This window comes from Puccinia triticina, chromosome 9A, assembly GCF_026914185.1.
Source record: "Puccinia triticina chromosome 9A, complete sequence".
NCBI lineage: Eukaryota > Fungi > Basidiomycota > Pucciniomycetes > Pucciniales > Pucciniaceae > Puccinia > Puccinia triticina.
The window spans coordinates 946,470-1,017,361 of record NC_070566.1 but is presented as its reverse complement, the minus strand read 5'-3'; the positions used below and the strand labels follow the sequence as shown (position 1 = coordinate 1,017,361).

The 70,892-nt window shown below is 45.9% G+C and overlaps 8 protein-coding genes across 8 annotated transcripts; 5 read left to right on the top strand and 3 right to left on the bottom strand.

Annotated features, from left to right (window-relative positions):
• Positions 1 to 15,880: 15,880 nt before the first annotated feature.
• Positions 15,881 to 17,863, bottom strand: PtA15_9A106 (uncharacterized protein; the record flags this gene model as incomplete). Its single annotated transcript, XM_053172280.1, has 6 exons — positions 15,881 to 16,087; positions 16,151 to 16,495; positions 16,601 to 17,097; positions 17,172 to 17,433; positions 17,705 to 17,747; positions 17,817 to 17,863. 6 exons carry the CDS (start codon positions 17,861 to 17,863, stop codon positions 15,881 to 15,883), a joined length of 1,401 nt encoding a protein of 466 aa, XP_053023536.1.
• A 1,333-nt stretch (positions 17,864 to 19,196) lies between these two features.
• PtA15_9A105 (uncharacterized protein) lies at positions 19,197 to 19,851 on the top strand (the record flags this gene model as incomplete). The annotated part of the gene is made up of 3 exons (XM_053172279.1): positions 19,197 to 19,278; positions 19,378 to 19,439; positions 19,540 to 19,851. 3 exons carry the CDS (start codon positions 19,197 to 19,199, stop codon positions 19,849 to 19,851), a joined length of 456 nt encoding a protein of 151 aa, XP_053023535.1.
• Positions 19,852 to 21,389: 1,538 nt separating this feature from the next.
• Positions 21,390 to 22,428, bottom strand: PtA15_9A104 (uncharacterized protein; the record flags this gene model as incomplete). Its single annotated transcript, XM_053172278.1, has 6 exons — positions 21,390 to 21,611; positions 21,701 to 21,777; positions 21,875 to 21,908; positions 22,042 to 22,102; positions 22,210 to 22,218; positions 22,370 to 22,428. 6 exons carry the CDS (start codon positions 22,426 to 22,428, stop codon positions 21,390 to 21,392), a joined length of 462 nt encoding a protein of 153 aa, XP_053023534.1.
• Positions 22,429 to 24,197: 1,769 nt separating this feature from the next.
• On the bottom strand, positions 24,198 to 25,761 carry PtA15_9A103 (uncharacterized protein; the record flags this gene model as incomplete). Its single annotated transcript, XM_053172277.1, has 3 exons — positions 24,198 to 24,229; positions 24,292 to 25,590; positions 25,659 to 25,761. 3 exons carry the CDS (start codon positions 25,759 to 25,761, stop codon positions 24,198 to 24,200), a joined length of 1,434 nt encoding a protein of 477 aa, XP_053023533.1.
• A 912-nt stretch (positions 25,762 to 26,673) lies between these two features.
• PtA15_9A102 (uncharacterized protein) lies at positions 26,674 to 34,333 on the top strand (the record flags this gene model as incomplete). Its single annotated transcript, XM_053172276.1, has 11 exons — positions 26,674 to 26,716; positions 27,350 to 27,426; positions 27,491 to 27,605; positions 27,710 to 28,288; positions 28,355 to 28,584; positions 28,674 to 29,004; positions 29,069 to 29,451; positions 33,122 to 33,369; positions 33,432 to 33,583; positions 33,647 to 33,822; positions 34,238 to 34,333. 11 exons carry the CDS (start codon positions 26,674 to 26,676, stop codon positions 34,331 to 34,333), a joined length of 2,430 nt encoding a protein of 809 aa, XP_053023532.1.
• A 14,842-nt stretch (positions 34,334 to 49,175) lies between these two features.
• Positions 49,176 to 53,567, top strand: PtA15_9A101 (uncharacterized protein; the record flags this gene model as incomplete). Its single annotated transcript, XM_053172275.1, has 10 exons — positions 49,176 to 49,280; positions 49,508 to 49,633; positions 49,755 to 50,063; positions 50,302 to 50,565; positions 50,663 to 51,406; positions 51,480 to 52,103; positions 52,181 to 52,442; positions 52,524 to 52,630; positions 52,719 to 52,962; positions 53,038 to 53,567. The coding sequence occupies 10 exons, from the start codon at positions 49,176 to 49,178 to the stop codon at positions 53,565 to 53,567; spliced, it is 3,315 nt and encodes a 1,104-aa protein (XP_053023531.1).
• A 12,320-nt stretch (positions 53,568 to 65,887) lies between these two features.
• On the top strand, positions 65,888 to 66,502 carry PtA15_9A100 (uncharacterized protein; the record flags this gene model as incomplete). Its single annotated transcript, XM_053172274.1, has 1 exon — positions 65,888 to 66,502. The coding sequence occupies one exon, from the start codon at positions 65,888 to 65,890 to the stop codon at positions 66,500 to 66,502; it is 615 nt and encodes a 204-aa protein (XP_053023530.1).
• A 281-nt stretch (positions 66,503 to 66,783) lies between these two features.
• PtA15_9A99 (uncharacterized protein) lies at positions 66,784 to 69,449 on the top strand (the record flags this gene model as incomplete). The annotated part of the gene is made up of 7 exons (XM_053172977.1): positions 66,784 to 67,027; positions 67,816 to 68,065; positions 68,125 to 68,249; positions 68,318 to 68,446; positions 68,518 to 68,634; positions 68,761 to 69,261; positions 69,361 to 69,449. 7 exons carry the CDS (start codon positions 66,784 to 66,786, stop codon positions 69,447 to 69,449), a joined length of 1,455 nt encoding a protein of 484 aa, XP_053023529.1.
• Between the last annotated feature and the right edge of the window lie 1,443 nt (positions 69,450 to 70,892).

The window sequence follows — 70,892 nt, the reverse complement described above, 5'->3', positions numbered from 1 at the left end:
TGATTTCAGCACTTGATTGCTTGGGTGCCCAAGTCGATAATGCCAAACATTGGAAGTGATTGAGGATTTGGAGAATAGGGCCGCGGGAACCGAGTATGAGGAATGAAGAAGTCCATTGACGATTTGTCCAATGAAGAGGACATCGATTCCGTTGGACACTGAAAACTGATTTCCTTCTTTTTTAATGAGGAGAGTTTCAGGAAAGAGAAGTCCAAGTGATATCAATTGTTGAGATATAGTCGGAACGTAGAGACAATCCGAGAGCTCTATGACTTTTCCGTTTGAGAAAATTTTCGCGGAGCCGTGACCTTCAGCAAGTAAGGAGTCATTTGGATTGCCAGTGGTGATGGGAACGATTTCCAAGATGAGATTGACAAAGAGAGATTTATCACTGAGCATATGATGGGTAGCTGCAGTATCCATGACGAGGGTTTTAGAGGATAATTTTCCCGAGGACGCAACGAAAGCGGAGGCTTGAGCCAGGGAAGCACTGGCGTTCTTTGGTTTTTGCGTTCAAAGGTTTGGATACTTGTGATAACACCTGCTTTTGGGATGAGAGGTGGAGAGCGGATTGTCTTTGGTTCCGGCGCAGAGATGAACGACTTTCTGAGGAAATTTGGTTGGAACGGAGGAGACAAGTGCTGAAGCTGAATTCGATTGTTTCCCGTTATCTTGATGCATGGCTTTGGATAGAGTGTGAGTTCTGAAGAGCCGAAGGGCATCGAGACAGCTATACGGGGTGGCTACGGATTCTTCGGAAAGAGCAATCTTGTCGACAATCATATCCACCTCTTTATTTCCCATGAGTTTGCCGAGGATCTCGTAGGAAAGGACATTGCCAGGCATCTTCTTTTCAACCAATTCGATCTCCCGGAGTTGTTTTCAAACAGTGTTGATGAAAACTTGAAGATCTCCTGTGTATCTGATAGCTGACCATTTCATGAAGACGTGTCCGCGATTTATGATGGATTGTGATGCGTATGAATCGGCTATTTTTGACCAGAGAAGAGCAGCACTATCCCGAGTTTCGGAATTGACGACCTCATTAAAACATTTCTCCTCGAGTCTTGCTGTGATGAGCGATATAGCGAGGTAATTCTCCTCTTGAAAGACGGTCTTGATGTCTTCTGTTGCTTCTTTATCGATGGTTTTTTGACAAACACCAAAAAGTTTTCTTCCTCTAAGATAAATCATCATCCTATCGCTCCAATGTGCATAGTTGTCACCGTTGAGCATAGGGATGTTTTGTCGGCTTAAGTTGTCCAATGCTTCAGCGTTGGACATGTCGGATGTTTGCCTTTAAGAGAGTTCAATATTTCTGAGGAATTGCGGTTCCAAGAACAAGACTGTAAATCTGTTAAATATCAAACTGAAGGATTGCAATTTTATCAGACACAAAAGAAAAAGAAGACAAAACAAAAAGAACAAAAAATAAAGGAAAGTACCTGAAGGCAAACACGACAAGGAGAAGAGCACGACAAAAAAGATTTGAGGAAAGAAAAAACAGAAGAGCAGACTAAAAAGAAAAAGGTCAACAGGAGAGCTCAGAAGTAAGGAAAGAGTTTTTGGAACATACGACCGAGAGATGTGTTTGAGGGAGAGGTGAGGGATCTTGAGGCTTTGGCGAGTTTTGAAGATGAATGTGTGAAGGTCTTCGGGAGGAACAGACAGTCCGGATGGCGATGTGAATGAGGCGGTTGAGACTGTGAAGTGACGTATTAAAAAAATAAGTCAAGTGAGTTCCCCGAGGAAAGGAAGCGAGGTGAGGGAGAAGTCGAGTTTAAATATTCGGAAATGTTGAAGCTTGCGGATGAGAAGAGATTGAGTGAATCGAGTAGTTGAGATGAGCGGTTGTGAAGTTGATGATTAGCGTTTTGTTGGTTTGGACGAAAGAGGCGAGCTAGGGAGTCTGAGAGACTAGAGGAATAGGCAATGATTATGTAATGGTCGAGTGACATCCACAAGGCCAGAGAAAAGCTCAAGCTGACGCAAGGGCTTGACTCTCAACACAAGTTCCTTTGTATGATTGATTTTTTTCTGTCCAAATCAATTCCTTTACTATCCTTTTCAATCAATAAATGATACTTCATCTTCTCAAAGTCAAGATTCTCTCAAGCAACCTCAGACTTGCCTAAAAACACATCCAAAAATAAAAATTGCATCAATTACAATTCCAAACAAAAATGCAATAAGATGACAGACCAGCTTCCCTCTTCAATGCATAATCTTCATAGGCAACAAAAGGACTAGGAACACTGCTTTGGCAAGACTGGCTTTTAGGGTTGATGTTTTTGGAGTTTGAAGCTTGGTGTTTCCCTTTATTTGGACTAGGCCTGGGAGTTTCAGAAGATGTGTCTTCATTTGTCAAATCGTCCAAGGCACGCTCAGCAGCTGTCAAACCAGTGGATGAAGATTTGTGCTTCTTCTTTCTTCAAGCTGGTATCTCAGGTTGACTGGAGTCTTTATCAGTCCTATTGTGTACTGCAACCTCTGCAGCTGATAACAATTTGGACTTCTTCTTCTTTGCTGCAGTTTTCTTTGTTGGGCTCAGTGCTTCACTTTGATCCAAATTGTCCTTTTCAGAAGATTTGGTGAAAGCTGTTGAAGTTGATTTAGGAAGTTGCTTGCGCTTCCTCTTTGATCCTGTTTCCTTTGATGGAGATTTATTCAAATCATTGTTGCATTGCAGGCCAATATCATGTGAAGTGTTGTTGAGATCAATTTGAGAGGCCAGATTGATTGTTTTAGAATTTCTCCCTGTGTTTATAACATCGTTTCCTGATGAAAGGCTATCATATTGTTGAAAAAACAATTTCTTGGAAAGCTGGACAGGAGCATGTGTCAGTAAGCATTATTTCAATGAATTTGATTTCAATTAAAAACGTAAATCTAATCTTGCCACAGCTTTTGGAGCTCCTTGATTTGTGTTTAAATGATCTGAATGTTGGCTCTAAGAATTTCAATTTGTATTCAGTTTAGTTATGAAACAAAACAATTTGTATGAATTATTTAGGTGTACTCACATTCACTCAATTCTCCTCAATGTACTCAATTGAGCTATCATCATCAGAGGTTGGTTTGAGTCCATTTTTTTGATGCTTCTTTGTAATTCTCAACAAATGATCAATTGCAGAGAAGTTTGATTGCTTCTCTTCATTGGAGCCGTTGGAGCCGTCTTGATTTTTGTCATCTGAATGATCCTCAGAAGAATGACTTGAATCCTCTGCATCTTTTTGACACCAAGCATTCACATTGGGACAATCACCAAATAAGTCGTCCATTTCAGCATAGAGGGAACACATTCTGTTGAGCTTCTCAGCAATTGTACTGATTCCAGCTTGTTGATTGTTGGGGGTTAGACCAAATCCAGTACAAAGCAATTGTGTATGAGCCTTCTTGTATTTTGTCTGGTAAGACATGAATTGATCTTTCATTTGTTGAGGTGTGAGATCAATTTTTGAGGGAGACTGATTGCAAAGGTTGATAGCCATTAACTTGTAACCATTGATCTTCCCTTTAACTGGTCGTCCAACTTTAGGGGACTTGTTGTCTCCAAAACAAGCTATGTACTTTTTCCAGCGGTGGGTAGTTACGTTACCGATAACAGTAACGTAACGGGTTTTAAGCCGTTATCGTTACAGTTACTCGTAACGGTGGTGCGCTACGTTATCGCGCCACTGCTTGAACCATTTTTTTCTGCTCATTACGTTATTGGGGCCCGCGGCGCGCCAGATAATGCGCTGATTTCAGCGCCAAAACAGCCCTTAAGGGCTCGTTATCGCGTTATCCAAGCGATAACGTAGCGTAACGGCGTCGGAAAAAGACTCGTTACGCTAACCATATGGCGCTTAAAAGGCCCGTTACTCGTAATGTAACGGGGCGCGGTGGATAACAAAGGTAGTTACGTTACACAAATAGCGCGGATAACGCAACGTAACGTAACTACCCACCGTTGCTTTTTCCTGTCTCTGAGCCAGTTGATTATGATAAGGTAATCTTCTTGCCTCAGGTGACCTTGGGTAGTAGTGATTTTGTCCACCTCTCCTGAATTGTTCTTTGGGAATCGGTTCTTAAGGAAGGGCCTTGATTCCTTCCACGTTGGTTTCTTCCCTGCCAAAAATTTGTTTCAAGCCATTCTGTTGGGATGATGATGAAGGATGAGAAAGAGATCAATGTGATCAAAGCTATAAGTATAATTTGAATCAAATTGGAGGTCAAACTTACCTTGAAAAAACAGAACCAAATGAAGTCGGGGTGGTTGAGGTTGGCGTGTGGATGATATTTGGCTGGGGTGATTTGATTTGTACTTCAAAATCAGATGTATTTGGTTGAGAACAGGTATTTTTTGGTCTTATATTTGAAAGGCCCTGGCCAAAAAAGAACCTTTTTTTGCTTTTGCAATTGAGAATTTTGAAATCAAGGATTGTGTGAGACCCGTTGATTAGGTAATGGCAGCGGTGGGTAGTTACGATACGCTACGATAACCGCCGTTATCTGCGTAGCGTAACGCTTTCTGTTACTGCGCTCCGCTGTTAGCGCTAATAGTAACAACCAGTTGTAACCCCGGGCCCGTATTGTAACGGGCCTGATTTTTTTGGTGTGTTACTCGCGTTACTAGTAGCGTAACGCGTTAACCACGGGTTAACAAGATAAAGAGGGGCAAATGGCCCCCTCTGGATCATATTCAGTCCGATATCTGCCCCTCCATGCGGGCAGATATTGTAACGGATGTCAAATTTCAAACATCCTGGGTGTGTGATATCGTAACGCACTTCCGTTACGGTTAACGGTAACGGTAACGAGAGAAAAACCGTTACAATATTGGTACGTTACCGATAACCGTACCGTAACTACCCACCATTGGTAATGGGGGATTTGGTCATATTTGATACCCCCTATTACATAACTAACAAGGCCAGTTTGTGGCAAAAGCACCAAATGTGTATGCTTGAGGGATCCCACAAGTCCAGATCAATCCTTCTTCTATCTTCATTAAACAATTTGTGCATTCAACACACCATGTATGGTTTTCAAATTTGAAATTCATGCATGCATAAATTCATAAAACTTCTTTGGCTGAGAAAGCCAAACTTTACACAAGAAGATTGGTGAGATCCCCTGCAAATGAAGTTTCATGAATTTATGATTTAGGCCCCCTTTGGCTGCCACGTTATACGTCATAAATGGTCAAATTTATGACGCGCGACCCCCGGGGGTTTCAAAGTTTTGGTGGCAACGGGGGGCGAACTTTGGGTCGCGGCATCATAAATTCAACAATTTATGACGTATAACGCGGCAGCCAAACGGGGCCTTATGCATTTATGGTGTTCAATGTTGAAATCATAAAATTTTCAATACATAAAATCATAAAATCAAAACACTTTCAAGTGATGATTTTATATGTACCATTCTAGAAATATTGCTCTAATTTGAGTGCTTGGGTGGAACATATTTTTTTCAACTTAGACTTTTATGATTTTATGCAAGACAACTTTGAACACCCTAATTTATACATGCATGAATTTCAGCTTTGAAGACCATGTGTTATTGTCAGATCCTGAGTCTGTTGTATGGTCCAACATGTATGGAAAAATTCAGAAATTGATTGGTTACTCATTCCAAATATGTGAATGAAGATGTGGAATAATTGAGATGACTCATCTTTTCATACAGCTTCTTTTTCTTCAAGACTGTAGCTATGGGCCTGTTGTGGTCTAGTCTGTGGAGAGAAAGAGGGAGTATGTGGTCTGGGGTTCTGAGGGGTTCTGGATCCTAAGATGCTAGATTGCAGGATGAGGAAGCAGGCTGGATCTCCAGCCTCTTGACCCTTGAGAGTACAGTCTGTGACATGTATGTGTAAGCTATGTACATGGGAGCCTGCGCTGCAGAGCCCCCGCTACGGCTCATAACAGGGCTGCACAAGAAGGTGTCCACGGTGTTGGATGGAGAGCTCAAGGAATCGATAGATTTCACATCATAGAGAGGAAAGAGAAACTATATAGTGTATCTACAAGTCTGTGACATGTGGCGCAGTCGAGTACCATGACTATGTCACAACATCCCCCCCTCGACAAGACACCAGTAAACAGAAAACATAGAAAGCAAGAGATAAAAAAATTAAAGGAAAGTAAATTAAGAAAAGAAAAAAAATAACAAAAGAACTTTAGGTAAAACCTTGAATAGCCGCTCCACATTTTTCGTGCAGTGTTTTCCCTAGAGCCTTAGTGAGAATGTCCGCAACTTGCTCCTTGCCGTGGATCCATTCAAGAGATGTCTTCCGTTCAAAAAGTGCTTGGTTGGTTACATAGAAATCACGTTCCACATGATGCGTCCGTTTGTTTGACGCGTCTTCACAGCCGATCTTTACGGCAGATTGATTATCGCATAGAATCCGAACTTGAAAATTCCCGCCAATGATGTCGAATAACAAATTCCGGATCCACAACGCGTGCCTGGTTGCGTGCCCCAAAGCCATATATTCTGCCTGACACGTTGAGCTGGCCACTGTGACTAATCTGCGCGAGACCCACATCACCGGCGCGCCGTATAAGCGGATGATTACGCCATATGTGGATCTGGAGCTTGGTCCACCCCAATTAGCGTCAACAAAACATTCTACCGGAAGAGTATCATCTTTTGGGTGGATTCGCAGGGAAACTTCTTTCGTGTTCGCCAAATATCCTAGAAGATGTCAAAGCCCCTTCCAGTGGAGTGTTGAAGGACAGGGCGAGAAACGGGCCAGATAGTTCACGCTGAATGCTATATCTGGTCTTGTCCCAACTGCAACGTAGCTTAAACCTCCTATAGTCGAGAGGTAGTCCTTGCTATTGATGCCGTCACACGATTCATCACTATTCGCAGTGTAGCCTTCAGGAAGGGGTGTGTTGTGCGAAGTCACACCGTCCCAATGTTCTCGCAGAATTTTCTCAATCAAATTTGGTTGGGTCAATTCGAAACCGTCCGCTGTTTGTCTGATCTTGACTCCCACCATGCTCGTCAGTCCCTCAGACCATTTGATTTCAAGACTTCCTTTCAACTGATTTTCTAGGCGTTTAAGTGCTTCGTTGGAAGATCCAGTGACAATGCCGTCGTCTACATGGACCCAAATGATCGATTTGTCCTGCGCGTTGCTGAGTGTATATACACTGGAGTCGTAATAGCTCGAGACATAACCCAGGTCGGCAAGTGTCTTGCTCAGGTGCTTCCACCAGCAGCGTGCTGCTTGCTTGGTTCCGTATAGGGCGCGTTGAAGCAGGCATGCTTCTCCCAATTGCACGTCTAGGCCTTCTGGTGGTTCCACCCAGACTTCTTCATCAATGGGCGCGTTGAGATAAGCCGCCACAAAATCGAAGTTGTATATGGGCCAATTGTTCTGCGCCGCAATCGTCAGGAGGATTCTCATGGACGTAAAAGTCGTCGTGGGAGCAAAATTATGCGCATAGTCAGTGCCTTCTTTCTGGTTAAACCCTTTCGCTACATATCTGGCCTTGAATTTGATGGTCCCATCATTATTGGTCTTCTTTGCAAAGACCCATCGTGCCCCCAGTTTGCGTCTCTGTGGGGGCAGACGCCGTACTTTCCAGACAGCTTTCCTGCGTAGGTTTTTGAGTTCGGTGTCTATTGCTGCCTTCCAATGTTCTGCATCTTTGGATCTCATTGCCGCCTTGAAAGTTGTTGGGATACCATCCGAGTCATCCGTGCAATTCGCCAAGCACGAGTCGACACACTTCTCCTGTTCTTCAACTTTCTGTTCCTCGGTGAATTCATTCAATTTCAGCAAGTTTGTCACCGGCTCGGGAGTCTGGGTCGGGACCACTGTAGCGGAAGGTAGAGCATTCCGTCCAAAATCTGCCCACGCTGACGACACAAGCTTCTTCGACTGTGGAAGCCAGAAAGTCCACCCTTTTGATTCTTCAAGGTGGCCGACAACGATCCCTTCGACTGCCCGGTCGTCTAGCTTCTTCCTCTTCTCGGGTGCCACAAGAACGTACGCGCGTGAACCAAAAACCCGTGTTCGGTCCAGCTGTGGTTTCACCCCGTAAAAGCATTCGTAAGGTGTTTTCTCTTTTGTAACCCTGTTTGGTATCCGATTGAGAGTCCAGGCTGACCACATGAACGCGTATCCCCAAAATTCGCGTCCCAGTTCGCTGTCATACAGAATGCTGCGGCCCATGTCTGAAACAGTCCTATTGTATCTCTCAGCAGCCCCATTCTGGAAATGATGGTATGGCAGAGATCGCTCTGCCACAATACCTTTTTTGCTCAGAAAAGCGGCAAAAACCTTGGAATCGAATTCACCTCCGTTATCCGACCGTAGTATCTTCAGTTTGGACCCTGTTTGATTCTCCCATCGCTTGATGGTTTGCATCAGCATGTTCGCAGCATCGGCCTTCGTTTTGAGGATCTTCACTTCACTGTATGATGTATGTGCGTCTCAAATGGTCAACGCATACTTGCCGCCAGTCATGGTTGGTGTATCAAACGGACCCATCAAATCAACACATACCACTGATAGCCGCTTGAGGGATCTTCCTGAGGGGCCTAACCGTGAGGTTCGGGTTGCTTTGCAAATGGAGCATACCGGGCATTTAATCGATCCCGTAGGCATGGTCTGAGGAAGACTGTAACCCAGCTGAAGCTTCACCAGGCGCCTAATTTTGCGGAGGCTCGCATGACCAAAAAAGAAGAGTCTTCTCATCTGGCGTCAAATCCTCAGGTGTCCAGGTGAACTGGCTGTGTTCAATGTGATCAGGAGACTTGAAAATATTATTGGCATGGATATTGTAATTCAAAACTGTATTACAAGATTGATCAGAACTAGAGACTGAGGAGGCCCGGATCGGTTTTTGCAATGGCCAGGTGTTCTTGATGGGATCAAACGTGCTCCGCAATAGTACTCTGCCGTCGCTAGCCATCAAATCAATCGAGTCAAAATTCCCATTGACACGAAACTGAGCATTAGACTGTTTGAATGCAGCTATCAACAGTAGAGTTGATCGAGCTTGCTCACAGTAGTAGACCCTTTTAACAGCGATGGTCGTTTTGTTCATCCCTGCAAATCTCAAAGTACCCGTACCTGTGATGAAATCACAGGCGGTGTCAGTCGCTACTTTGACAGCAATTGGTTGAGCTAGCGGAGTGAAGTCAAACAACGCATACCTATCCCCGGTGACGTTGTCCAAAGCACCAGAATCCCAGATGACTTCTTGGCCATCGCGATTGACAGTCATCTTGCGAAGATTGAATCGGTGGCCTGAGGGTTCCGCGGATAGGTTCTCGTTTTCAAAAACAAACTCCGCCTCTTCTTCTTCTTCGGCGAACAGCTCAGGATTAATTTGTCTGGTCTCAACTGCTTTCTTGGTGGCGTTGGGATCGACTGGTTTTGAATGAGGCGTGTTGTGCTGGCGAAAGGTTGTCGGTTTGGAGGTAGTTGTCCTGGAGTCCGGCTGAATTGGTTTGATGTAGGGAACCTGATCAAAATTGTATGTGATTGAGCAGGGAGGGAAGTTTTGTTGACCCGTGGGCCTTTGGGGCATAGTCCGAAGAGGTTGATTGTTCTTTCGACTGGTCGGGCAGTTCGGAGCAAAATGACCTGATTGCTTGCAGATGTAGCAGTGCAGGGGCTTGTCCAGAGCCATCGCGGAGACGCTTGAATCTTCCTGAGGTCCTGAAACGACACCTGAAACGCTAGACTCGTTTCGGCTAGCTAGATCAACTGCTAGAGCGGATGGTTCTGATCATCCCGATTCTTCGGCCAAACGGTGTTCAGTGCGCGCGGCTTCCCAGAAGCGAAGTATGTCTCCGGCCGACAGTAGCTCAAAGTCGTGAGTCTCCATGAAAAGGTCGACTTTCCGATCAACTACTGATCCGAGGTGGTCCCGTAGATTGCCCTGGAAGATGAAGCTGACGATGGTGTCCCACGTGAGTGTGACACCTTGCTCCCTGAAGGTTCTCGCGCACTGGTCGATCGCTGCGATTGCTTCGGCCAAACTGTTATAGTTCGATAGTGATATTTTTTTGAAAATCTCCCATGTGTGGAGCTGTTTCGCGCGGTTGATGATGCAAAACTTGGACAGTAAATGTTCGTAGACTGCAGCCGAGTTTTCAAAATCAACAAGGTCGTAGGATAGGTCACTATGTACTGAAGAGTGGATAATCCCACGAGCGATGGTCTCAAAATAGGGGTCAACAATTGAATCCTCGCTCGGTGTGAAAAAAAGCTGATTATTGAATCTTTTGAAGGCCGTGAGGCGAAGAGCGTCCTCCCAGAGTCTGACATTCGATCCATCCGGTTTGAGTATGTCTTCAGGATCCAACTTATTGATTGCCGCGTTGATGATGGCTGATGTTTTGGCTGATTCATCAAGCTCACAACGTCTTTGAGTGCGTACCTCCTCAGCTTCCCGGCGGGCTCGATCCTCTTCTCGTCGAGCTCGGTCTTCATTCAAACGGGCCTGATCCAGCTTGCGTTGGAAGCGCATCTCGGCGATGAGACTGTTGAGATCGACTTGTCCCGTATGTTGCGATTGAGGTTGCGGCGCAGGATTAACGTGAGGAGGCAGTTCTGTGCGTCGCCAGTTGTTGGACGAGGATCCAATGACTCGGCCAGTCAAGCGAGGTTGGAAGGTGGTCTCCTCGGGTAAGTCGTCCAACACTTCACGTCCTTTGCCTTTGCCGTTGTTGAGGAGAAAGGATTCGTTGCCGTCATGCCTGTTATTGTTGGACAGAGAAGGACCTTCTCCATGGGAATCAGAGGAGGGAATGCGTCCGAGTCGGCGTCGGAAGAGGTCATTTGTCGAAAGCTGCGGGCCAAGAACGCTTTTGATTGTTGGGTTCTTCGGGGTTGTGCGGTCTACAGTCCGTAGTCCTGGGATTGCGCCGAGCTTGGGTTTTGGGTACAGGCGGCCGGTCGGTAGTTTGGTATCGGACATGATGCTTAAGGTGACGAGAAGTGATCTTGTGAGTCCGGTGTTGAGAGAGTAGGACAGAATCAAGAGAAAATGGAAAAATGGAAGTTGTCCACGGTCGGCGTAGGCGGTCCAAGGTCGAATAGAACCACAACCCGACTTGCTGGGCTACACGCAAAGTTTAAACCCAGAATGTTGCTCTTTCAGCGGCACCATGGCTATGGGTGATCAGTCCAACGTAAATATCTGCAGGATATTCACCACGGGCTCGCTTAAAGAGTAGCAAACTAAGAATCTACCCGCGAGCGTTACCACACAAGACTAGGAATTACAAGAGAACTATTCTTCCGAGGTCGAGTTCGGTCGGATAATCAATTGAAGAGAAGAGAAAAGGATATTTTGTTATTGGTTTTATATTTATTTTATTTATTTATTATTTTTTATTATTATTTTGTTTTGAATCTGATGTGTAGGATGTATAGAAGTCGGATAAAGAAAAAAAAAGAAAGAGAGAAAAAAAAAATCGAGTGTTGAGATAGATAAGGGTTGGTGATTATCGGTGACTCGCCGGCGGACTACGATTGCTCGTCTGGAATGACTACGGTGCTCGTTTTCGATGAAACTACTAGGATAGGACTCGTCCTGATGCCGGCTACGGGTGTGGATGATGGGTAAACTTTGTTTTTTGAAAGATTTTTTGAGCTACTCCGGCGAGAGGCTCATAACCTGTTGGATGGAGAGCTCAAGGAATCGATAGATTTCACATCATAGAGAGGAAAGAGAAACTATATAGTGTATCTACAAGTCTGTGACATGTGGCGCAGTCGAGTACCATGACTATGTCACAACACACGGGGCCTCCCAGGAGTTGGATTCACCACAAACGTAACAGCAGCACCAATAAAAGCAAATCAATTCTCCACTTGGTTGTCCAAACATCGTGTATGAGTGTAAACTTGGTGTCCAAATTCTACATTTATGGGGAATGCAATTGTGAGGGGGAGGGAGGGGATGGAAACCAAAAATGTATGGGAATCTGGGAATCATGGGGTCATCTCCTCCCCCCATCAACAGTCCCCTGCTCAGTAGATGACTTCCCCTCACAGAAATTGTATGAAGCTTTTGGGAGCTCAAAAAATGTACAATTTTTTTCAAAAATCCAGGGTCTTGGGTTACTTTGTTCCATGGAGGCTTTCCTGGGTCCTGCTGGGACTCGCAAGAGCAGACTACCACAGTACGAGGGGGGGGGGGGCAGATTTTTTCGACTAAGGTCCAAGCCGTCTCCAATCTTTCATCTTCTGCACACTTTCCGGTTCGATCTTCCCCGCGGCCGCAGCCGTCGAGGGATCTCCCCGTAGGCCTTTGTGGTCCCTACCGGTGGGTAGGTTTTCACCGAGGCCAGTGTTCGGGTCACGGCGAAGAGTCACGAGTCTCCTGAGTCTTGCCCAGCCTAGGAGTGCCTCACCCCTTATGGGGAGCCTCCGGTCTGAGTCGCAGAGCATCTCTATGACTCTCCTCCTGTAGCAGAGAGGAAAGCACGGGAGTGGTTACCGTAGCCGGAGTGAGAAAGGGGTTTGTGCTACGCCCTGAACTCAGGGAGAAGCCTGAGCCTGCGCGAACCCCCTCACTTCGATCCATGTTCTGCCGTGCCCGATGTATGCGTCATTGTCATTGCAAGGTAGGGTCTTCCAGGGCCTCCAAAGCCCGCAACGTCGTAGATAAGTCAACTGCCGAGTACGGTCTAATGTAGAGTTTGTAGCAACTGGATTTCCACCGCCCCAGTGTGCATATCGTAACGATGTCCACGCCCAAGGCATTCCTCAACGACGCGCCCCCTACTCTGAACGAGTGCCCAGAAATGCCGCGCCTTCCCAAAGAATCCCACACATAGGCCAGGCGGGCGCAGCTTGGGTTTCTTGTGAGGTTCACGCGCCCACCTGCTCCCTGGAAACCGAATAAAGACTCGTCCCTTGGACCTCCTTTGGCGAGCCGTCTTCGGATTGCTCGTACGGGACAGAGGAGATTATCCGTGGCCGATAGGCGTAGGTATTGTAGTTCTTTAGGACCAGCCGTCTTGGCGAAACGAAGCGTGATAACGGCCGCGTTTCCATCGACCGAAAAGCTGACGTCCGATTTCTTCACGCCACCGTCCGGACCAGGAATGCCGTATTTAGACACGCATAGCAACTCGCCTAATCTTGCTAAGCCCCAGAACGCCACTAAGCACAGGTCCAGGAGAGCCAAACCGAAGCCGTCTCCGCCCGACAGGAAATCCAACAGAGCAATGAGGTCTGGAACCATCACGGCGCCTTTCTTAGTCCGTTTCGACCTCAGTGTGTCTTCTTTAGCCAGCGCCTTTAACATCAGAGAGATCTTCTTCCCGCAATGCAATGGGAATTCCTTGTCGTGATATACGTGCCACGCTTTTACACCGTGGAGGTATTTTTCTAGGGTGGTGGCGGATATTTCGTGTTTCGCTTGCGTGCCTTGTTTCCTCCCTGCCCAAAGGCAAAATTGGTAGATATCTTTCCTCGTTGCTGGGAGCTCAAAGTCGTGTCTCCCAACCGACCTCGTGAACCGGAGGAATTTCCGCACCGCGGAGTTGTAACTACGGAGGGTGTTCATGCTCCAACCACGCATTGTTAACAAATCTTCCTCTGAGGGTTCTTTCAGAGTACGACCTGTCGACGTGAAATCTTTGAGGGAGGGAAAGCTGTTCTTATTCATGAGTGGCGAGAAGACAAGAGTGCAGCAAGAAAAATGATGACAACGAAGGGACGAGTTCAAATCACAAAAACAACCTGTGACAAGAAGGGAGACAAATCCGGAGGAACTGTAATCACAACTTGATGTTTCACTTCCTGCCCTGAACGGATGCCCCTGGACAACGCGTCAGCCGTGTTGTCCTTCGAGGCTACCCTCTTGGCCACAAGGTTGATGCCTTCCGCAATCAGCATCTTCTGTATCACCATCCATTCCCCGTTGGCTTCTACATCCCTTGTCTTCTTGTTATTGATACCGTTTTCGGTCGTGGTGTTGTCTGTCCATACTATTATGGACTTGCCCTTCTGATTACGCAGTTTCAGCAGCATCAACAGGCCGAGGCGAATTGCAACGGTCTCCCAGAACGAGATTCGTTTTCCGTTGTTCCGCGGGTCATGTAGTTTAAACTGAGCCCATTTCTTTCCAATTAAGATGCCTATACCGAAAGAAGTCGACGCATCTCCTACCCAGCCAATGTCCACTGGAGGGCCATAGTTGATTATTTGAGTATGCTCGAAATTTTCCAACGTCGACTTCCAAATGTTCAAGTCAAGAAGAACGTCGGTCGGAGTGGATCGTAGCGCTCTTCTATACTGCCAAGACATAAGCCACCTATACAACGAATTTAGGTGGCACCGGAGGTGTGGGAGAAAATGTATGAAACATGGTTGAGGCGTCCCACCAGGACCTCCACGTCTTTGTAATCAAATCGCGCGTCTTTCTCTAGGTAAGGTTGAATTTGCCGTAAACGTGTTTCAATCTTCCCATCCGGTAACCGTACAGTTTTGTCCACACCGTTCCAAACAAAACCGATGAACTTTTGTTCATTTCCGAAAGGAGAGTACTTTGATTTGTTTGTGAGGACGCCTAGTCTTGATGATTTCTCAACGATATCCTCCATGTTTACATTGGCTCCTTGGGACCGGACAAATAGATTGTCATCAACCCATCTAAAAATCGCTATCAAGTCGAAGTGGTTCTTCATGACTAGCTTCCATGCGTCGGCCGGCCTTCCAAAGGAGCCACAACCAGCGACCCCTCCAAAGGTGATCCTAGTGTCCACGAGGAAATTACCATCGAAATCCTTAACCGTTAAGTATTTCCATTGCGCTTCCGGCGTAGGGATTTGCCTGTAAGCCTTCTCCCAATCAAACAAGGCCAACTCCAATGGCCCCGGGTTTTCTGCAAAGAACCTTGAGACCAAATTGAAATCGTCCCAGGTAGTCTCGAAGTCATGCTTGTTAACAAAAGAATTAACAGATTTGATGATGGGATCGTTCCTTGGAAATGATAAATCATTTATCGGCCGAATAGCGCCGTCCCCATTTACGACCGCACCCAATGGATTTGATCTGAAGAAGCCGAAGTGTTCCAGCATTTGATCCTTCGTGAAAGGCCCAAACATTCTCTTGGCTTTGATCTCTTTTGCTATGGACTCTTCAATCTTGGGTCGTGCCTTCTCCGACGACGCGTGATTATCTGGCGTGAAGAACTTCAGATCTCCTAATTTATGTTCTGGAATCCCTTGGTCAAAACCAAAACGGAACCCATGCAAAACATCCTCGTACTCTGGTAACAATCCGTTTTCTTTTAGCGCAATCTCCCACTCTTGCACGTTCATCTCACATGCAACAGATGTTGGCCAAGTTGCACCTTCACTTGATTTCTGCATACTTAAATCGCTTGTCTCGTATCGCGAACCATCTAAACAACTGGACCAGCTTTTAACAAAAAGCGTAGAAGGAAAAACAACGAATATGAAATAATCAGGATGATATCCGCAACAAAAAATCAATGGAGAAATCTTTCAGACAATCAATATCGTGAAAAAATTAAGTCCAACAAAAGCGTATCTGACGCAAGAAAACGTTGGAACCGAATAATGTAAAGATTAGAAAATGGGATAACAAACACAACAAAGGCAAAGAATAAAGATGAAAGGAACGGACACAAAGACAAGGAGAATAGCCAGACAAGAAAGGTGATAATGATAATAACAAGTAATGGGTGTGTTAGAAGAGGAAGGAGCAGATGATTGATATTAAAAAGCAGGGAGAGGTGTGCCGACGGTGTGAAATGTTCAGATAGATAACAAGTAAACAGGGGGAGACGGTAAGGTTGATCGGTTTTGAGGACGAGTGTGTAAGGAATGATGAAGAGAGGGGAAGAGATGGAAAAATGTTCGTTCGGAAGGGGAAGAAAGGCGATTCTCAGGAGGAGAGTTCACGGATGAGTGCGCCCTTCAACTTGGCGCGCAGATAGACGAGTCTGTCCTGGTATTTCGCGGCCACCTTGAGGCGCGAGTGGGCGATGAAGTTGAGCTCGACCTGGAGCTCGGATTCCTGGTTGGGGTCGGAGCGGAGGGCGTTGATCTGCTGTTGGTGGAAGAGCAGGCCGCGGGAGGCGGGTGTGGGGGGCTCGGTATGAGGGAGCAGGTTCTCGTTGGCCGACGAGGAGGCGGAGGAGGAGGGGGGGAGGGCGGGTGTGGGGGAGGGGTGCATGTCGCGGTAGATCGACCGGCTCTTGGGCTTGAACGAGCGCGGGTTGAGCAGCGGGGCGAGGAAGGAGGTGGGCCGGGTTGAGGACTGGCGGCGTGCGGAGAGGGGGTCGTCGGGGATCGGCAGTGGTTCGCGGACGGTGGCGGAGGAGGAAGGGCCGATGGTGAGCGTGGGCGAGGCCGCTTGGCTCTGTTGCTGGTGTTGGTTGAGGACGAGGAGCTCGTCGAGCTCCTCGATCTTCGTCACCGGGCCGCCGGGCCCAGAGCGGGGCATGGTGCGGTACTTGGCCACCAGGTTCCTCTCCATCTCGTCGAAGGTCTCGAGAAGCTTGGCGCACTCGAGCTCGAGCTGGGCGATCTCCTGCTTGATCTCCGTCGAGCTCCACTCGATCTGGCGGTAGTCCTGCTGGCTGCTGCTGCTACCCAGGCCGGCGGGGTGGTAGGCTTGTTGTGGGTGGTCGTTGATCGTCCGGGGGGACGGGCTGGCGGAGAGGTATTGCGAGGGCGCTCTTCGGGGAAGCGGCGAGGCGTCGTTGTAGGCGGACTCGGCGCGGCGGCTGCTGGGCGAGGAGAAGTCTCCCGGGGCGGTGGCGGAGGGCCGCATGCTGGCGGAGAGCTGGCCGTTGCTGCCCATCCGCATCCCGCCCGCGGAGGGGTGGGTGTAGAGACTCGACTGGCCCGAGTCCGAGTACATCGCCGAGTGCACCGAGCCCGCCCGGCTCGGCGTGCTCCGCTGCCGGCCCTCGGACATCTGCTCCTCGGCCGTCCCGTTCATCTGCCGCGACGGCCGGCGGAATATCATGTGCAGAAACGACGAGGTCGAGCGTGTGGAGCGCGCCGACCTGAGCGTGGGTGCATCGTACTGTGAGCGTCTGTCGTTCGTGTGGATCGATTTCGGGCCGGGCGAATTGCATTGGCTAGGTATTTGGTCTACAATAGATTAAACAAAAAGAAAAAGTTAGAGGTTGTTGGTCAAAGCAGACATGTAGTGGGTATATACGCACGCTGGGAGCTTGATTCGGGTTCGCGGAAGGAGGCGGATCCGAGGGGGGATGAGAGGGCGAGGTTTGAGGGGCGTTGGATGAGGACGGGCTGTTGGTTGCCGGCATTGATCTGGTCGAAGAGGCCCTTCCTGAGGGTGCGGTACTCGTCGTCGTCGAGCAGGCCGTCGTTGTTTGCGGTGGCGAGTTCCTGGAGCCTGAGTGCGAGCGACTGGGTGAGCACTTCGACCTCCTCCGAGGGAGGGTTGCTGCTGTGTGGCTGCTGCTGGGGGGTGGATGAGAGTGAGGAGGAGATGGAGGGGGTGGCCCGGTGGCTGGTGTTGGGTCGCGGGGGTGGCTGGTGGTACTTGATCGATAGGTTCGCGGGAATCGGCTGGGTTCTGCTGGGGGTGTTCTGCTGCTCGACGGCGTCCTGCCAGGCCTGCTCCTTGAGTTTCCTGGCCTTCAGACTGGGGGGTGGGGGTGGTGTCTGGTGCTGGTGCTGGTGCTGGTGCTGGTGTTGTTCATGGTGGTTTCGCTTGAGTGAGCTGCTGAACCAGGACGGCATCCGGGGTGTTTCTGCTGGGTTTGGGGGTGGTTCTGGGGTGGAGTGTGAGGCTGGACTGGAGCGGGCTGGAAATTATTCTCCGGGATACATAATTCACTCACTCTCCGTTAATTCGGGGAAGATAGATCATGGGGTGTTCGGCTAACATCTTTTGATAGCTTATCAAAAATCGAATATCTGCATTTTCAATGTGCATAGATTATGTACTCTCAGAGGAAATGAGCTTCGTGCTGACTCTCGCAAGCTGCAACTCCAAGCAGAATCCACCGACTCCCAGATGGATATGTACCCGGCCAGCCAGAAATCTCCACCCGACGCAGTCTGATTCAGCCGGCCGGCCCCGAGATCGTCTCCAAAACCACTCAAAGGCTTGATGCACTCAGCTGCAGGCGGTCGAGCAGTGCTTGAATCCGACCAGCCCATTCGGTGTCCAGCGGGCAGTGGCAGCGGCAGAAGAAAAGAGGAGTGCCCATCAACCTTGCACTGCCATCGGACTCCCCCGTGCCGGCTTAAAGCACTCCGCGGGAGAGGACTGTTCACATGACAGTGGACACACATTCGCCAGGTTTTGGCATTCATTCCAGCGTGGACCAAAACTTCCCATCCACCGATCTTCTTCTTCGCAATCTATGTACAGCCTGGTGCCCTCAAGTGGTCTCATGGCGAGGCCACCGAGCAGCAGCAGCAAAGCAAATAAACATGTAACACAGACCCTGGCTGTCCGCTGATCACCCCATCAGTTCATTCCTCGGAAATCATGTTGGCTCTGCCTGGGCGATCACCAGACTAAACAGCTCGAGCAACGCGAGCCAGACGCAGATTGCCCTGACCTAGCCAGCTCACGGTGGTCATCCGCGAGGCACTCTGGGAGTCCGGCTGCTGCTTCAATCGCCCCCATCCCATCACGCCCCACCCCCGCCCAATCCACCCTTTCCCCTTGCCATCCGTATCCATCCTCACCGACACTTTCCCAGTCAACAAACACACTGGAAGAAGAACCAAAAAAAAAAAAAAAAAAACAAGCAAGCAAGCAAGCGGGGATCGGCGCCCTTCAGCTTGTGTGTGTGTGTGCGTGTGTTTATGTTTGTGTTTGTGGCGATTGGACTTCGTATTCGGAAAACCTTAAGTACATATAACAGGGAAAACCTCAGGCTGGTCTGCGCGGCGTACTTTTCTCCCAGCCTTGCAGCACACTTCCCAAGTACAACTGCTTAAGGAGCCACTAATTATCGCTCAGTCCTGACTCAGTTGGGCTTGAACCCCACAATCATCTTGTTCCCCCATCTCCTTCTTGGTTACTCCACCCCTCAAATTTCATTCTTGCAAATCCGGCGTGCGGCTCCGTCCATGACTACAAGTTGAGAAACATCATCGGTAAGCTCGACTTGCAACGCTTTCTTTCGGATGGAAGTGGCTGCTCACCATCGTATTTCTCCAGGCAAAGATTTTTTCGTGTTTTTAGAGGTTCGGATTTCCCAACTATGACCTACTTGAGCGTCACCAGGAAAATAATCGCGTCGAAAACCATCACGACCTCTACCATCCTCCTGCCCGAGTGCCATGGTTAGCTGCCCACACATCAGGCTTACAAGACCTGAGATTATCTACCCCGGCATTCAAAAGAACGCTATCCAACTGACTGACCTTGCTTCAACCTACTAGAGCCCCGCACTCGAAAAAGGCACTCCTTCATGGCGAATCCGTTGGAGACACTCAAATCGAAGGTATCGAGTCTAGGCAAGAAATCAGAAGAACAGGCGCGGAAAGAGGACGCAGAAGAGCAAGAGGAGGAGGAAAAGGAGCCGTCGAGGGGGTCATTCGAAGTTGCTCTCTCTCAACGGCGCCCGCAACCCCCAGAGACGACCGCCAGACGGTTCCCTGAGGACTGGCAAACCAGTCTGTACCCGCAAGGCAGCACCCTCCGGCCACAAACCCAAGCGAGCAGGCGGCATACCTTCGATGGCTTGCTCTCTCCTGCGCGTCAGATCTGGCCTTCCCTTGGCGCCCGATGTAAATTCTTCAGACTCGTCGTCGTCGCGAGTCCTTCCCTCCAACGTCTGGCCTCTCAAGACCTTTAGCTTTACCCCCCCCTCCCTCCTCGACTTCCCCTTTTTATTATATCTTTCTCTCAGCTAGCTTTCTTGGCTGTAAAGATAGTCTCAGTAGACACTGCGGTATGCCGCGCCGAACCCTTCTTATCATTGACTTTTTACCCTATGTCCTCGTATGTAAACTTTATCCCACAAGAAATGAATTGAAAAGAAAAAGAAAAAGCAAAAAAACAGCGGTTGTTCTTGACAAATAAACACACCACCACGGTCGCGTTGAAGTTCTGGTCGATGTGAGGATTCTGCTCCAGGGGCCACACAAATGAGGGCATGGCTCCCGACTCCATTCGTCGCTTGGCTAAGCACAGGACTGCCGGAGTGAGCGCGCGTACCACAGTGGCCATGTCCGGCACATTTCAGACAAGAATTAGCAGTCAAGCTTTTTTCTCGCTGCTCGACTGCTTTCCCCACCATCCACCTCATCATCCAGATATTGCTATCTCATCATAAGACATTTCCATACAGCTAGCTCTTTCTTTAGATTATAGTGCATGTGATCTGTGAGATGAATAGCCCGCATCTTCTTTTACAAAGAAGGTGCCCACTTGAAGTTGCCGGAAATTGGTCCAGTGGGCAACGGGTTTGAAGGAACGACGTCCAAAACATCCCGGGCCGAATTCCTAGTCGCAGGACGGCTCATTGACCGTCAAGAAGGCCCCCCCCCCCGGACGCCTAAATTTTGCGTTTTCCAAGCCCCTTGGAAAAAATCAACAATCTTCGTTCTGGGATGATTTTCGGGTTACTCGAAAGACAAACGGTGAGCTGGCTGAAACTGTAACCCCAAGGATCAAATTTTAGGAGGGAACTCGAGCCCCAGGAGGAATCCACTGGGTGAGTGGATACAGGACCCTTTAGATTGACCACTTGCGGGCCAATTGTCCGGTCCGCAAAATGACAAGGAATGTTCTTCATTATAACCAAATTCAAGGATTGACAACAAAGATCGCGAACAGGTGCTGATTTCTTTTAAGATCATGAGTTCCAATGTCTTGACGATACATGAATTGCTGGGTTCTAGAAACTAGAACGGGTATCTAAGATGGGTCAATCGGATATGTGTGGATGAGATGGAGATGTACGTGTATCTACATGCTTGAAGTAAACAAATCGTCTCTGAAAAAGTTCTGCGGACTCGTGAGGATGTGAAAAAAAAGCAATTTGAATGCGTAGGGGATCAACTAGAAAAATGAAAGGAAAACTAACTAACTGATTAAAATAACTAATACCTCTGATGAGTTGATACCTAAGTAGTAAAGGATGATGATGATGGACTAAAGTAAGAGTAGATCCAGGAAGTAAAGAACTACGAAGAAAGAACCAGGTCGAGAAAGTGTTCACTAGAACCCACTCCACCAGTACTGATTTAAAACATATGACATAATAACACACAGTGAAAGAATAAATGGAGGTGGGTAGCGTGTTTTCAAGTTGAGATGAGGTCCGAAAAGTGGAGAAAGATCGCAGGAGGATAGAAGATATGCACGAGACGTCCTCGGGAATGAAAAGCAACAGCGCAGCCACGACGAGCAATGGAAGATTCTATGTTTGAGAGAGGGTGGCGCGCGCCTACTGGGCGTTGGAAGTGGGGGAGGCGGGGACGAGGTTGATGTTGGGCGAGGTTGGCGAGCTGGTTAGTTGGCCGGGCTGGTTCGAGATCCCGGCGGCAGGCATGAGCATGGCGTTTGAGAAGTATCCGGTGTTGCGGACTCCGCGCGAAGTCTCGGCCTCCCGGGCGTCGGACAGATCGATGGCCTCTCGCTCGTTCAGGCCACACTTCGTACATGTTGCCTGTTGGCAGTCCCGTCAACCTTCGTCAGTCTTCTGCTTCCTGCTTTGCTTGTCCTTCGCCGGCTGTTGAGCGATGGATGGGGGCTTACTTTTCCTTCGTCGGCGGCATCTTGGGTCGTTTTCGAACAGCACACTTGCTCGAAGAATGGGTTGGCTAGGGCTGCGCCTGCGCACCATCAAAACAAGCACATCGACCGCAGCCATGTCAGACGAATGTTTGCGTGTTGGTGAAGTCTGTGGGCGGGAAGGGAAAGGAGACCGACCATCTGACAGGAGGCAGGAGCACAGGGCATAACACTGCAGGCCGGATGACCATCGATTTTTGACCACATCGTTGTCGTGCGGGGAAAGAGTGGATGGGTTACGATATCCAAGATAAGTCACTTGATGGCTGACACATACATCATCCTCACTCCAAAAGATCGCTCACCGGAAAACAGCAGACACACATGCATTTATCGCAGCCTGAGGGTTCTTTCCTCGTCTGGAAGCTGTTTGGTTTTGGAGTGGTGGTTCAAGAGTCGTAGTAAAAAGGAGGTTGCATCAGCTGCTATCAGCATCTTCCGCAAAGAGAGGGTTTCGAGGCGAGTTTGCTTACTTGTGGGAGCTAGACCGATCCAAATGGTATCACAGAGCAGCATCGCATCGGTGTTCCAGTGAAGGGAGTCGTCGTTCGTCGGGTGGATTTGCAGATGGAAGGGAGGAAGAGGTTCAGCATCCAACCTCGTGACGATAACCAGATCTTGCGTCTGACTGACCCTCCTTCATCGCAGACCATGTGGGGTTCGGGCTGGACTTGTTCTTTATTCTTCTTCATATTGAGTGGGCTGATTGTAGATATTTCTGAGCTTGAGGGCTGTTTCTTGTCTTTGGTTTTGTGGGCGTTTTTTTGTTTCTTTTTTCTTTTTCTCTTTGGTGAACGTCGTCTGTTCTGCTTGAATGGGCGGGTTTCTGGGTGTGATGAAAGGGGTGTCGAGGTCAGGCAGGAGTGAAACGTGCTTCGGGCTGAGCACAGCGCGATCCAAGCAGGGGAGGAGCAGAGAAAAACCGCCACCAACCGCTGATCTGGGCGGATTATGTAAGATCACCGCCAGCTGGGCACACCGCCTCCAACCACTGCGGTGCGGATCTCAAGCACACCTCATCAGCATCACTATCTGCAGAATCATTATGTGATGTCTGTCTCAAAGCACGCTTCGGAGAAAGTGCACGCAGGTGCAGAATAAACTTGGTGGGGCCAAAAAATTCAAACGAAGAGGAAATAAGGATTGTAATGTATTTAGAAGGAAGAAGTTGCAACACACATTAACTTTTAGAAGCAGCAGACGTCATGAAACTACAACTTGGGAGACATGCGTGTAAAGAATGATGGTAAGCGGGAATGAATTTTGGATGCATTCCATTCAGAGTTTTTTCTTGCTTCCAGAATCCGGAGGTGGTGGAACGTGTTTAGTATGTCCAAGTTTAGCAACCAATCTATCTTGATAATCTTCCTCGGACGCCCTGAGATGGCCCAACATCTTGACCCAGTAGTCCTGATTGTTTCTTCCAAGCTCTTTGAATTTCTCTAGATGGTGATTTTTATAGTACACTCCACAAAGGTATAATGCTTCTTTGAAGTCTGGTTCAAAAGTATCTCTTTTTGGGTGGATGTTCAAGACTACCCTCCTATTCAATGGGTCATAGCTTGGGATGTAAAACATGACTGAAATCAGCCAATCAGAATAATCCTGCACTCTTTCATCCCTTGTTCTTGCATCTTGAACCAGGACTTTTGAAATCAAATTCAACACATAATAGCTCCTTCCAGCTAATTCAGCAATGGTTTCAATTACCATCTTGTGGGATATCTTGCCTTTCTTGATATCTGATATCAAATATGAGAGAAGTTTGCTGGGTTTGAGATCAGTTGATCCTAACTTTTTGGGCCCCCACCCCCCACCATAACATCCCATTTCTCTAAATTTCTCCTCAAACATTTCCTCGTATTTCTTTGTATATTGTCTATCATAAAGTGTCACAGAGAGCTTCTTTATGGTCTCTCCTAATTGGTGTTCTGGGTTTTCCATATTAACAAACCTATAGAAAAGAAATTTTCCCATCCTCTTATATTCATCATTGGTTATCTGATTCTTCCTTGCTTCAAGTTCTTCCACCATTGCTGCTATAGTCTTTTCCTTTGTCATCTTCTTTCTTCTTCCCGTGCTAGTGGAGGAACTGAGATGTGGTTCAGCAAGTTCAATCGGTTCAGCTTTTGGAATCTTGAATTGATCGGGTTTCATTCGGCCACTTGACATTCTCATTTCCCTTCCTGTCGCATAAACCTCTTCAGCAGGCTCCAACTTAACCCTTTTAAATGACGCACTTGTAGCCTGAGGTTTGTGCATAGTCTTCTGAGAGGAATAGTCACTATATTTATCTCTAGAGTAATTTTTCCTATCCTGATTGTCTTCACCAGCTTTCCTTTTGTTATTATTTCTGTTGTTTGATGGCCTATGATTTTTTACAAGGGGATGGTAATCTGTTGACTCAATTGTTGAATGCTCGAAGCTGTCTGAATCCCTTGGCAAAGTGTTTTTACTCTTATCACTTGAAAGAAACATCCCGTTTGTTCTGTCCTGTGCGTTTTTTGATTTTTTCAAGCCGATCAATTTTTCTATAGCTCTTGAGGGCTCGCGACTCCGACTAGTCTCCAGAAATGATTTTCTATGTGAGAACAGGCTTCGAGTTTCCGATTCTATAGCTGTGAATGTTGATTTCAACGGGTCTTTTGAGGTTCTTGAAGCACTTAGAGAATTAGGTTGAGTAGATCTATCATTCTTCTGCAGATATTTGGAGCCATGCTTGAATCTTGCGGAATCTTGCTTCAACTTATCTTTTGGTCTATCAGGTCTTGTTCGTTGATTGGTTTCAGTGTTGTAAGTGACAGGGAAAATATTCTTGGCATTCTCATCCAGATCTTCCATTGGTTTTAGTACTTTTTCACTTGAATCTTGGTAAATTTGACCAACACGTTCCTTGGAGGAATCCCTGACAGAATTGGATTGAGGATCATCTAAGTCTTTTGATGCGATGGAAGAATTTGATTGAGTAGAACTAGGATTTTTCTGTGAATTCCGCTTGGTCGTTTTTATTGATTTATGCTTTAACAGATCTTTTGATCCATCAGGCTTATCTATTGGTCCAGTCTCACCAAAGTGAGCCGAGGTCTCGATCCAGTTGGCATTCTCTCTTAAAGTTTTCAATAGTAGTGGCTTTGCTAGTTTTTCTGTTTTACTTGAATGCTGGTGAGTTTGACTAATACTTTGCTGGAGTGAATCACGACCAGATCGAAGACTATTTATTTCCTTTTGTGGCATTTCAGCTAAATACTTGAAAGGCGTTGTACTTTTAGCCAAAAGAGCCGTCCCCTTTACCTTTTTCCATGTAATTTCCAAAGATGATAACTCCGATAGATTTTGTGTTGCACTTGAGAGCTGGGGAGCTTGGCCAGTCTCATTCGAGAAATCATCACTGGATTGAGGAAATTTTGGCACCGTATCTAGAATCTCGGACTGAGTTAATGCAGTGGAGAATGCAGCCTTTGGAAAAGGATTTTCGGTAAAAACATGATCCTTCTGGAAAAATCGATTGGTATCTTTCCCAGCAGTAGCTGATTGCGTCCACTGAGTCTCTGATGGACCTGATGAGGGGGAGGTCAACTTTCCATCGCGCAGATTCTCCTGAGAGCCTTTTTCTATTGTCAGTGGAGTTTCGAGCGGAGAGTGAAGAGTTTTTCTTAATGTAGCTGAAGCTGAAGCCTCGGGAAAAGTTTCTTTGCTAGAAATATCTTCCTTCTGAAGATCTTGTTTAGTATCTTCTTCACTTGCACGTGGTTCCTTCAATTTGTCTCCTAATGGATCTTGTGAGAGGGTGGTCGATTTGCCATCAAACAAATCTTCGTCTTGCAACAAATGAGACGCACTGTTTTTTTCTTCGGCTTGTGATGAAATTCAAATCAGTGATCAGCATCCCGGGCACGCATCGTTGAGAGGCTTCAGAGCCCACCAACCTGCGAAGCCATGTGTGTGATCATTCCGAATCGTTGGACGGCGTCTCTTCCAAGGACTGTGGTAAGATGTTCGGGCTTGAGGTCGATCCCACAAACCATCGCCTAGCTCGTAGTAGGAGTCATCCTCACTATAAGAGGAATAGGGAAAATCTGCACCAATGTAAGAAAGGAACTTGAACATCTGTCCCACACCAGCTTATAATCGGAGGTTACATTATATCACATACGAAACATTCTTTGCAGTTCCAATTGCGTATCGAGATCATCCAGTAGCTGGTAATAATAACTCAAACCAATCATTTGATGATCTTCATCTCTCCCGTCGCTGGGGCGATGTGGGACTTGTAGGTACCAGGATCATGGAACATGAAAAAGACAGCAAAAGTATTGGTAATTAGTCATTCGGAAACTTAGTTCGAATACAATTTTACTGTGACTTGAGATGCTTACCCAGAGAATCGTGTGGAATTTCTTGGTATGCAGATTTATCTCCTAGCTGGCACAAATCTTGCACCATCATTGTGTTGGTTTGATCATTTAGCGATTTCTGTGCCCCTTCCTTTACCTGATCGAAACTGGAAGGTCTCATTATGCTTGCCAAAACGAGTGAAGAAATGGAAAACCACATAAGCATCCATCCAGAGAGTGGAGCGGTCATTGTACTTCAAGTATTTTTGAGTTGAGTTTTTGGGTCTCGCGAGTAAAGAGATGGTGATATCTAATATTCGTTATGCAGACTCTACTGCAATTCGGGAGGCCGCGACTGAGCTGATTACAGCCGTGTGATGTACTTCCCCGCTGCTAAAAGATGAGGAGCCTGTCTGACGGGGAAACCTTTTCGTTCAGCAATCTGCTTCTTGCCGGTCGAAACCTGTCTAGTTGAGCCATTCTCCGTGGGTCGGCAATAACTCGCCCCGATTACGATGCCTCAAACCGCCCATTGATCTTCATACCACTCTGCAAGCGCCCTGAATACTACACCTGGGACGCTTCAGGTTCCAGTTCCCTATTATGCGTCCACTTCAGAACGAAGACATTCAGATGCCTTCTCATTGTCAGACTTGACACACAGTCCGATGCCAACTATTGTTTGCGTCGGTCCGACGAAAGGCTGCTGTGCATCCGGCCCCTCCGTCCAGTGTATGACAGTCGCACTTGCTCTGCCTTAGCCCTGCCTCCTAAGTTGACTCGATCCCACTGATAGCATGGTGGGAGGCTCGCTGTGTGCGACACAATGGCACTGGCGGCGCCCTAGCTCAACACAAGCCCCTTGTTCCAGAGTGAAGCGGGTGAAACAACGCCGGGCGCCTCGCGGAGCGGGCCTGAAAGAGGAGAGTCTCGCCTCGCGACGCGCGCCGGGCCCCGGCCCCGGTTAGTCACACTGGTAGCACTCAGCGCGGGGTCCCTCGGACCCTCCGTTTGAGGGGCTTTGTTAAGCTGGCCACTCCACCTGTGGCCACTACATAACAGTATACTGTACCGAGGGATTAAGGGGCCCATTATTGTACGCTAGGGGGTCAATTTGGGTGCGCTACATCAGCGACTCTGGAATCCCTGGTCTTGTCAGAATCTCCGAGCTCCGGTCCCCCAAACTGGCCCACCCGCCGGTCATATGATCGCCGTACTCTGACCAGCTCATAGCACATCGCTCGCGCCATCACACCGGCCTCGACACTTTTTTCAACAGCGAACACCTCATCGGATCACCCGGATCAGCAACCACCGCCAACGGCAACAGCACACTGCAATCAACACTTAATAAGGGTATGTACCTCTTTTGCTTCGCTGGAATTTTGACACTCATTCATCTTGCCACATCTGCTCCAAGGAATCAGAAAAAGAAATACCTACCTCTCGCAATCTCGAAAGGCATCGCTGCCATCGCAAATGGACCTATTCGGACACCCGTCGCAATGTCCCTCCTCGCTTTCTCTTGACGATCAGTTCAGACCGTTAGAGTCATCGAATCAGTACGATCAGGACCCGCACCAACAAGCAAACCGAGATCTTTTCTATCGCGATTATCAAGACCCGTACTAGCAACCAGACCCTTACCTTGACCCGCTTTTAATACCTCAGCCGCCAGAAGGACCGGCCCTTTCAACCCAAAACGGTGGAATTTCAAGCTATCGTGGTGTACCTGCGCAGCAACAGCAACCCCCACCAAGTCCACACAATCAGACCTCCTCGACAAACTCTGCAGAAACCCCAGCAACCAACCAATCCAACTCGGCAGGCACCCCCCTACCGACTAACCGCTCCATCCCAGATGCTACCCAAAATCAGCCCTCTCAATCAGACCCCAAACTTACAAAACCAAAGCCCCCGCCCCGCTCAAAGACCCCAGCACACCTAGTCGAAAACGCGAAGTGCATGGAGATCGACCAGCTTATAAGTCTTGCTGCCAAGCATGCGCAATATGTTCGACTCACTGCTGAAGACGAGGTTGAGCTCAACTCTGCGTACAAGGAGTACCAACGCAAGCTGTACACCATAGCCTACAAGAATAAGCTTGCGATCGGACCGTGCTTAAGATATGTTGGCGAGGGGGCAAATCCCAGAGGATCGACTTGTTATAACAGTTTCTGCAGGTACGATCCGGTTGCTAGCAAGGTTTTTACCGATTGTGAGCCAATCCCTTCTTTGTTGGTCTGGGGTTATTACATGTTTGCTTAAAATGATGTTTTTACAGCAACCATCCACCCAGATGATCGCAAGCGCGAATGCGGTCGACTCTGGAAAATGTTGGATGCAGACACTCGGGATAAGTGGAAGGACCCCGAATATGTGGGATCCATTTCGGTCGCACCTGATTTGACCAACGAAGGTGACGAAAACAAACACAACCCCCCAGGCACACACAAGAAACGCAAAGCGGCTAGTTTTGATTCCGATCATTGGGCTCGCAAGGTTGTTGCTGATGTAGGTTAAACCTATATTGCCTGCTGATAGCCTCGACTTGTGTGTTGGATCTGACAATTGATCCTGTTGTGGCTGTTTTTTCCCAATAGTTGAGACAGCTGAGCCGAATGTGCGGCACCGAAGGTTTTCTTGTTATTGGATCGCGAGACAAAGACTCCACGCTGAAGTTTAGCGGCGGAAGTCATCTAGGCGAACACTTCCTGGATATGTACTCGACCAATGATGATCCCGTCACAAACTTCATTGATTTCCTCAGAGGCCAGACTGTCATCAAGAAGCTAACCGGAAAAGAACCGCCGCCTGTTTTAAAAAAGCAGCAATCCCGCAAACCAAAGCCGAGGAATATCTTCACCAATCACGATAAGGGCCAAAAAAAAGTCAACATTGACTTCATAAGAGCAAAATTGAACAACGCTATTGGTAAGTTTCTTGCTGTAGACCTCTGCAAACATCAGCTGACCCAATCAACTCTGCATGCGCCTAGAAAAAGCCACTCACGGCAAGTGGATGCGTGGATGGCCTGGTACTTGCACTCAAGAAGGTCTTGCACGACTCCAAGTCAGCTTGCGAGTCAAAGATAACGATCTCGGTGTTACTTTGCAGCACTTCTGCAAGCGACCCGGAGACATGGGAGATAAACATGCTCAACTGGTTGTTGCGGCATTAGAGGAAGATTGGGTCGAACTGATTGGTCCACCTGCCCCCAACAACACCGGTCTGGGAGGTAGTGATGGAGAAGCTCTCAAGGAGAACTCATCACCAACAATAGTTTCCGTAGGTCAATGCAGCGGAGTCCTTAGGCCAATACCAAAGTCGAAAGGGAAAAAACAATCAACCCACCCTAATAAAAAACGCAAGCTTCATTCTGTATACAACTCAGATGACAGTCGTGAGGAGGACAACGAGGAGGAAGATGAGGATGATGAGGATGAGGATATGGAATAAGCAGCTCTTATTTTTTCATTATATTATAATGAAAAGTAGTCTTCTCCACTGCATATCAGCCTTCAGTTGCTGTTCAACACTCCTCTGTCTCTTGTCTCATTAATTAGATTTACATTCACAAGATATGCCCAATGCTTTAACCTTTTAATTCTACTTCCAGTTTCCATAAAATGAACTCTTCTATTCTACTTCTGGGCTTTAAATCAAAATCATACACTCAAACAGGCTTTTTTTGACCCCCCCCCCAAAATATATATATATATATATATATAAACATGTGCTGAGGATTTTTCCACTCATTTCTTTGCAAGACCAATGGGGATCTGAGATTATGAAAATAGTTATCCTGCACTCAGAATTGCCATAAACAATCTTTAATCATTGGACTTACTTTGTGCACTGCAAAAAACACTTTGCGCACTGCACAGTGCGCGGATTCTCAAACACTTTGCGCGCTGCGGGTAAAATACACAACTCTTTGAAGATTATTTTTGACCAAGCTATAGAAAGCCTTCCCATTTGCCTCTCTTAAATTTTTTGGGAGTTTTTCAAACCATTCTTCTATGTTAAAAAAATCATTACAACCAAGAAGAAATTTAGGATTTGGGCGCCTCAAAAACAAGGTTCCCATAGCCCAAAAATTTCAAATAGTTTATTGAGTAATGAAAAATGTAACAACAGCTACTTCCAGCCACTTTGTGCAAGCATACGGGTCTGATAAATAAGAAACTTCACCACATATTAGCACATTGCATCTAAATTATCCTCATTTTTCAGACCTGTATCCTTGCAAAAAGTGGCTGAGGAATCTTGGGGCTATGAGAACCTTGTTTTTTAGGCGCCCAAATCCTACATTTCTTCTTGGTCTTAATGTTTTTTTTTACATAGAAGAATGGTTCAAAAAACTCCCAAAAATTTCAGAGAGGCCAATGGGAAGGCTGTCTATTGATTGGTCAAAAAAAATCTTCAAAGAGTTGCGTATTCTACCCGCAGTGCGCAAAGTGTTTGGGAATCCGCGCACTGTGCAGTGCGCAAAGTGTCTTTCGCAGTGCACAAAGTAAGTCTGTTAAATATTTAATGGATTTGCATGCCAATTTTTCAAATTATGACCAACAAGGAAGAGTTATGTGAGTAAAACCAACTGGATGACTTCCCATTGAGATCTGCAGGCCTCCCAGAAGTGATCTAGAGCGCCAAAAGCTAGATTTCTCTGCAAAAATCTAGACTTTTTGTGTCTAAACCACAATCTGTGGGATAAATATTGCAGGGGAAGTCCTCCACTCCTCATTTCATTTTGTCACAGCCTGTTCTGGCTGATTATTATGCACTTATAGCACAAGCTCAAGAAGTTGCTGCAAACTCTACCAGCTCAAGCTACGGGAAATAAGTACTTGTGTATGTCTGAAAAGTAAAAGGAATGTGTGATAGGTTTTCCACACAACTGCTAATAATTTCAGGGGAAGAACTTTATTGAAAATTATCTGACAGAAAATGGTCCTAAGTTTCTGCTAAGAGTGATGTAACTGTAACACAGTTTAGTGTTGTCTAGGGGTGCTAGCAGTTTCCCTAACAGTTTGCCAACACTGCACACACATTGTCCACAGTTCTTGCTGGGTGCAATGTATTTTATTTAAAATAGTATTTTTCAGTTGAAATTTCTCCTATTTTTTAATTGAGGAGTAGTAGATTCTTAAGTGATCCTATAAATTATGATATATTACTCAGAATGATAGTACTCAGAATGATAGTATGGTCCTGGATTATGTTGCAGATTAATCTTTTGAATCCGAATCTACTGGTCAGCAAGAAGAATATCCGAGGTGGCTAACTATGCCCACGGCAGAAGAGCTGGAAGAACACATTGATCCAAGTATCCACTCCGTCCAAGAAGAATATCGTCGACAAGCGAGAGAATTCAACTGGGCACTCTTAATGCGGGAACTGCACACCTGGTACCTCATCCTCAAGTTACACACCAAGAATTGGTCAAGCGCAAACGCGTGTGAAGAACAACTACCACCTCTGCCCTGTACATGCTCCGCTGAGCAGAAGAACACACGCCATGTTGACATGATTGACTTGTATGGTAGGAGACTACATTTTCTTTCCATGAGCCAAAATTCATGCTAATACTCTTTGTTTTAACTTTCTATCAGCACAAACGCGGAGGCCAATAGAATTTTGTAAATGCACATATGATGCTGTCCATCTACTATGTCATGGTTATCTGGCTGGATCCCCTCTGAAACCTCAAACAGCATTCTCGCTTCCTCTCCTGATATTCCACAACTCGTTGTGGAACAACTGCAACATTGGTATGTCGCCGTTTACGATTGCACTTACCGAATTCCTTGAGCCACGTTCGGAGAGATTGTGCGTTAAGGGAAAATCCCATGTGCGTAATTCTTGCCATTGATCAACAAGATTGCAAATTAACATTCCTTCTTTCTAAGGCCCGAGATATTAGAAAACCCTTCTCAGCCGCTGTCGATCTTTTCCGATCGCTCAAAACTTGGACAGATGACTTAATTGACGAAGCGCTCGACCTGACCGAGCAGGACAAATTGGCCAATAGATCTTGTCCAGCTTGCTTTGGGCCTGAGCCATCCAACAATAGTGATTACCCGGAATCCACTCGAAATCGTCTGATTGTATGCTTGGATGGTAATTTTCAACATAGACACCACTCCAAGGCCAGCCGAGATCACGAGACTATTCAAACACCCAACATTTTCCTCCCGGAAGGGGCAGTCGAAAACATGACCCGGGAAATTCGGCATATGGAGGTTGTCAATAAAGCTCCTGCTCAGGTGTGTACATGTCTTTGTATCTTTGTGAATTGTCCTTCACCCGAACTACTCTGACTTGAGATAGTGATGTAATTCATAGGCAGATCGATGCACAGATGCACACAAGGCCGCTGACGACAAGAGAAACAAGTCTACTTGGAAGGGCTGTGATGATACTGGGCTCATGGGATGCTGTTGTCGACACGATGCAGCAATTTCCTTGGCCAACATTTACAAGTCTGGCGAGCTTAGGGCCCTTCCTTTGGCATTGCTGAAGAACTTACTTAGTGTGGATCCGGATCGACCGGTTGGAATTCTCTACGACATCGGATGTTCACTTGACAAATATATCAAGTCGGTAAGCTCAATTTTATTTCATTTCATTGGACCCCGGCCTATCCAATCACAATCTTCTCAATTTTAATTTGAGCTAACAGACTGACTGATATTATACTACAACTTATATTAACCAACTAGCGTGGTCTTCTGCCGGATCTGACCCAACGAACAAAATTTGGAACTTCAATATTCCACTCGTATGTTCACAATTGGGCATGTCAGTTGGATTACAGCCCACGCTTCAACACCGGATGGGGTTTGTCGGATGGTGAAGGTTTGGAGCGGATGTGGTCATATCTCGCAAAACTTGTTGGTCCTTTGAGATACGCTACTCGCAATCATCGGTTTTTAGCAATTGCACATCTATTGAAAAATCATAATCGAAGAGGAATAAGACAGCTAAGTAAGTGTTATCTGGAACATTATGCACACACAACCATCTGAACCAACATATTTCAGTCAAGTGGCTATGTAAGAAGTTCAAGCTAGCGGCAAATCGACAGAAGGAGGTTCAGAAAGAGCTGCAAAATATCTTATCGCTCGATAATCCTTTCAAGCAACCCGGCCAAAAATATACCATATCGTACTTTAAAGAGCAATGGAGGCATCAGAAAACGTTTCGGGCGGATCACACCGATGAAGAGCAGGAGCGGAGAGATAAACTGATAAAGATCTACGAACATCAGGCAAACATTGAGCTTTTAAGGCAAGTGTCCCCTTGTTCTAATCGAATATCCAATTTTGCCCGCTTATCGATTGAAATCTGATTATTAGGGAGCGTCTGACGGATCCAGATCTCAATCTTTTGTCAGAAAAGGAAGTCAAGAAGATCTTTGATAAAATCGATAAGGTATCGAAGAAGCTCAATAAAGATGCGGCCGAAGCGGAAGCATTGGGCATCAATTTGCCTTCTGGCAAAGAGAACAGTTAAGTCGATTTCGTGATAATGTCATGTAGAGAAGATTGATTTTTATTCTTTTGTCTGACAGGTGATGAGCAGAGGCTGTTACTGCTTTTATGGAATTCCAAAAACGAATTATACATTCAGGCAGTCCAACTTCAAGCGGAACGCCAGCCCCTGTTAGATTCAAAGAAGCTCGGCACTCGGGTGGGAACTGAGCTCAAAGAGAAGATCCTCAAAGCAATCGCAACTCGCCGCCCAGCAGTCAAGCGCTTACTTGAAAAGCACAACAAACTCTTTGCTGAATATCTGGAGAAATTTCCCGATCAGCGACTGACTGATCCATCGCACTATCCACTGCAATATGAAAACTTCTCCTCCTGGCCGCTGGATCATCAATTTTGGAACGATGGGTTATATTTATAGTCAAAGGCCCCTTGGGCAATCGATTCGAATGTGCGAGCAGGGATAAACTGTGTTCTTATCTTGAACAGAGTCAATGAAGAATTTCAACTCATTTCTCAGGAGTTGGCGAGGGCGGTAGGTTGGGCAATTGGGTATTATGTTCATGCTGAAAATACAATAAACAAAATCAGTCGCCGTGGGTCACTACAAGTCTCTGCTATTTATTATCTTGTATATCTCGTTGTCTGATGCATTTCTTTGTTTTTCCTGCTAGGTATTGATCTACTCGGAGTTCAACCAGATACGGATGTGGATCGCTTTGATCAACTGGTTCTTCATGGTTTGGACCGGAGAAGCCGACTTAGAGTAATTCGCAAGGAGCTACGTCATTGACAGACCCTTCATGTAACCTTGGTCAAAGAGTGGCATCCCCACGTTCTGTGGCTTGCAAATCTATGTCAGCCTAGTGACCACCGGACGTCAATGCTGCGCGATTGGGACAACATAAATAAGAAAATGGACTCGGTCCAAGATGGAATCTCAACAGAACGGCCCGAGGTAGATGTGCAATTAGAGGAGGCAATTTTAGGAGCGGGAGGTGATGATGGGGAGGAGGTTGAAGAAGAGATTGAGACGGACATGGAGAATGATGAAACTCCTCCAACTTCTGCTGATGTAGACGGCAATGAGTCAGTAGGACGGGCATAGTACTGCTATTTTGCTTTATTTATCTTTTTTCTTCTAGTTCTTTAAATGTGTCTTGTATTGCATTCCGCAAGTCCTCTCCTCATTTCAATCTCACCCAAAGTTTGTTCCAGTGTTTCATTCTACTCATACATAATACCAAGGGGTTCAAAAACACAAAAAAATAGAACACAAAAAATAGAAAAAACATGCAAACAACAGAGAAAGTATAAAGTGCCTCGATTTAGATGGTTGGTTGAGATGGTCCACCGATGAGATGGTCTTTATTTTCACACATGTGATGATCGTGGTTGCTGATCCGGGTGATCCGGTAACGTGTGTTCTGTTGGACATTGCCGAAGTATATGTATATGCACTTAAATATTTTTGTATGAATAGGTGGGTGTGATGTGCTATGAGCTGGTCGGAGTACGGCGATCATATGACCGGCGGGTGGGCCAGTGACTTAGACGGATTTTGGGGGACCGGAGCTCGGAGATTCTGACAAGACCAGGGATTCCAGAGTCGCTGATGTAGCGCGCCCAAATTGACCCCCTAGCGTACAATAATGGGCCCCTTAATCCCTCGGTACAGTATACTGTTATGTAGTGGCCACAGGTGGGCCACTCTGGCATGTTAAAAAATTGAAAGACTTGATCCCAATTTGAACAAGCAATCAATTTCAATTTATGCCTTCCTCATCACGTACTGATCCCAAGACACACTGGGGGATGATTGCTTCTCCAAGCAAAATCAAATATTGCCTGCTGAGGACGGACATGGCACCTCTTTCAGGAGGAGCTCTACAAAAATGTCTCTTGGGAAACTGTATGGAGGGTTCAAAGACTCTTCTCATTCAGACTAGGTGTTTGGTACAAATGAAAAATTATGCCTCATAGTGTGGATTAAAACAAAATATGCACAAATCCCTTGTGTTCCTCTGCATTCAACACAGTTCTATGTATTTAGTGGAAGATTTTGTTCTGTTTGGATCTGACAGCAGAGCGAGCCCTCTTGTGGCAAGAAGAGCTCCTTTCAAAACCCGCCACTCTGGCTAGAGGCTTACAAGCTCCCCCTGTCACAGAGGCTTAACCTAGTAGAGGCCTTGCACTTGCAGCCCCTCTCTCATTCTATTAGACACTTGATGCCAAATTCAGCCAGCACCCCCACAAAATAAATCTGTGAGGGTTGTAGCTGAACTCCAAAAGCAAGCAACTGTCAGGAGAGAACTATACCATAAAATCCCAAACTAATGTATCCAGCACTCAATTTTTATTCTTTTTCCACTGATCACTCCTTGAGAAGTCCATGGTTGGGAGAATTTTGTCAAAAAAAAAGGATCACCTCAAGTTTTTTTTTATAGATTGGTTGGAAGAAATTTGATGGGTCAGGAATTATATGTAGATTTTTGGATAATTCTTCCCACCAGAAACCCCAAGGTTGGGTCAGACAGAATGGGTTCATAGGGTACAAGTCCCACCTGCCCACTTCACAAGTTCCACTTCTGTAGCAGGAGGAACTTTCATATATGGACCAATTCTGTCTGACTCTTATAAGTTCTGCTTGAGGCATATAAGCTAGATAAATAAGCAGTCACCCTAAAGGTGAGCTATTCTCCTCAGTCTTTTATTTGTTGATACCCTTGAACCACAAGAAAGAAATAAGTACAATGCTGCAACAAATTTATCTGTGCACATATTATTTCTATCTTGGTCACTACAAGAAAAAGTCATGCAACTGCTGTCAGTTGACATGCAAGATGTTCCAGGATAATGTCAATTCAATCCCTGCCTAAGTACTTAACAATGTTTCTTTACACCATCACTGTTCATGATGCACAGTGACTGTGCATTGAAGCTTTGTCAAAGTAACCTATGACAAAGGGTCAGCTAAACACCACCTGCTCCCTTTGAGTTTGTGCATGTCAACTGATGGCAGTTACACAACTTTTTCTTGTAGTGTGTTGATTTTACCTTTTCCTCTCACACCTGTGAATAGTTATACTTAGGCTTTGTTTGGAGCCAATATAAATATAGGTGATATAATCATTGGTTAATTCAATGAAAACTACAAAATTCAACATAAAGCCTCCAAATATTTTTTCTAGGCAACCTACAATACTGGTCTCTTCAATTATGAAGTCAGATTCAACTGATTCAGCCATATTCAGTACTGTAGAAGTCAGATTCAACTGATTCAGCCATATTCAGTACTGTAGTACCATTATATCGCTTTTGACCAAAACAAAGCAATATAATGGTATTATGGTGCTGAAGATGGCTGAATCAGTTAAATCTGACTTCATAGTTGATGAGACCAGTACTGTAGGTTTCCTACAAAAAAAATTGGATTCTTTATGTTGAGTTTTGTATTTTTTATTGAATTTACAAATGATCATGTCACCTATAATTATATTGGCTCCAAACGTGGCCTTAATAATTTGCACTTATTTTCCTTAAACACCTCTTCACTTCTATCTGTTTTCTCACACAAACAAAATCAGCTTCCCAAGAGCCGCTCAATTCACCTCCCATGCACAACGGCATGATAACTGGAACAGTATCCAAAGATAACAGCTCATGAGATTATTTGATGGAGAAGTTCTTAAGGGCTGCGTTTTGTTTTTGTCTTGGGGTCTTGCAGCGAGTAAAGAATGATTGGTATGTTTGTGGTTGGGCACATTTTGCCAGCACATATGCGACTTGATTTATAGAAGAGTTCATGGGCAGCCCCGCAAGATGCCAAGCCCGTATCCGCAGGTCTCCCGCTCGTCGTTACTGGAGTGTCTTCCTTGTCATGAGAAATCACCATGCGACAGACAACCGGCCAGTGTGCAATCAAATCACCATGCACAATGATACCGCTGACAAGGCGTCCGGAAGGTTGAGCGCTTTTCGGTGCTCGCTTGCTTATGAGCCAATTTTGAAGGATTGGTTGCAATACAAATTCTACAATCCAGATATGTAGACGTCTCCGACCGGCGATCTATCGCGCATACACCAAGGTTTCGAGGATTTTTATCTGCATATCTCGTCTTTATTTACCGCGTTGGCAAGGATATCGGCATCCCGTGCAAATCGATTCCCGGTTGGCTGAGACGGCGTCTGTTTGAAGGGTTTAGGAGTTGTCTGCTTGGCTCGAGTGTCACAGGGCGGTACTTCGGCTCTGCTGGAGTCGATTCGAGGCTTGAGCTTGCTGAGATCGAAGTGATGAAAAGTCCAAAGGTGCCGCGCCGTTGGACCACCTATGGCAGTGGAGAGCTGCCATCTGAAAGACGAGTTCCCAGATGCTTGGGAAGGCGCCTTTTAGATGCTCTTTTCCGACTTGGCGGGCGGCTTAGAGCCGCTCGAGCTGCACGGAGTGCGCCTGCCAAATCCCTCGACTCCATTTCTGTGTCCGTAGTCCTGGCTCCACCGGACCTGGCACTCCAAACCTGTGCTAGCTTGTATGCAAATACGTACTTTTATGGAAATACTACATACAATCCGTTGTAACACAAAACAATTCTGATTAAATTTTTACATTTGACTTTCACTTCCTTCAACCTCGCCTTGGCCATGGTATCCGACAGACACAAATTCCACCGTTCTTCCCGACTTCCCGCGCGAGAAACTCGGCTACAGAGGCAATACCGACTCGCAAAGAAAAAAGAAGCTGAAGATGAGATGGCAGCGTACCATGCGGACAATGCTCGACGGGCTGCCGAGCGAGCCGTACGAGTTTTAGATGTGAATCCGCCCGATTTTGCCGAGGACTATTCCGCTGGCCCGGCCACGTATGACGGACCATCGTACTGGGAGGATGAAGAAAATGTTGATCAACATGAGGAGACACGCGCCGAGATAGGTTCATATTATCAGGGTTTGATTCAGCAACAGAGATGGCGCAACTAGACCGACGTTTTTGATGCCCTTTTTCCCGCATACACCCTGTTAAAGCAAGTCACGAACGACTGGACCTTGCCTGGCTCTTTTGATGATAACTCAAAAAAGCTCTGTAACTGTGAATCTCACCAGAAAAAAACTCGACCAGTCGACTTGGTTGACTTATTAGGTGTGTATTTACCTGATGATTTTGATTTTTATCTCTAATTTAACTGACATTTAAATATGATTGTTCTATGTCCAGGCCAGCAACGCAAAATGATATCGTTTTGTCTTTGCACCCCCGACCCGGTACAGATCATGGCACACGGTTACCTGGCCAGCACTCCAATATTTCCCCAAACCGCCTTTTCACTGCGACTCCTAAACTTTTACAATCTACTCTGGAACTTGTGTAATGCAGCCGCCACGCCATTTGCTGAAGTTCTTCGTCGTTGGAACGAGTCAATTTCAATGCGGCTTTACAATAAAAAGGAGACTAAGGTAGAGGGTATTTACTGTTCAATGGGGTTTGTGTATCTTACTCCTTCCTGTCAACACCTCCTGTAGCCCCGCGGCCTCCGCCGCACTTTGATAGCCGCAATTGATGTATATCGCTTGCTTTTAGCAAAGCATCGGACTATGGTTGAAACGTTCTCGTCAGATTGTCCTCAAGATATACTAGCTCAACGATCATGCCCAGCGTGTTTTGGAGCAGCCCTCCCAGTCGCCAATCCCACTCAACCTGCCGATACTCAAGAGATTTTTGTTTGCCTCGATGGCAACTTTCAGCACAGACATCACGAACAAGCCTCAAAGAACCACCTCCCTCTACAAACTCCAGACATGTTTCTGAAACCCGAGGAAATTGATGCGGCCGAAAGGAACATTATTTCTCACGAACAAGCTCAAAAGAAGACTCAAATTGCGGTGAGGGTTATATCTGGTACCTGTTGCTTGAACGTTGGCTTATGGTTATCACTTAATTGAATGCAGAAAGATTGATGTTCCGATCAGCATAAAGCTGCAGACGACAAGCGGAACGCAAGCACTTGGAAGGGCTGCGATGACACAGGCCTCATGGGTTGCTGTTGCCGTCACGACTCTCTAGTCTATTTTTGTAATATTAACCGGGCGGGCGAGGGAAGATGCTTGCCAATGGCTATTCTCAAGCGGCTGTTCAAAGAGATACAGTCTCAGATGAAACTAAGAGTACTTTACGATATTGGCTGCTCCCTCGATAAGTTCATCAAAATAGTAAGCTTCTGAGTCGCATGCTAGAGCTTCATTCAGCGTAAAAAAAGTAGTCTCATTTTTTTGTTGGAAACACAGCGTAAACTTCTTCCATCCGAAACACCCGGGATGAAGTTTGCGACATCAATATTTCATTCATATGTACATGAATGGGAATGCCAAATGAAGTACAATCCCAGGTACAACGTTGGGTGGGGTCTTTCCGATGGAGAAGGCTTGGAGCGGCTCTGGTCTTACCTCTCTCCCCTTGTCAGCTTCCTCCGAAATGCAGCAAGAAACCATCGGCTCAATTTGCTCAACCATCGCAGCCTGTTCCACAACCAACTGGTAGTAGAAAAACTTGGTTGGTCTGTCTCATTTGATGATTCCGGCAATGCTTTCCTAATGATCTTGTTTGATTAGTCAACACTCTGCAGCGAAAGTTTATGCTAGCATTTGCCCATCGAAAACACTCACAAGATCTACTTTTCAAGCTGCAAGCTGAGCCAAACAAGCACGCGCCAGATCAGTCAAGATTCACTGTAGAATTCTTTAGAGCAGAGTGGGAAAAGCAGTTATCCTTTCAAGGAAATAGCCGTAGCAATACCGAGGTGATGGAAAAACTGGCGGTATTCTTTGAACGAGAGGAGTTCTTGAAGTTATTGGCGTAAGCATCTATGAACTGCTTTTGTTTCAAGCAAATCTTCTTTTGAGTTTTCATTCCTTTCCAAACATCAGCGATCTATTTCTTTCTACCCTGGAATCATCAAATTTGAACTCTAATTGTGCTCATGCAATGAACATTCTGCAAGACATCCAAACGCTTCAACGTGCTCAAGAGAACGAAGTCTCCTCTATTGGCGGTGATTTTTCCGATTTAAGTCCACAAGACAGTAAGTTGATTGTTTCAGTGCAACAAACGAGCATCATCCAGCTTATACCAATCTCCCCCTCCATATCCAGAAGAACAGCAGCGACAGAAGATATTGCTCTGGAGCGCAAAGTCTGCTTTATTTAAGGTAGCAATTGAATTGCAGGCGGAAACGCAGCCTTTGCGAGCGTCGAAGGACCGCGGCGAACGACTTGGCACTCGACTGAAAGAAAAAATCTACGCTGCTCTTAAAAGACGAAAAAATGGGGTTGTCAAAGTTATCCAGACGTTCTGTGATCGCCGGGAGTCTTACCTCACAAATTATGCGCCTGAAGACTTACAGTTACCCAAGAACAAGGTCTTTGGCTACAAAGAGTTCATGAAGATGAGTCTCAACCACCCATTCTGGAACAATGGTTACATGTGCCTCTCAAAGGATCCCTGGGCAGTTGATCCAGTTGTACGCACAGGGATTCATGCCATGCTTGGTCTGGATCACGCTTATGAGGAGATCATCCAGCTCAAAGTCGAGCTGAGACGTTCCCTGTCTTGGGGTATATCTCATTGGAATCGACTCAAGAAAAGTATAGATCAATCAGTTGAGGGTATGCAGAACTGCTTTGTTGTCTTTTAGCTAAACAATGGTTACAACAGGTGACAATCAACTCGATAGCCGCTTGAAAAAGACATTTGGTGAAGTTCAACTTGCTGGAGTAAGCAATCGTCCAGGTGGGATCTACCAGCTGCTAGGTGGTGATCTCTGCTTCGCTAAAGTCGACCATGAAAGCCTCATGATCCACTGGAACAATGCAATTTCAAACATGCTGGACGCCAAACTGATATCGCGTGAAATCTTACCCGACAAATGGTTCTGCATGATTGAATCATTGATTTCCCCTGTTGACACCGAATCAAGCAGTTTGGATGTTCAATTGGAGCAGGAAGTTCTTAAACAACAAGACTCTGATGGTGAAGATAATGAGGGGCCAAACAAAGATGATAACTTATTTGAAGATGAGGACTAAGACCTTGTATAGAGGATTGTAATAAATTTTGAACATCCATATTCTCATTCACCAAAATTAATATCCTGTGGTGATATGTGTATCATATTGGACCTTAAGAGAGAGCACTCCAGAAAAACACACACATGCCGTCTTTGCCTGTTGGATCACTCAGCCCAACTGGCTCCTCAGCCACAGACGGGTCATTTTCCTGCTTCATCGCTGGAACTGCGTCCATATGGGAGGTTTTCGCCTTGTTTTGACCGCAATGTTTAGATCTGTTTCTGGTAAACGGCGGGGATGAGAGATTTTATTTTTCCTGCGCACCATGTTCAAGTGCAAAGAAAAAGTGTGGTATGTTGCACACAATGTATTTTTTTTTCAAGTTAGATAGGAAACCCTACTAGGAAAACCTACAAGTGTGGTAATCATGTGTGTTCAATTAGAAAAATTCTTTTATGTGGTCATGGAATAATTCTAAAAGAATGTTTTGACATCATATTGACTTTGATATACTATTTATTTGATGAAATATTGATGCATTCTTTGTAAGCACAGTCATAGACTCTCTTCAAACATATGTAGAGACATGAAATATGTTCAGATAGTTCAGACATGGCCCTACATTGAAAGGGACTGACTAAAAATATTTGAGCGCTTCCAAAGTATGTATTAATACTTCACTAGGTTAATTAAAAAATCTTAAATGCTTTGGAAGCACTCCAACATATGTAGTCACTGTTCCAACATATAAAGAGTCTTGAATCATCCTAAATGTGTACCTATTTCAAACCTGGCCCCTATTTTCAAATGGAATTTCTCTACTTTGATAAGATGTCAACTCTCATGTCTTTTGAGCCTCTTGATTTTAGTGCATGCAAAGTTAACAGTTGTAACTGAAGTCAACTTGATTTTGCTTTCTTGTCACTCCCAATGCTTTTTGCAAACCATCAAACCCATAAAATAAATATCTAGCACCACGATTAAACTGCTGCCTGTGATGGGGAAACACTATTAAAAACATGTTTGGTTTTTCCATCAAATCTTATCAAAAAGGTAAGAAATTATTGACATTATTTCTCCTAAATTTTATTCATTCAAAGTTGACTAGCATTGAATCTGTTATAATTTTCAGGGGTTAGATTTCTCTTTCAATTTGCATACAAATGGCAGGTGCTGCCACTATCAAGCAGTTTTAGATGGAGATCCTTGTTGGACAATTGATTCCCATCTTGCAATCTACTTCATCAAGATAAAGAGTCAGATCTTGTGCATAACTTTCCTAATATAATACTTGATGAAGATCAACTTAATCAGCCTTATCCAACTGTTAGCTGGCATGACTGCAGCAAGAAAAAATCACCTCTTCCCTGGAAAACTGGGCTTGTTGTATATTGTGCAGTTGTACCCTCTCCCTGCACATCTTGTGTCTCAAAGCGCCCCATTCTGCTAGACCTAAAATAAAAGGGCAGGTGTACCGCCAGAACATCAGCTCCTTGGCCTGATACTCTACTAGAAAAAAAAGGAATAGAGATATTGTGCTGCCATAAAGGAGCCAAAAATTCTATAGTAGTTGTGCATATGAGTCAGCTCATCATCCAGAGTTTCACTTGACTGAACCACATTTATCACAATCTAAAGGGGTAAACTAACAATCAGGGACTCAATCTTTAAATGAGGAAACCATCAAATTGATCATGTTACAATTATCCCATGAATAAATCTTGTTAAACAATCATCTGTGTAGTAGATTGGCAGCCAAATCCAAATGCCCAGTAATTTGCACTCAATATCCCAAATATAATCATTACATCCAATTAAACTATTTCCTTCCATCAACAAAATCTTGGCCTGGAATTCCCATATGTCTGCAAATAAACTTTGAACTGATGTAAAAATGTCCCTCTTTGAGCAACACTGTAACAGATACAATACAGGTATTGGTATTGTATCTGTATTGTATTGTTTTTTGCTGCCAATACATGTATCTGTATTTTATCGCCAAACCAATATGATACACAGAAATTCCTCTCTGTGTATCCAATACACACAGATACATGATGTATCAGAGTTATTTTGATTGGATTTGCACACAATCAAATACAAATAGCTTTGAGGTACCCATGTCCAAGACAGTTTTTTCAGCCACCATTGTGCGCGCGGGCCGATACAAGTGCTACAAGCACTGAGGCTGCTCACCACCAACCGCCGTGTGCGCGCAGGCCAAGCGCGCCTCAGCGCTTGTACTGTTGGATTACACGCAATCCAACATTACGAGCGCTGTAGGCGCTGACGCTGCTCACCAGTCACCAACCACCAGGCTACGCACAAACTAAAACAACACAATTCACTTTTTATGACTAATTCTGTTCATAATTTTTTTTCCTGTTCATTTTATATGGGAAACAGTAACAATTGAAACAAAAGAAAGCAAGCTGAAACACAGAAAAGAAAACTGCAATGCCACAAGTCTAAGTGCTGTCGCAGCTTGTTTTTTGGTTTGCATTTAAACTACAGAGCTATTTGCACCAGATGTTTCAATTTGTTTGATATGTAGCAGTTTTATCCATCCCATTTGTAGCCCACGCAGGATCTTCCAGGTCGGCTCTATCTTCATGCTTTTGATTGGCTTGTTCCGCAGGCATTCTTCAACATTCAGTGTGTTTGGTGAAACGACAAGTTTGAGCTTGAAGGTTGCAAGTCCTGCATCGGTGTTGGTACCAGGCCATCCCCGAGAGTCACCCCCACTTGCAGCTAAAGGCTCAATTAGTTATGCATTTCGCCGGGGTTAACAGGTATGAATTGTTTGCATATGCTCACAGAACATGTTCCCTAGCACTTCGGTGAGGTATTTCTTATTTTTGACAAGGCTTCCTGCCGAATTGATTGAGGAGTAAGTAAATTGGCCAACAAGAATGCAACCCAAGATGAGCCAAGAGCCATACCTCTGCATACATCGGCATATTCATTGAAACCAGAAGGTTTCCTTTTGTTACGGGGAGTTTGGGCCATGTTCGGAACGTTCATGCTCGGAGGAACTTCAGTATTCAAAGTGACCTCGCTGCTAGGACCAACCTCCGTGCTAGGACCGACCTCCGTGCTAGGACCGACCTCTGCGCTAGGGCGGACCTGGGTTATAGGACCAATCTCAGCGCTAGAAACAACCATTGTACTTGGGCCATCCCCCGTACTCGTACCAAACATTGTACTCGTACCAACCATCGTACGCGTACCGAGCACGGGACTCGTACCAGCCATTGTACCCATACCTACCATTGTACTCGTCCCAACCTCGCAGCTAGAGACGACTTGGGTGGTTGCACCAATTCGGTGAGGTGGAGGTCCCCTCCCTTGTGTTCCTGCTGCGTACGAGTGGAACCCGCCAACTGGATCACCCTTGTCCATGAGAGTCCGCAGGAACTGATTCGCAATGAAGCTACCTCCTTGAGAAAAGAAATTTTTTGTGTGATCTTATGATGCGAGTACGAGAAAACCTTCGATATGAGCCTCATCACTCAGTTCTTTTAACTTCAGCGAGTCAATAAATCAGCAAATAAACTCATAACGTGTTTGATCAAACATGTGAAAGACTCACTTGACCATCTATGTCGTCACACCATTTACTGACATTGGCGATGACGGTCCGAATTGATTTCACTTTCTTTTTTGCATTGAAACACTCTTCCAATTCTTCAGTACAAGCAACAGGCTTAGGGAGAGTTTCTTTGTAAGTCACTGAGACATCCTTGTTTCGCTTTGATAGATGAACACCGGCTGCAGGTTTGTGAATTTTTAATTAGCCAAGATTTAATTTATGATTGAGTCAAAATATCAAAAGATGGCTTACAATCCTTAAAAGTTTCTTTTGCTTTAAGATTCTCTGCCTTGAATTTATTCCAACAATTCTTTTTTCGCGATCGATTTTGCCCCAGGTACCTGGCTATGGAACTCGCAGGTCTGGAAAACTTTAAGCTCAGGAGTTGTATTTTTCTCTGATATTCAAAATAAAGCGCCTCGGCCTCGGACTTGACTCGATGGTTGAGGCGATGGAGCTTGATGTGGGTGGATTGAAGCTTACGGAGCTCATAAAAAGGAAGCTTTTCGAACTTAGCCATTGTCTCCGGAGGGGTGCAAAAAATTTCTGAAAGCTTGCCGATGTTGTCAGGCGGCGGGAGTGGTATATCGTAAGAGACAAGCGGTGTTTCACCATCATCAGCGTTGGAAATTCCACGATCCCCAGATATGTTGCCATTTGCAACCTCCGTGGGTTTTGCTTGAGGAGGAATCTGATTACTAGCAGTTGCGGCCGATCCGTGAAGCTGGGGATCCAGAGCAGGGTTGGTTTGTTTGCGCTTATTTTTTCCTTTTGATTGGGTGGCTTCAGGAGCTTGATTAGTTCTTGGATTGGTTGGAGGTGCTGAGTTTGAAACAAAAACCTGCTGGGCTGGAGCTGAAACCGGAAGGGGGGCTCAAAGAAAATCTTGGTTCTGATGAGGATTCCCGGAGGCCAATGGGTTTCCCCGACCTAATAAGTTGTAGTTACTTGAGCAGCGGTTTCTATTGGAGTAGGGAAGATGAGAGATATTTTGTGTATTTTCAAAGCCACTGAGGGGGGGGTGCAATGGTTGAGAAGAAGAGACGGGCAGATTGTAAAACTGCCAAGACTGATAGCCTTGATCGTATTGGTACTGGTCCCGTTGAACTCGAGTGTATTGACGGTATCCACTTTCAGGACCAGCTGGACAAGATTGGCCATCATAATAATCGTAACCAAACGCGCCAGACTCCGTTGGATTGTTCAGCGTAATATCCGGTGTTTGCGGGATTCCCAATCCATGGTCACTGAGAAGTGTTGACATTGTGTTACTAGAGGTGCTGATACAAGATGAGCTGAAGGAAAGAGATCTGAGGGTGCAAAAGACACGTCGTTTGATGATAGTATGTGATAATTCTGTTTTCCAAGTGAGTTAAATCAGAGTTATGCATTGGTACATATTTGTATGTTAGTGCAAGAAAGGGTTTGGTTATCTGCAGAGCTAGCACAGGTTTGGAGTGCCAGGTCCGGTGGAGCCAGGACTACGGACACAGAAATGGAGTCGAGGGATTTGGCAGGCGCACTCCGTGCAGCTCGAGCGGCTCTAAGCCGCCCGCCATATCGGAAAAGAGCATCTAAAAGGCGCCTTCCCAAGCATCTGGGAACTCGTCTTTCAGATGGCAGCTCTCCACTGCCATAGGTGCGTTGGACTTGCCTTTAATTTGAGAGCGAGGGCCCAGTCTCGGGGCATGGGAGTCCGATTCACGCATGTGTTGTATTGCAGCTTCATATGGGCTCATAATTATTCTGTCGGGCAGTAATATGCACTTTGATATCTGTAATGTCGTCACCACTCTCAGTCACCAGTCACGTTTCTTTGCCTCGGTGTCTCTGTCGCTGCCGGCTCGTGCCGATCAAGACACCCGAGCTTGCCGAGTCTTGATTGCAGAAAGTCTTGGCATCACCCTCCGAAGAGGGTCTCGACTCACAGCAATCCGTCTTCAACTGTCCGAGTGGTATTTTGAGATGTTTTCTGGCTTGTTATAAGAAGTTATTTAGAGACATGCCTGCGATTGGCGTTGGATATACAATGGTGTTTGGTTGGCTGGTTGTGTTGCATCTTCACTCCAGCGATCGGGAACGGTGTGTACATATTGTGTGTTGTACATACAGTAGTACATATCGTGCGGATGATGTCAGATGTGTGTGATGGGATTCGAGGTACTGAAATCTCGATTGTTACATAATTATTGGAGGATGATGGATGGTCAGAGTGATCCCAGATTGTTGGCGGACACTTGATCTGCAATTCGGCCGGGCCATCCATCATCAAAGCAGCTGCAACCGTCCGCGTGGCTCAGCCAGTCGGAAAACTCTGATGCTCGTCGGACTCGGAGTCCGACTCGAGAGGGGCCGATTGGGGCCGTCGGCATCGGCATTGCATTCCCCGCGATAGACATCGACATGCCGTCTTACTCAGAGTTGCATCATGCCAATCAATTAGGCGAGCAGTCGGGCATTTGAAAAAACAACCAATTAAGATGTGGCCATGAGGATATTTATGTTGCACGGCATCCCGGTTTGTAACGCTTCTGGGGACGCGACCAAGGGAGTCGACGACCCGCCAGCCAGCGTATCAGCCAACCGGAGATCCAAGCATGGTTTGTTACATGGGCTGATCCTCACTTGCACCCGCCCATCTCCAATATTTCCCATCAGATCGACAACAGCACTTCACCAACGACCACCGTATTCCGATCTCCGCCATCCACTCACACAGCCCATCCCAATCCTATCACTCTGCACCGTTATATCTGTATTCTCCCCCTTCCGTCGCCTCCCCCGTCCTCCAGTTTTTTTTTTTTCAAGAATTTAATTTTGAAATATTTACAACAAAAACAATCCACCGACCCTATAGTCAACAACCGTTTCAGTGCAGCCTCGCAAGCATCAAGCAAATCACCTTCAAGCTCAACCTTAAGCTTGAACAACACCCACCTTCTTGTCTATTTCTACCTTATCACCCTTTTCCCAACCCGCGTTCTCCTCCACATCCTCCAATCGGTCAGGTACTGCCCCTCTGCTCCCAAGCAACAGTCTTATCAGAATCTTTTCAAACACCCATCAAATCTTGTAACCCGCTGGCATCGCTGGTTGTCCTTCTTCTCCATCAGTCGATCTGAATCGCTCGCTCGGGTCTTGCTTGTCCTCCCTGCTGCTACTTCCTTCTACTTATATATATCTATTTTAAATCATTTTTTATTTAATTATTACCTCCGTCATCCTAGAAAACCCATATTGCTTCCAACTCAACCATTATCCATACACTTGCAAGCCCTACAAGAACCGCTTCGATCGTTCAGACATACAGCGCCCGTCTTCTCAAAACCTTAAAACGTGTTCTGTTTCAACCTAATCCGGCTGAGCTGCTGGACATACAGCAACCCCGGCCTGGGTTCTCTCTCCGCAACGGTCATCGCCATCAGCCTCACAAATCCTCCGTCTATGCTCTCAGCCGCTTCTTCCAGAACTTCATCCGATTGAGAACTGTGCTTGTCCTTGCACACATCTTCCGATTCGATTGTGTGCGCTGTACTGCGCCCAACCGCCCCGGCTCCGTTTTGGGTTTCCTGATTTTCTTGCTTGTCCCGCACTCTTTCATCATTCTCCCTTGCGCTTGTTCTTCTTCTTTTTTTTGGGGGCTCACTTTCTCACAGCATAGAAATCACCGCCAGGCGGCCTCTTTTTTATCCAGTCCGGCTTTTTTCTCCACCTCACTGCCGCCGCCTCCACCCACTCAGCTGTATTCTGTCACCTCTTTTTTTCATTCTTCTTCTTCTCCCTCCTTCCGCCCTCCTCCCCTCCAGCCAACCGAATCCACTTGAACCAACCCAGCTTGTCGCTGGGCGCGTACCCTCGTCTCATCAAACAAGCTCTCGTCGTCCACCTTCCAGAAGATCACCACCAAGGTATACCGGGGTCTTCTCCACCGGTCGACTACCACTTGATCCCGCCAGTCAACCATGATCCTTCCACTCTCATCCAGCTTCCACCAGTCCCAGCCATCTTCACCGAACGCCTCAAGGCGCCTTTCCAGCAAACCACCGAGCACCTCCAGCTCGTCTAGCGTGAGTGTCTTCACTATTGCATTCATTCCGTGTCGGCACGGCTGCTATCGAATCAAAGAATTTTCCATATGGTAGTGTGTCCAAGCACTCTGAAACCCTCACGCCTCCAAACGCCTGGCTGTCAAACCATTCTAGACGACCCTCACTGCCTTCACATCATCACCCATTCGATTATCAAGCCCTGTAACAGAAGAACTGATATGAGCTATTTTCTTTATTCTTGAAAGAATTGGCAAATCCCAGCAGAATTCGCCGGTCAACTAGAATCCAGGGAAATTATTCGCCAATCAGCCATTCATGAGATTATCACTGGAGAGGCGGAATATCTAGAGGACTTGAAGATTTATCAAAACGTCGGTCTTTCAACTGATCTCCTTGGCATTAGGCTCGCATGGTCCCAGCTGCTCTGCTTGGCCACTTCCAATCCTAATTCATATCACCTTTTTCCCTGACACCTTCAAATCTGCCTTGCAGATATTTATCGAACCACTTCAGGCCCAACTATCACCCGCAATCTTTCAACACATTGAGCTCGAGCGTTTTTTAGGATTGGTCGTTTCCTCACTCGGCGACATTCGCAAGTGCAGTCGGAGCTTCCTCAAGCGGTTACGCCACCGACAACAAGCTCAGCAACCCCTGCTTGAATCCGTTGGCGATGTCATCCTGTCTGCTGTCTTGGAATGGGGGCCCGCTTACACTAGATACGCCGCTGATCATCCTCTCGGTGAACTGGAGATTGAACGTCAGATCAACCAAAACCTCCTATTTGCGGAGCACATTTCTGTTAGTATCACTGTCACTCAAACTTGTTTCATCTATCTTCGCCTGCAATTCCCCTAATAATAATCTTCAATGTCTTAAAAGCGTACTGACTGCCGCTTTCTCTTACTCACATCTTCTTCAATCACCATAAATTTGGGCTCAATCACATCACAATTCAATATCCTCGTGGCGCGTATGAATTGTCTGATCCTTCGATTAATCTATTTGTACATTTGTGCCGTCGTTTAACCATCTCTAGAACATTCCCCGCTTCAATGCACGCAAGAAAGATTTCCGCCATTTTTACTCTCGGGCAACCTTTAGGCTGGCGCGCTATGTGCTCCTCTTCACTCGGCTTCTCGAGGCCACACCTGAGGATCACGTGGATCGCGAACCTCTTCGGTTGGCTCTTGAGCTTGTGCGACGTCAATGCTCCGAGTGTAATGCTGCTATCGAATCTCAGCAAGACATTGTCAGCCTGATGAAGCTAAACTCAATGATTGCACCCAAATCCGATATTCCAGTTTAGTTGATCTCCCATTAATCTCATTGCTTATCCCTCCATTGCTTAAATTCACCTCTGACACAACTTCCCAAATTATTTTCATTCTTGTCTGTAGCTTCTTCACCTTCATTCTTCCCATCGAAAAATCTACAGCAGCGGCAAGATGTTACGAAAAAAAGACGGAGGCTCAGGTTTAGGCGAATGGAGTGAAGTCTTTGTAGTTCTATTCGACCATTACTTTGTTATGCTGAAAGAGAAGAAAGATGACGGCCAAGCTCGACCCCGATACCACATTGTCGAACAACCCATTCGGACCGAATTTTTGAAGCTCAGTGGCTTAACACAGCCCCCCGAAAAGCGCTCCAGACGACTCAAAAACCTCACCGACGGGCTACGCGGCCACAATGCCACTCCGAACAACACTCAGTTCAATGCGCACAGTATGCCAGCTCGTCGCTCGAATAGTGAACCGACTCAGCGTCACTCTCACGTCCCTACAACCGACGTTTCGTCTAACGACACTGAATTGTCGGCTTCCCTTCAACAATCGCGCTGCCTGTATCCTATGACCCTCCAACCCTTTGGCGATTCTCCCCGGATCATCACTTTGTACGTCGAGTCAGAGTCTGCCCGCCAACACTGGCGCGAGCGGTTCGAGACTGCTATCAACCACCGAGTTCAATCAATCAAGACATCTCAGGTTTTTGAGCTTTGGCCAATGGCTCTCGAAACATTTTCTATCCCCTCTTCGTCTTCTTCCAGCTCATTCTTGGTCAATCTGCCTAGCTTAGCTGAACTCAAAGTTCTTTACGAGGATCAGATACCAAAGGAGCTGTTACCCAACACAGTCCATCATGGTGTAAGCAGCTTTCATTGATCGATACCCACCTGAACTCAGATACTTACAGCTTATCCATTTATTTTGCTGACAGGCTCCGACATGCTCTACGCCATTTACCGCACCAGATGGTCGCCCGCTGATAGCAATTGGGTGCAAAGAAGGGTTATGGATCGGCAAGAGGGATAACTCCAGCTCCTACAGGAAGGTCTTGCCCGTCAAAAACATCACACAGGTCGCTTTCCTTCAAAACGAACGATACATGATCGTACTCGCAGGTCAAGTGCTCTTAGCCTATCCCCTGGAGGTATTGGTTCATAGTCCAGGCGGCGTGGCGGTGCGACCCCCCACCACGCGATCGATAACGGCAAATGTCAATCCTACCAATGTACCAAAGCCTCCTAGACCAGCCGTTCCGTATTATCATCAGCAACCACATCAACAAATCCTAAGTAGAGCAACTTCGGCTAGTAGCCAACAGAGCGCCCGAAGCCGACTAAGCTTCAGTGGTGCTGAGGTGGACTCGCCGCTGCCCTTGGGAAGGAGCTCACTCCTGCTTTCGTTGGGGATGTTCGAGTTTGAGAGGAAGCAAGGAGCTGACGAAGAAGGCGCTTTGTCTTCGTCTGGCTGCGACGAAACATCTGTTTCTTCAGTTTCTTTCCAGAGAGTTTCTCGGTTTGGTATGGACTCATGCGAGTCTTCTGTTCCTAGCTCGCCGGTAAGCTTTCACGAAAAGCTTTGTTCGTGCTAGGTCGTTTGAGCTGATTTTCCTCGCATGTCTCTAACCTCATTCAGGATTCTTCTTACAAGCGTTTCCGGGAATTCCGCCCGATCAACAGCACTACTGGTCGACACCGAAGAATGACGAGTGAGAGCTGCTCGGACGCATATCGCAGATTACCGACGTTGGGGACTGCGATCAACCACCGGGCATCTGTTCCAATGGAGACCCTTGCCGATCAAGAGAAACGCAGAGGGCTTGTCCGACTTTCCGGGCCATCTGATAAAGTCCGATTCTTTAAGGTTGGCATGTTGGAGGACCGACTAGTGTTGATCTGTTGAGTATTTCAATCCAATCACCAAAAACTCAGCTATCCTAACATTAACCTCTATCATTCTTTCCTAACATTTGTTTCAGTCGCCGAGAAAGCCAAGGGCTGCCAGACTGCTTTTAAAATCTTGGAGCCCATTTTCGGATCCAATGAGCAAATAGGCCATACGTTCACCTTATTCAAGGAGAATCAAGTCAGTTCACTCAGTGATTTTCATTTAGCCTCATTCCTCACAATAGCTCGCTGATGAAACACGGTATTTTTTCCTACCCGGGTGACAGGTATTCACTGTTCCCTTTGAGGCTCATGATGTGTTGTGCCATGAAAACCAGAACAAATTGCTAGTCTTTCACGCCAATCGCTGTGAAGTTCTCAACCTTGACGATCTGACCTCCGAAACCATCCCCCGGCTCGAAGACAACCGGGATGAACCAGCGTGCAGTATCTTGATGAAGCGGGTCGAAGAAGCAAAGATGTTGAATGTCTTTACGATTACAAGCAAGGAGTATTTGTTCTGTTATGATAGTAAGTTTTTTTCTTTCGGTATCTGCTGCAGTGTCGAGAGCCTGAAACTCAGATCATTGCGTATCATCATCACAGAATTTGCATATTTTGGAAGCAGTAGTGGCAGCGTGATACGCAAGAAATTTGACAAGATGATTGAGTGGGATGGACGACCATCGGTGGTCAACCGACACCAAGACTACGTCATTGGATATTCAGATAACTTGATTGAGGTTTGGGACCTTCGCTCAAGTACTCGAGTCCAAATCATGCACGGCAAGGACATTCGATGCATCTACAACGGAGAAGGCGCTCAATTTCGTCCGTCGAAGAACCTTTGTACAGGATCAGGGAAGTCTTCGCCTCAAAAAGTCATGAAGCGGCATCCTGTGAATCGGCTCAGCTCCTGTGAATCGATTCAGGAAGTCGAATCTCCGGGCAATCAGTCACCTCAGACTGCAAACCACGGTGCCAAAAACTCTCGCAACGATGACGACCAACCCGTCTCTTCGGAAAAAAGCCAGCCCTCTGGTTTTATCCAGAATCACTTCGAAAGCTTTCACGTCTCGATTCGGGACTCCGGGAACGTCTACAGGGTTTTCGAAATGGGACACGTCTCAAATTGAATATGTTATTTTGGGCGGTGTCTTCTCTTCAGTTGTTTTCTGGTTTTCTTCTCGAGGAGGGTCGGGCCTGTTGCGTCTTCGAATTCGGACTTCGCATACCCCTTCCTTAGTTTCCCTTCCTTGTTATTTGTCAAATTCTGGGTTCTTCTCTTTTTTGGGTCGTGCTCTCATTCATCCCTCATACGTCACGTTCCCTTCCATCTACACAGCACTCCGCAGTTTTTCTTCTCCTTCCCTTTTCTGGTCTTCTTTCTTGGACGCCAACATCACCTTACCTTCTTGACACGAATATCAACTTAAAAAACCAACAGATTGTGTACTATTGCATCTTCTTACATTTTCAAAAACCCCCAGCCAGCTCTTGTTTTCACTCAAGATTCAGCCAAAATTCCCGTTCCGTATCCCCTCATTTCCTCTTAATAGATATTATCTACATATTTACCGCGTTAATTAGTATCCTGAACATACATTTACATGCACAATCTTTTTACTTAACCAATTACTACATACACTTACGCATTCCATATTTTTTCTAATGTTCGTCTTTGCTATATGTTTGCAGGCTCGTAAGAAGTTCCTAATCATTCTTTCGTTTTTTTGCTCCCCATCCCTGACTAATGGTTATCCCCCTGACGTTTGTGTTTATGTATGATGATGAAGTGCCTGATGTTGATGATGATGATGTATATATGTATGTATCTATGTATGTAAATATGTAAGCTCACCAACACAAATCAGCATCTCTATCAATGAAAGTCTTTTGATGATCACCATCAAGCCAATTATATCCATTCTGAAAATAGTATTTTGTCCTGCCGGAGACTTTGACAATCTCCATTGTAATGAACTTGGGGCATCTTTACTGGTGGCCAGTTTGGCTTGCAGCTAGCTAGTTTAGCAACCAAACTCAACCTCACCACTGGCACAGTATCAGGTAAAGGAATTCATGTTTTACTATTAGGGAGAGCTTGCAAAAGACTATTTATCAGCACAGTCAGGCATTCACACCCTGTTTTAACCCGGTTTAATTTGGAAAAACAGGGGTAAAAGTACATTTAAACCCAGTTTTATGCCTGGTTATCAAGATAAATACAGTCAAAACATGTCAAATTGGGATCTTTGCTATATCAGCCCATTGATAAAAGTTCCTTTACTGCAACCAGTAAATGAAAGTATGGCATCAAAACAACTTTACTTTACTGGAAGGGCCCAGTTATTGTGAAGTAAAGCAAAGACCCATTTTTGTGCCTGGATTTCCAAAGCCTGTGGGCTGCAACCCGCCTGGTCAGTAAATGGGTCTGGGCCGGGCATTTCAATTCCTTCTGGATTTGCCAACCTGTTTGTATCCAACAACAAGGTTTGACAAATGGATATCCATCCCTGCAAGCACAGTTTCTATTAGTGATGCGTTTGTTAGCAAAAAAAAATCAGGCTGCTGGGAGGACCGGCACCATGACACCCAGCTGCATTCATTGGCATGGGAATCCAGGGTGAAAATGGGTCAAGGATTCTGATTCTGGAATCAAAATCCGGGAAAGCCAACCAGAAGTCTCTGATTGGGCTTGCCTGATTTTGATATAGGCATCCTGCATGTATCAAAATGTCCAACCTTGTCACTCTTTTTTTAAAGTGCAGTTTTGATTTAACATTGCACACTACTGTATATATCTGTCACCAAGTACAAAAAAATGACATGATATGATGAAGATCTCCTATGAAAACTAACCAATGAATTCAAAAATGCCCGTAATATTGGGATGAGAGATTAAGCATACAGGCAGAGATAAAAATGAGAGCAAAGAAAAACCAGGATAACTAATCCAAGCGTCCCATCACCATCACCATTGCTTGCGGTTTTGGATGGCTTGTTTCATTTGAGGGAATGTTTTGGACCATGGAGGATGAGCAAATTTTTCATCTAACAAGTTGATATTCTTTTTTGAAGAGGCCTTTTCTTGAGTGATACAAACACAACAAAATGTAGGAGTAGCTGAAGATTTTGTGCAAGCGTTTGATTGATGATTGCTGGTACATTTGCTGCAGAGTGTGGAGTTCTTACACCATTGGGCTGGGTGACTGATCCTCCAGCATTTGAAGCATTGAGGAATTGATTGGACATAGTGCGCGCCACGGTAAAATTCATTTTGAAGGAATAGCCCAGATTGTTCTACTTTGGCTGCTATGTCTTTGTCTAGAAGTTGAAGTACAATCAATCCATTTTTCTTTCCTTTTTGAATTGGGTTGCCAAGCCACCAAGACAATTCTACCAGATCTGGATTGATTCTATTCGGCCGATCAAGTTCTTGAAGATGGGCTCAAAGGTGGTTGGTATTGCATGATGATGATGGAGGAGCACTGGAAATCTTGAAGGGTATGTTTTTAGTTCCGGACAAAACAACTCTGTCCACTTATGTTTATTTGCAAGAAGCCATTGCGCCTTTTCTCTAGAGCTAGTGAAGAGTTTCAAGTCTTTTGATGTCAGATTTGTGATTCCAGAAACATCTACTGGTTTAGAGTCAGCGGTAGTGTTTATCAATGAAAAGACATGATTGATTTGGTTTGTAATATTGGTAGCTAACATTGATTCTAAAGAGGTGAAGCCCTGCAGTGTTTGGATCACTGCACTAGTCGGTTTGAGTTCATTTATTTATTTATTGGTTGGTACCGCTGGCATGTTAGCTTTCCTAGGTTTGTTTGTTTTTGCTGCTGATATGTTTTTCTGCTTGTTTGTGGCGGCCAAAGCCCATGACAGAGGTATAGCATTTGGTGCAGGAGTTAAGTTTTGTTGGTCCAAGAAATCTAGCAGTTCCAGTATGCTGTCAATTTTGCGGTCCAAAGTGTGTTTCTCACTAGACAGCAAGATTTTTAGTTTTTTTGTCTGATCAAGTAATGCTTGTATTTCACTGTAAAAAAACTCAAGAAACTGTTGCAAGTTGACATGCAATATTAGAGCATCTCCAACGGTCCTGGGGGCAGTTAGCCTGCGTTCCCTGGCCCGCAAGCACATGTCACAGCAGTCAAAGCTCAGCTCCAATTATGGACTGGCAGTTCAAGCCACAATCTGCCAGACAGATCACTTGTCCAGCACCACCCACCACCCTTGTTCCAGTCATCAATAGGAGTATAAAATAGTCTTCTTGATGACCGGAAAGTTCTGGTACTTGGGATCAACAATGGGCCTTTACTATACAGATGTTGGTATAGTATTGTTATCATATTTTTTTTGGTAAAATAAAGGTACTGTTATTTCCATTTTCCGTGATGGATTTTTAATACTATATCTAATTACATGAGGATTTTTTTTTTTTGAAAATACTATATCCAAATGAATTTATAAGAAACAAAAAAATCTCAATAATATACTGGCCAGATGTGGCCAGTGCCAATACTTAGTAGGGATGAAAATCTATGTATTTCTTGGGCTTGGGGATCAGAGCACCCAAAGCCTTTCCAGCCTCAGCAAAGTCCCTTGAGAGGGGAAAATCCTCACAAAGCCACATAAGGTTGCTGACGGATTGTGAAATAGTTGAAGGGAACAAACAGCCATTTCTGGAGCTACACATGTCCGCAGCCACAGAGAACAATCTCTCAAAGGAACAAGAGCTACCCGGCGTTCCTAAATAAGCCCATGTAATTAACCCAAGGACAAGTTATATGGCATGGTATGCCTGTAAAATCATCAAGAGCCCACATGTCATTGCCTTATGTTTAAACCTGGTTAAGTGCGTTATCATGGTAACCAAGGGAAAAAAAGTTACTATACCTGTACTTTTTGTTTCAGAAAAAAAACACAGAATACTATATGGGCCACTTGCAGCAAGGGCCAAAACTATTGCAGTTATTAGTATAGGGTGGTACAACCAGACCTATACAATAACAGAAAAGCCCGGTTATTGTAGAGTATAGTATAGGCCCATTGTTGTTGGGATGCATGTGCATCAATGACCAGAATGTTCTGGTTGTTGGGAAACATGTATCTTGATGAACGGAGCAAACAAAGGAAATACTCCTCTTGATGACCCAAGCGGACCAGTCATCAATAGGAGTTATCTTATATTATTCTCCTCTCGATGACCGGAGAGAACCTTCCAGTCATTGAGCGGAGTTGTTTACTCCTCTCAATGACTGGAGAGGACTGCACACGTGTATCTTGATGACCGGAGAAAACCTGGTCATCAAGAGGAGGAAACACTCCTCTTGATGACCCAAGCGGACCAGTAATTGAGAGGAGTTATATTACATTTTACTCTTCTCGATGACTGGAATGGGCCCGGTCATTGAGGAGAGTGTTTACTCCTCTGAATGACCAGAGAGAACCGGTCATCAAGGTGATTTTTTACTGCTCTCAATGACTGGCCAAGAGAACCGTTAATCAACAGGAGTATTTTCTCCTCTCAGTGACCGGAACAGACCTGGATATCAAGAGGAGTCTTGTTGATTCATTGCATACATGTTTTTTTCTTTCTTGGCAAGCTTTGAGTAGGAATTTTTTTGTGTGTTGATAGTGATAATGTGTTGGCCATCTTTGCCGGTGAAGTCAATTAGATGCACCAGGAGAGATTTTAACACAATCTCCAGAGGGTGCCATACTGTAACCTTTTTCCGTAACTGTGCTGGATGCCTTTGATGAAATTAGTGCAAGAATTAATGAAAAATTCTGGAACTAATCCACAAATGATATGAACCTAATCCTGGATTCATGCATAAATCATCCAAAAGTCATGCAGAAGTCACCTGGAACACAACTGGAACGCAGTTGAAACCACTAAGGCACAATTAGAGATTGTCACTTCGAATCTGGGTACCCGCTGTGTTTTTTCCCCATTTTTGGACATCCGCATCCGATGGCGGATACCCGCCCCTCAAAACGTGCTTAAGACAAAAAGATAGGGGGTTGAGAAATTGACTCCCAAAAATTAAAAAATCGACTCCCAAATCAAGTTTACGTCGCGCGGACCGCCGCGCGACGTCTGTCCCGGGTCCCCATGATCCAATTTTGACCCAGGGGCATTTTGGGAGTCAATTTTGTAATTCCGCGATCCCAAACGGGAGTCAGAATTTTAATTTCACAAAAAATGCCGGAAAATAAAGAAAAATTTATACCTCCGCACTGGGGCACCCAAAGCCCCCCAAAATTTTACAGCACTCTAAATACAATCTCTAGAGCATATGTTAAGCTTCACGGCATTAGCACACCTCAGGGAGACCCTGTGTAGCCGGGGGCGGATTTGGCAGATTTCCTACTAACGCAATGCGCCATGTCCTGAGATACGGTGATCCAAATGCCCCCAAAATTCTACAGCACTCTAAATAAACTCCCTAGAGCATATGTTAAGCTTCAGGGCATTAGCACACCTCAGGGAGACCCTGTGTAGCCGGGGGCGGATTTGGCAGATTTCCTACTAATGCAATGCGCCATGTCCTGAGATAATATTTTTGCGGTCTGTATCGGTAATTGTAGATAGGAGAGCGGGAAATCCTTTGAGCGTCCTCCGTTTGTTTTTATCTCTTCTTTATCAGAAGATATAGAGGGTTCAAGTGAGGATAAGTAGTAGGAAATCTGCCAAATCCACCCCCCCCCGGCTACACAGGGTCTCCCTGAGTTTTTCAAATGCCGTGAAGCTTAAAATATGCTCTAGAGAGTGTATTTATGTGGCAGAAAAACTTTGGGGGAATTTGGATCACCGTATCTCAGGACATGGCGCATTGCGTTAGTAGGAAATCCGCCAAATCCGCCCCCGGCTACACAGGGTCTCCCTGAGGTGTGCTAATTCCCTGAAGCTTAAAATATGCTCTAGGGAGTTTATTTAGAGTGCTGTAGAATTTTGGGGGTATTTGGATCACCGTATCTCAGGACATGGCGCATTGCGTTAGTAGGAAATCCGCCAAATCCGCCCCCGGCTACACAGGGTCTCCCTGCGGTGTGCTAGTGCCCTGAAGCTTAAAATATGCTCTAGAGAGTGTATTTAGAGTGCTGTAAAATTTTGGGGGCATTTGGATCACCGTATCTCAGGACATGGTGCATTGCGTTAGTAGGAAATCCGCCAAATCCGCCCCCGGCTACACAGGGTCTCCCTGAGGTGTGCTAATGCCGTGAAGCTTAAAATATGCTCTAGAGAGTGTATTTAGAGTGCTGTAAAATTTTGGGGGGCTTTGGGTGCTCCAGTGTGGAGGTATAAATTTTTCTTTATTTTCTGGCATTTTTTGCGAAATTAAAATTCCGACTCCCGTTTGGGATCGCGGAATTACAAAATCGACTCCCAAAATGCCCCCGGGTCAAAATTGGGTCATGGGGACCCGGGAAAGACGTCGCGCGGCGGTCCGCGCGACGTAAACTCAATTTGGGAGTCGATTTCTCAACCCCCAAAAGATAAATATTTTATTACTACATACATAAGAGTAACAGCATTTTGTGTGGCCAGTGGGTATTGTATCAAGGGTTTTTTTTTGTTTGAGAATTGGGTAGTGCAACACCTCGTAACATGTGGTAACGCTCCAAAACGTGTTTGACCCCTGTACCCCTGAATTACCCTGCTAGGCTAAATAAAAATCAAGGAGAGGGGCTCTTCCTCTTAAAAATGTCTCTAGAAGCTATTTGTTTTTGGAAAGCTTGCTATTTGAACTGAATTCCATTTCTCCCAGACCCACTGCTCTTTTTTCATCTCAGGCCTAGTCCGCACCAAGCTTCTTGCATATGTATATACATACATATGCACTGGGTCCTGGGACCCAATCCCTTGCATATGTATGTATTTGTACCCATGTATGTACATGTGTACTGGGTCCCGGGACCCAATCCCTTGCATATGTATTTGTATGTATGTACAAATGTACTGGGTCCTGGCACCCAATCCATTAGCAGCACAACTGCAATTCTGGGTTACTCCCTTCAACCAAGTCCCGCTGGTGATGATGAACGTGGAATTGTTGTTTGGGGACTCTTGCGTTGGTTCATGATGTGGTGTCAGAGGATATGGTCTGGATTGGAGGATATAGTTAGCTGGAGGACACAGAGCAGGGGATAGGCAATTCAGGGAACGGGGTTGAGGGGGAGCTGGGGTGCGGGGCCAAGAGCAGGCTTAGAGATTGTGTGTTGCGTAGCTGCGGCCCACCTACCCTTGGGTGAACAGATACCCGTCGGTATACCTGGGTATCCACTGTATTTTCCCCAGGATCTCAGACATCCGCATCCGCTGACGGTTAGAGAATAATGATTTGGACCCGGGTACGGGGTACATTTTTTTCCCAAATCAGGGACCAAGTACCGCACCCAGCACCGCCTGGCGGGTACCAGCGGTACTTGGGGCGGGTACAGGCAGTACATTGTGCCTTTTTTCACATACTTGGCGTACGGGACTAGGGACACCAATTCCCCAAAGTCCCGCTTGCCAAGAAGTATGTCTCTTGGCGAGCTGGTCAAGTCCAGCTCGCCTAGATGAATACACACCTCTCGGCGGACTGTGCTTTGACCAGCTCACAGGGAAGAACACCCTCGGCGAGCTGGTGTAAAAATTCAGCTCGCCAGGAGGTGTGTATTCCTCTCGGCGAGCTGGACTTTGACCAGCTCGCCAAGAGACACACCCCTTGGCGAGATGGATTTCTCGCCGAGAGGTGTAGATTTCTCTCGGCGAGCTGGTCAAAGTCCAGCTCGCCGGGAGGGATGCGTTCCTCTCGGCGAGCTGGCACAAATCCATCTCGCCGAGAGGTGTGAATTTCTGCCGGCGAGATGGTCAAAGTCCGGCTCGCCGGGTGCGATGTATTAGGCACGGGCTCCAGCCCCTGCCGCATCGGGAGGCACTTGAGCGGGTACCTCAAGCGGTACCCGGGTACCCCCCACTTTTCACAAAAAAACAGGCACCCGGCACTGCCCGGCGGGTGCCGGCGGTGCAGGGTACCTAGCATTGGGTCCAAATTGTTATTCTCTACTGACGGGTATCCACCCAATCTGGCAGATACCCGCCACTAGATAGCGGATACCCGCAGCGGGTTCAAAGTGACCATCTCTAGACACAATGGCCACAGTCAAATCATAATTCAATTTGAACTGTTTTTTAATTGAGATGAATTCTTGGGGTTCAATTCATATTATTTACATGTGCATGAAGGTGGTCATTGTTTTCACTTGCTAATTTAAATGTCATGTGCACATGTGTAAGTTTGTTACAAATCACAGGTTGAGCCTCACGCAGATCAACAACATGTACACCCCTGTTAGAATGATGTGAAAGGCCCATCTGAATGGGCATATTTCCCTAAAGAAGGCTGGTATCATCTAGAATTGAGCCAAAAAAGGATGAAAATATGAGTCAAGTCAAGCCTGGAAGTGTGTGGTCCCAGATTTCAGCTAGAAATCCTGGCTTCTTAACATATATAAGCTTGTGAGTTGTGTTTGTGTTTGTTTGTTTTCCAATGTCTCCATGCGCATGCATGTGAGTTTTTTTCCACTTTGCCTATGTAACCTTTGTGTACGCGCGTACATCAGGGTGACCAATCACTGGAGGGGACTTTCACAGCTCCATTACGAGTAAAAACTGGTCAAAAAGCCATGAAAACCCCTGCGAGTCACATTTATGTTGTGTGGAACCCCTTCGACATAGAGAAATTGATCAACAGAAATTTGCCATAAATGAGTAATAATTGGACATTGATTAAATATGATTTCATTGCAGTTTGTAATTAAGTTATCCTCAGAAAATTAAATGGTTCTATACAACATTGCGCAAGGTCCTGTGACAATTCTGCATCACTTCTGACACACTTCCCATTGACTTCTGAAGAATTTATCAATCATTTACTAATCCACATCTGACTCACATCAGACCCAGAACAACATAAAATTAGACTCTGGCACTCTCTGGAAAGTGTGTCAAAGTCTCCCCTGGTGATGGAGGTGTGTGTGGTTGATTGCGGCTGGGAGGCAACCCGCAGAAGTCAACAGGTGATCACGGGTTTGACTGCCCCCAGAAATGTTCCCAGGTTTGTTCTGTGGATCTGTTAGCGCGCAAGAAATGAACCTGGTGTGGTGAGAAAAAGTGATCCCTCTGTAGAAGTGTCAGGACCACCACCTCTCCAAGATGATTCCCAGGAAAAGTCAGGCAATCTGGGGAAACTCCGCTCCGCTCCGCATGTAAGTATGGGGCGCAATAATCGTAGAGCAAGTAAAATAACATATAAATAACCACAAAACACATAGAAAAGCCACAATAAACGCTGTATAATCCGCCATGAAGTACAAAAAGATAAAACTCCGCAAGTAAGTAACATCTCCGCCGTAAAGAATCTGTACCAGAGTAACAAGAATGAAGTAAAAACCGTAAAACATAATAATAAGATGCTGGGGGGGGGGGGGGGGGGGACTCCCTCCCCCTCTGTACAAAAGGAAAAACAACATGAGAAAGAAAACCCATCCTCCTTTGCCCGCCTCTCACGCACGCCATCCGCCAAGCCACACTCCCACAACCACACACATTGTAAGACTCAAAAGGTGTTGTGAGACCCTTTTGCTGAATGGCAAAAGGTATGGATGAGGTGCAGGCTCTGCCTTTCTGTGTATCAGAAAACAAGACCACCAAGGTCAGCTTGGCAATTTATTTTGTGATAGGATATGTTCAAAGATGAGATATATAAGAGGATTGTTGTCAATGTCTGAGTTTGATTGAGTTATTGATGTATGAGATAGGTGATGGTGACTTGATGTCTTGAGTGGGGCTTGAACCTAGGTCCTTGGCCTGGGGGTATATAAGTTCAAAAAGTGAGGGGTGATGAGGGGGAGAGGGAGCTAAGCTCAACCAGGAGTGGAACCGGGGACTGGGTTACTGGTGAAAGGTATGTGAACTGAGTGGTGATATGAACTGATAACTGTAATCTGGGATAGAGGATAATATGAGTGGTGATAAGTGAGTGTGGTATATAGACCGCCGGATGGCATGAGGAGGGAACAACTGGCAGGCAGAGGCTTCCTTATATAGACAATGATGAGGGAATTGAGCTCCAGGGGAGCAGCTTTGGGGGAATTTGGCTGGTGAGAAAGTACAACTGAGGGAATTTAGCTAGACTATCTACAATGTGTTCCTTTGATATGCAAACAGGATCATATATATTCATACAAGGATTTTCCAAGACCAAATATATGCAAATGGGAAACATACATATCCAAGAGAAAATAGGACGTGAGGGCTGATAAAAGGAAGGAATAAAATTAATTCATGTGACTTATGCATTATGCCAAGTATGGTAGCCAAGAGTTGAGTTTGTGTGTGAACGCGCTTGGACTGGTGCGTGAAATCCGGTAGAAACATGAGGGTTGTTTTAGTGGGTGACTAGGGGTCATTTTGGTCCTAGATTCCATTTCTGATGTCCATTTGGCTGTATCTTGAGGCTTTTTGTGAGTACACATAAAATTTTGAATTTTTCTCCTACAAACACAGGAATAATGGCCACAACGTCATCCATCCATGCTGCTCTCATGCGGATCATCTGTCAAACTTGCCGCATGTCATTGCCTACCGTTGGACTCCTCTTGCCTCTGTCTAGCCTTCAATTCCGGGATCCCACACGCCGCCTCCACCCCAGCTACGCCCGCTGATGTAGCCCGCTTTGGCTGCCATGGCTTCCCCCTGTCACAGCCTATACTAGCCAGTCCGCGCTGATATGCGTAAGTTGAGTCCAGCTCTGCCGCCGCCGCGCCGTTTAAATAGCCCTGCGCACCGCCTCGTGGATATCCTCGGCACTGTGCCGCTCTGTGCCAGCCTTGCAGAATCCGCAAGCCTGTGCGGACAATTTGGGTCCCCAACCCAGATTTACCATCACACCGGGAGGCCAAAGTTTGCCCCCCAACGCTGTGGTGGACAACTCAGTGGAGGCCCGCATCAGCCAGAAATAACTCCAATAGGCGGTTTCATCAAGCCCCGGCGTTTCAGGATCAAGACTCTGGCCGAATTCTCTTGGTTTTCCTTTCTATCCCCTTGTTTTTTTTTTCCTCTGTTTCTCTCCTATTTTTTTCCAGTTTTCAGCCTCTTTGTTTGTTTCATTCCTGTTCCTTTCTTTCCCTTGTTTTCCTCTTCTGTTTCTCACCTGCGCGCGTTGGATGGGAGTGTAGGTGGTGGGTTGGTTGCGTTTTGTTTCTTTTGTTTGTTGTTTGGTGGTTCTGTTGTGTTGCGGTTTCTGCTCCCTTCTGTCTTCTTTGGTTGTAGCGTGCGCGCGGTGGGCACGAGGGCCTGTCGCGCAGCCTGTTGCATGGACTGTCACCAACCTTGAGTCTAAGTTCAGCCGAACTCAGAGGAGGGGTTGGCATGGTACTTCTTTCTGATCCAAGAAAAGTATCATCACAATTTTGGAGTTTATTTCTGTCTGAGTCTTTTGAGTACCCAATCTTCCCTGAGCTTATTGATCCTGGTCTGAGTTTCTTTTTTCCCGACGCACCTTGCGCATAGGTTCCGAGCCCTCATCCCGCATCCTTTCCTAGAGCATTCCTTCTCCTTTTCTTTTCCCCAAAACCTCAACACCGCCGAGGAGTATTCCAGTCCCCTTGCCCTCTCAAAATTCCTACCACCAGCTATCTTTCTGATTCCACCACTCTCATCCGGATCAACCACGAGGGCAGCTTTTTCTGCACCATCCCCTCAGCCCGCTGTCTACCGCACACAGGTAGAAGCGCCATAACGCCCAGTTGCAGCTCTGTTAGAGATACTCTTACAAAGGTGCCTTTGTAATATTGCATGTCAACTGGCAGCAGTTGCTTGAGATTTTTTCACAGTGTTTGATGTTTTTTCAAAGTCAGGTCTGGGTTTTTGGGAGAGAGTGCATCATTCAAGAATGTGAGTATGTCACCAAAAATGTTCAAAGGTGAATTGGTTGAGTAAGTCCTGTCCGGTTGGAAGAGGGGGGGCATGGGGTTACACCACTATTTGTTATAACCTGGCTACTAGATAGGTGCGCAAAGCCTGTTATACAGACTATCTAGTAGCCAATTCCGGATTCCCGCCAGCTCCCCGCGCTTCTGTTACATTGCAACCAAATTTACATGTTGTCCAACTCCAACCGACTCGAGGTGCGACTCGAACCCCCAACCTGCCGTGATACGCGCCGCAGTTGTACTGTCGGATTACGTGCAATCCGACAGTACGGCCGCCGCGCACTGGACTTGTACGACAGCAGTGCTATGAACGCTCCCTTGGAGGTATGCGCCCGGTGAAAATTGACCGACATCCTGAGCGGCGAGAGCGCGATATGGACGCTCTCAGAAGCCGCACACGCTATATATGTACATAAATCGAAATACATGATATCATAAAGACAGCCTCAATCATACCACCAACACGATGCCTCCGAAACGAAGTGTGTGGGCCACGGATTCCACCTTCCATGTCAGCCATACAAACACGCGAACTCGAACCCGAATACCTAGGCGAACATATATCAACGAACGAGCCGGCTTGGCAACAGCCATTGAGACGGGGCGACAGTACGGAATGCTGCCACGATCCCGGAGGCGAATCCGCGCCAGAAATATTCAGCTCACTCCGAATCCTGGCAGCAATGCTTTCCGCGACGGGGACGATCCAGGACCACTGCACACGGAAGACCATCACGATGTCCTCCAACCAGCTCGTGTCCATTCCAGATTCCATCGGCTGCGTTTATATGCCGAAGCACGGGAGCGTCGGACTGAAGAATGGGCTCAAATAGAAAGTCAAGCTGCTGCTACTTATATGTGGTGTGAAGCATATAGCAACAACTGGACTACTGGAACGTTCCCACAAGAACCTGTACCCTTTGATTGTAGCTGCTCGCCGGAAGAGATTTCCCCCCGCCTGGTGGACCTGATTGATCTTCAGCGTACGTCCTGGTCTTTTCTTGCTTCCCCAACCCAACCATCCAAATCACCAAACATTTTATGGTCTATATCCCAGAACGCACCACGCAAGGCAAATTGATTCCTTTTTGCAATTGCACACCAGACGTGATCTGACTCTTGCATTATGGATTTGTTGCAAGCTCCGCCAAACGACCCCGCACTGCCTTCTCCATCCCGCTCCTTCAGTTCCATTACAAGTTATGGCAATCCACAACAATTTCAACCTCCGGATTCACCAAAGCTCTCTCTTCTTTCCTTGATAGCCAACACAAACGACCTCTCCTTGCTCGCGGCTCAACAAAGAGCAGAAACTTCCAACTTCCGTTCACCTATAGCTCTGATCTCTATGACCGAATACTCATGCTGAAGGAACAGCTCTTGCAAGAAGGCTTACAAACAACCAACGAGCAGAAATGGGCTTCCAAGTGCCCTCGATGCTTTGGCCCGAGAGAAAATGAGGTTAAAATTTATCCAGACGAACCCGACTTCATCATCGCCATGGACGGGAATTACCAGCAAAGACACTATGCCCACGCTAGTAAGGACTCGCCTTCCAATGCACAATACCCGCCAACATTCTTACCACCCTCCGAGGTCAACACTAGTGAAGCTCTCTGCGAATCCACCGATGCAAATGTGACTGGAATCGAGGACCCATGCGCATTAGCCCATAAGGCAGCAGATGATGCGCGCGATGCTACTACTTGGCAGAAATGTGATGACAGCGGTCTGTTTGCTGGGGCCTGCCGACACGACATCCCTCTGCTTTACACAAATGTTTACAAATCAGGTGAAAAGTAAGTGTCTCATCCTGACCACCGATTCACAATGTGATTGATAGGGGTTTTTTTTTGTGAATAGATTGTATTATCCAATATCTATCCTGGGAAAGATAGTGAACTCTTTTCCCCAATCAAGGATAGGGGTTCTCTATGACATCGGATGTCAGCTGGAGACTCATATTCAAAAGGCAAGCAATTCTCTTCTGATTTTGATGTTACTTCACATCACGTACTCATGAATATTGGAAATGAATCCATTGAACAGCGCTCTCTTTTCTCGGATCGGCAATCTGATCTGATGTTTGGAACTTCAGTATTCCACTCTTATGTGCACGAATGGTCGTGCCAGGTGAAGTATAATCCCCGACTGAATAAGGCATGGGGACTATCCGATGGAGAGGGGCTAGAACGATTATGGGCTTTCTTGTCCCCATTAGTATCTATATTGCGAGTTTTGTCTCGCTTCCGCCGTCTCATGGCGGTTCACAACCGCACTCTGTATTACTTGGCGGGATTAAATGAAACCGCTGGTAAGAGATACTTCCTCTTCAAATATTTTGCCCCGAGTTCAGTTCAACCTCCAGTCTAACGCCACGCTCCGAATCTGCAGGAGAGTGGCTGCTATCAAAATTTGCCTCGGCCGATGATATCATTAAGACAGCCCGCATAGCTCTCGATGCGTTGAACCAGCTTTCGAACCCTCACTCAATGACTGCAGGAACATACACAGACGATTTCTTCCAGCAGCAATGGGAAGACGAGCGCGCCTACCACCTTGAAACCACACGATCATACCAGGAGAAACAAAAAAAAGAACTCGGTCAACTTCTATGTCTAGAAGAGCAACTAGAGACCGAATGGTAAGCCATGCGCAATCTAAAGGGAACTCGACACTGAAGAACTAAAAGTATGTCTGCAGGTCTCGTGAAGGTTTGTCGCCAGCTCAAGGAATAGCAAGAGCAAGAATAGTATCTCGCCTCTCTGATCAAATCCTTGAACAGAGAACCAAAGTAGGTGACCCTACCATGCTAGAGAACTTGAGCGGTAAGTACTTTTTCTTTTCAAATTTACAATACCGTTGTTGATTATCTCATGTCGGTCGGCAATTGCAGTTCCTGAGCATGATAAAATGCTAAAGATCTGGTACTTGAAGACCGACCTCCGCCACAAATTCTTGGCATTGATAGAAGAAAAAAAACCGCTGGTTCGTGTCTGTCGCCCAGGAGAACAAACAACACTTGGTAAGCTCATCCCGCACAAATACCGATTTCACGATGCCAAAATTAATTGATGGTAGCAAATCCACGTCCAGGAACGGATGGGCAGCAAAAGTTGATCGAATCGGTTCGTAAACGAGCCCAAGCACTCCGAAAGGTGTTAAATAAGTACAACAAGCAGGTTCGCGAGTTTATTCGACTCTTCCCTGAGCGTGCCCACCCAAGGCAGTTGGAGTACGACGAACTCTTGAAGCTTGAATCTGAAGATGCTTTTTTGAATGATGGTCTATTTACCAATCGGAACGAGCCATGGGCAATCGACCCTATCACTCAAAAAGGAATCCGACATCTTGCCGCTTACAACCGCGGGCTAGAAGAACAACGTCGTCTGGGATGGGAGGTTCGTCAAGCCATGCGATGGGCAGTTGAACGACACGACACACTGTCACACCTGATCCTACAGATGACTACTGTCACCGGTGGCAGCAATCGCGAGTGGACCGAGCTAGTGGCGCATCCCATCCTTCAAACCCTTGTGGCCCACCCAATTCTACAATCACTCGCTGCTCCAAAAAAGACGACAGTGGCGAGATCGTTGTTGCAATCTGAGCTTGTGAAAATATATCAACTCCAAATCGCATGGCAGCGTACTTGCATCACGATCCTGAACAATACCCAGCAGCAACTTGGAGACGAAAACCTCCGTGAACGTTGGTCGCGGCAGCTGGAGCACATCGAGCTTGGCTATTACTCCATGATACCAGGTTCTGATACTGGTGCTGGCGAAACTGTTAATGGTGCTAGCGAGACTGTTCGAGGTGGCGCAGGAGAAGAATCTAGTGAGCTGGCGCCGGATCTTGGGTTGTTTCAACCCAATACTGATAGAGATGATGATGAAATTGATGATGAAGGTTATCTGCAAGACATATCTGTCATAGTCAACGAGACAATGATGGAGCAACTTGCAAATGACACTGAAGAGGTGGATGAGGGTGGGAATGCAACTGAAGTAGAATATTTTTTATGAATTGTGGATTACCAGTCATTTGCTCTTTGAATTTCTTTGAATTTCTTAAAATGTTCCATTTTCAATAGAATTACCCTCTATTTCATATTTATCAACACCCCCATTGAGGATCAATCATCTTAATACCATATCAGTTCCAATGACCCAAATTGCTGATGATAATATAATGTTCAAATTATTCTCACATATTGAGTCCCCAAGCTTCAATGAATAGTTGAGTGTTTACCATTCATGTTCAAAGTTGGTAAAATCATAAACTTCCCAGCTGAATAAAATATGTACCACCCAAACACTCAAAGCACAATTTCTAAAATGGCACACAATCATTGCTTAAAATTTTTATTTTGTGCCATGAAACGTTTTATGATTTCAACTTTGAACAATTCAATTCACTTTTAGATTTCAATTCCCACTCTGCAATGTTTTCCTCTTTGCCCATAAGGTCTTATTTTTCAACAAAATTATGATGACATAGCAGGTATAATTTTTTAATCCTTGGCATGAAGCATTGAATCTCTATGCTGCAACACTGATCACAGATAATGTGCCAGGTATTTGGGATGACCAAATGTTTTCAATGATACAAAATCAGGTGCAGCCTGTTCAAGTTTTATCAAATTCAATTCCCTTGAAGTAATTTAAAATTGTTGTTAAAAAATATGTCTGCCAGTCATGTGCCAGGTAATTGCAGTTAAGATGTGTTTTATGATGTGTTACAGTGGAGTAAAGCAGGGAATTTTGTTTCACAATTCAGAAATAACAAATACTCAATAGAAAATAAATCATCTTTAAATTGATGACTCTTGGGCATCTGTGCTGCTATATACTTAATTTACATATGCCACAACACAGATACACACAATTACAAACCATCCAGAAATCATATCCATTCAGATCAATGCCAATGTTTGAATTACTGAAATGCAATTACACCAATTGAGCAAATCTGTTCCCTGTGCAAAAAATCCCAAATTACCATTCCACACAAAAATATATGAAGTACACTAACTCAGAAAAACTGACAAGCCATCAGGGGAGAATTTTATTATTCCTCACTTAGTGACACAATATAAATTGCAGCCAGAAAAAGTAATTCTTTCCAAGACTCCATATCTGCTGACTCAGTCATTCCAAAATTCTCAGTTGGCTCAAGCTCAGAGACATGGCTTCTTACCATTGTTGCTATGTCTTGTGATGCCTTATATTTCTTCTTCTCTTCATTCCCCCTGACCAAAATGGTTGATTGGGTGTATCAAGTTTGGTTTGAAAGTCTGTATGAATCATAGTGTCTTTACTTTTAGCTTGACTCACTGAAGAAATTATTTCAAATGCTGTCTTGTGCTCTCTGATCAACCTGAACTGTTGAACAAATATGGCAAAGGGAATCTACATTCCTCAAAACAAAGCTGAATCTGTTCTAAAAATTAAATCATCATCTTTGTA